Source organism: Quercus lobata, chromosome 3 (genome assembly GCF_001633185.2).
Source record: "Quercus lobata isolate SW786 chromosome 3, ValleyOak3.0 Primary Assembly, whole genome shotgun sequence".
NCBI classification, from domain to species: Eukaryota; Viridiplantae; Streptophyta; class Magnoliopsida; order Fagales; family Fagaceae; genus Quercus; species Quercus lobata.
In genome coordinates this window covers 10,937,807-10,993,937 of record NC_044906.1, presented here as the reverse complement: position 1 = coordinate 10,993,937, position 56,131 = coordinate 10,937,807, and the positions used below count along the sequence as shown (strand labels likewise).

The 56,131-nt window shown below is 35.5% G+C and overlaps 7 protein-coding genes across 10 annotated transcripts in view; 4 read left to right on the top strand and 3 right to left on the bottom strand.

Annotated features, from left to right (window-relative positions):
- Positions 1–2,721: 2,721 nt before the first annotated feature.
- LOC115980321 lies at positions 2,722–5,644 on the top strand. The gene is made up of 2 exons (XM_031102585.1): positions 2,722–5,229; positions 5,329–5,644. Exon 1 carries the CDS (start codon positions 2,722–2,724, stop codon positions 5,227–5,229), a length of 2,508 nt encoding a protein of 835 aa, XP_030958445.1. The 3' UTR covers positions 5,329–5,644.
- Positions 5,645–7,844: 2,200 nt separating this feature from the next.
- Positions 7,845–20,148, bottom strand: LOC115979823 (protein CTR9 homolog). 2 transcript variants are annotated; one of them, XM_031101877.1, is made up of 21 exons: positions 19,968–20,148; positions 19,772–19,856; positions 18,854–18,987; positions 18,509–18,601; positions 17,964–18,072; positions 17,117–17,331; positions 16,688–16,772; positions 15,908–16,008; positions 15,465–15,557; positions 14,980–15,048; positions 14,783–14,875; positions 14,364–14,630; positions 13,683–13,763; positions 13,513–13,559; positions 11,483–11,599; positions 11,037–11,136; positions 9,685–10,278; positions 8,896–9,074; positions 8,569–8,784; positions 8,268–8,366; positions 7,845–8,155 (listed from the first exon to the last, which is right to left on the bottom strand). In XM_031101877.1, the coding sequence occupies exons 6-14, from the start codon at positions 17,264–17,266 to the stop codon at positions 13,533–13,535; spliced, it is 966 nt and encodes a 321-aa protein (XP_030957737.1). In that variant the 5' UTR covers positions 17,267–17,331; positions 17,964–18,072; positions 18,509–18,601; positions 18,854–18,987; positions 19,772–19,856; positions 19,968–20,148; the 3' UTR covers positions 7,845–8,155; positions 8,268–8,366; positions 8,569–8,784; positions 8,896–9,074; positions 9,685–10,278; positions 11,037–11,136; positions 11,483–11,599; positions 13,513–13,532. The 2 variants fall into 2 exon arrangements, with proteins under 2 accessions (XP_030957737.1, XP_030957738.1); XM_031101878.1 differs by lacking the exons at positions 18,509–18,601; positions 18,854–18,987; positions 19,772–19,856; positions 19,968–20,148 and adding an exon at positions 18,204–18,218.
- LOC115980320 (serine/threonine-protein phosphatase 7 long form homolog) lies at positions 17,907–29,174 on the bottom strand. The gene is made up of 11 exons (XM_031102584.1): positions 28,554–29,174; positions 25,250–25,361; positions 22,261–23,024; positions 21,800–21,890; positions 21,293–21,685; positions 20,633–20,782; positions 19,968–20,536; positions 18,854–19,052; positions 18,472–18,601; positions 18,204–18,210; positions 17,907–18,072 (listed from the first exon to the last, which is right to left on the bottom strand). The coding sequence occupies exons 2-11, from the start codon at positions 25,358–25,360 to the stop codon at positions 17,907–17,909; spliced, it is 2,580 nt and encodes an 859-aa protein (XP_030958444.1). The 5' UTR covers position 25,361; positions 28,554–29,174.
- Positions 29,175–30,194: 1,020 nt separating this feature from the next.
- LOC115979824 lies at positions 30,195–32,026 on the top strand. 2 transcript variants are annotated; one of them, XM_031101879.1, is made up of 3 exons: positions 30,195–30,476; positions 30,970–31,128; positions 31,770–32,026. In XM_031101879.1, the coding sequence occupies exons 2-3, from the start codon at positions 30,981–30,983 to the stop codon at positions 31,910–31,912; spliced, it is 291 nt and encodes a 96-aa protein (XP_030957739.1). In that variant the 5' UTR covers positions 30,195–30,476; positions 30,970–30,980; the 3' UTR covers positions 31,913–32,026. The 2 variants fall into 2 exon arrangements, with proteins under 2 accessions (XP_030957739.1, XP_030957740.1); XM_031101880.1 differs by having other exon boundaries at positions 30,953–31,128.
- Positions 32,027–35,976: 3,950 nt separating this feature from the next.
- On the top strand, positions 35,977–39,015 carry LOC115981667 (probable L-cysteine desulfhydrase, chloroplastic). Of its 2 annotated transcripts, none has more exons than XM_031103957.1 (2): positions 35,977–37,718; positions 38,349–39,015. In XM_031103957.1, the coding sequence occupies exon 1, from the start codon at positions 36,359–36,361 to the stop codon at positions 37,712–37,714; it is 1,356 nt and encodes a 451-aa protein (XP_030959817.1). In that variant the 5' UTR covers positions 35,977–36,358; the 3' UTR covers positions 37,715–37,718; positions 38,349–39,015. The 2 variants fall into 2 exon arrangements, with proteins under 2 accessions (XP_030959817.1, XP_030959816.1); XM_031103956.1 differs by lacking the exon at positions 38,349–39,015 and adding an exon at positions 37,915–38,040.
- Positions 39,016–41,861: 2,846 nt separating this feature from the next.
- Positions 41,862–46,707, top strand: LOC115981470. Its single transcript, XM_031103634.1, has 5 exons — positions 41,862–42,037; positions 42,152–42,267; positions 43,304–43,653; positions 43,738–45,704; positions 46,472–46,707. Exons 3-4 carry the CDS (start codon positions 43,307–43,309, stop codon positions 45,689–45,691), a joined length of 2,301 nt encoding a protein of 766 aa, XP_030959494.1. The 5' UTR covers positions 41,862–42,037; positions 42,152–42,267; positions 43,304–43,306; the 3' UTR covers positions 45,692–45,704; positions 46,472–46,707.
- Positions 46,708–53,890: 7,183 nt separating this feature from the next.
- Positions 53,891–56,131, bottom strand: part of LOC115982631 — a 4,296-nt gene continuing 2,055 nt past the window's right edge. Inside the window, exons 2-5 of the mRNA XM_031105276.1 lie at positions 56,099–56,131; positions 55,793–55,994; positions 55,035–55,556; positions 53,891–54,511 (exon numbers count right to left, since the gene is read on the bottom strand). The exon at positions 56,099–56,131 is cut by the window's right edge and continues 469 nt beyond it. Coding sequence (XP_030961136.1) covers positions 54,059–54,511; positions 55,035–55,556; positions 55,793–55,994; positions 56,099–56,131 — 1,210 coding nt within the window. The 3' untranslated portion in view covers positions 53,891–54,058. The remainder of the gene's footprint in view (positions 54,512–55,034; positions 55,557–55,792; positions 55,995–56,098) is intronic.

Here is a 56,131-nt window from a genome sequence, read left to right as displayed (position 1 = left end):
GAGGGTCGATTTAGGGCCTGTAAATCGACCCTCTAAGCCTCGGTTTACGTGAGTTAACATGCGAAAATTCCACGTGGAGTACAAGAGAAAATCGAGTGTCTGAGACTCGATTTCCGCGTGTACTCCACGTAGAAATCGAGTCTATGAGACTCGATTTCGACGTGTTCTCCACGTAAAAATCGAGTCTCTGAGACTCGGTTTCCTAAAGGTTAAACCGAGTCTCAGACAGTCGATTTTTAGACTTCCATTATTCACGCATCTTGGTTTTCCATCATCTCCATCAGCAGAGTATCCGACAGAGTATCTGACAGCCAGGCATTGGTCATGTCTGTTGGGCGCAGAGAATATTTCTAGGCATTGGTCATGTCTTTTTTGTTTTATTTCAAATGTGCAATGTTTGTCTAAAAGAGAAGGTCTTTGGGCGTGCAGAATACTAGCCAGGCATAGGTCATGTCTGTTGGGCGCAGAGAATATCTGACATTGGTCATGTCGTTTATGTTTTATTTTGAATGTGCAATGTTTGTCTAAAAGCTTATAAAGAAAAAGTCTTTAGGCGTGCAGAATATTTGACCAGCTATGCATTGGTCATGTCATGCCCATTTTTATGTCTATTTTGAATGTCCAAAGTCTCTGTGTTTTGTTTTTTGGGTGATTGGTCAGAAAAAAAAAAAAAAACTCTCACACAACTCTCACACCTTCAGCAACTTCTATCACAGAACCTCTCTCAACAACTCTCACAAAACATCATACAACTCTCATAAACTCTCATACATCAGCAGCAAAACATTGCTCCTCTCACTCTCATACAATCTCAGCAGTATATTTGCTCATCCTCATGTCAAGTAAGGGTCTCCTCCTCACTCTCTAGTTGGTTGTTTAGTGTATATAGCTGCTTTAAAAAGTGTTGCTTGCATTGAATTTGTCATGCCATTTCTTGATAAAATATTTGTTTGTATTAAATATTTATATTTGTTTCCTAATAAGATATTTGTTTGTATTAAATATTTATATTTGTTTCCTGATAAGATATTTGTTTGTATTAAATATGTATATTTGTTTCATAATATTATTATTATTTTTTTTTGAGTAACCGGCCTGGAAGCCCAAGCAGGGCTCCTTATGTATATTAGTTGGTTGTTTAAATATGTGTATATATATTTATATTTATATATTTATACAACTATATGTTTAAATATTTATATAAATATATTTTGTATTTATATATTTATACAACTAAATGCAAATATAAATATAAATATATATTTATATAAATATATAGATTTATATTTATATTTATATTTATATATATATATATATTTATATATAATTATATATATTTATATTTATATATTTATATTTATATTTATATATTTATATTTATATATTTATATTTATATTTATATATTTATATTTATATATATATTTTTATATTTATATTTATATATTTATGTTTATAGATTTATATTTATATTTATATATATATATATATATATTTATATATTTATATATTTATATATATATATAGTTATATATTTATATATTTATATATATATATATTTATATATTTATATTTATATATTTATATTTATATTTATATATTTATATTTATATTTATATATTTATATTTATATATTTATGTTATATATATTTATATTTATATATTTATATTTATATATTTATACAACTATATATTTAAATATTTATATATTTATATAAATATATAAATAATAGACACATAAGGAAACAAAAAAGAAACAGGTTCAAAGAATTGTGCAACCTCCAACTTTTATGAAATTCCAACCATGAGAAAGACATTATTGAATACAGTAAAAGCTATGAAAATAATTGGGTCACCGGTCCAGTTGCACCTAATTAAGCAGCTGGCATTTTTCCATTTTCTAGATGACATAAAGCTGATGACATATTAGCAGATCCGAAACAAATTTACTGTCATGACGGATTTTTTATTGTATGATTTTTATGATTCAAAGTCAAAATTTGAGTTTGTATATCACATCTAGTATATTTCACTGTATATTAATGCCTTGATTTTCAAATTAGATGATATGTCTAATTTGATTGATCATGATCATATTCACATTAGTGTTTTTTTTTTTTTTTTTCTTTTGTCTGATGAACCCTGCTCTATGTTATTTCATTAATAGTAGTGTAATAGGGTATGCCATTAATTTCCGTAGCACTGGAATGATGATATTTTTATTTATATTTTTGTTAGAGCTGAGTTTAAAATTTGTAATGGGGGTGAGTTTTGTTTTTAGTTTTTTTATTTGTTTGAGTGTGTTTGTATGTGATGTGGGGTGAGTATATGCAATTGTTACACTTTTAGATCCGTTGTAATTTTTGTACTTTGAGTAGATAGAAAAAGTTTTGTAATTGATGTTAAATGAAAGAGATAAAATATGTCACTAACATAAATTTCCTTGGCTTGGCTCTCTAATAGGTTCACAATCTTTGAAGAATATTGATATAAATGTATACTTCGGTGGACCCCTTCACAATCCTGAAGGGATTGACGGATTCCCATTTATAGGGGAGGGTATCGAATGCTACTACATGATGTTCCGTCGTAAGTTGAAGACGTTGAATGATTTGAAGAGGAAAATAATGGACGAATTGAAATTGAATCCTGCTTGGTATGACATCAAGATTATTTATCGTTACCCACAAGAAGTCCTTCATGAACGGATAAATTATGGGTATATGGCGATCAAAGAAGATAAACATGTAAAGATGATGTTTAATAGGATCCAGAAAATGCCCCAAGTAAATGCTGCTGTGTTGTATGTAAGTTTGGAGGCGGCTGCAGATAACACTACTGAGGTGGTGCAAGAAACAACTACGGCTTTACAATTTACAGCCCTAGATGATGGATGCACTACAATGGGAGGGTATACTGCACAAGGGTATACGATGGGAGGTTATACGCTCCCATCTCAAGATCATGTTGCTAATACTAGTGAAACCCTCTATCGTGAAGAGACACATTTAGAGGAGGAAGACGAAGACGAAGATCATGTTGCGAATGATGGTGAAAATGTTGAGGTTGTGGATGAGTACGAAGAGAGGATTGAGCAAGGCGACTTTGAGAACGATGTGGATGAACATGAAGTCGTTCCCAATTTTGAAGAGGAAAGTATGGAGGACCATGATGAAGGTGATGCAAATGATGATATTGGTGTCCAGCATAATAGAAATACGACCACTGGCTACAGAGCTCCTGCTGAGTCATTCTACTCAAATACTTGGGAAGATATGGTTGATCCTTCACGTCTTCAGATACCATTTGTCTCTACTTGGGAAGATGGGATGCATTTTTCTAAAGGGTTGACTTTTGCAAATAAAGATGCGGTGAAACATGCATTGATAATATACGCAGCAAAGGATAATAGAAATTTTATAATCCGGAGGTCGACCAAAACGAAATTGTGCGCCGCATGTGTTGATGACAACTGCAAGTGGTATGTTGGGGCATACATGAAGACTAAATTCAGTGGTATGTGGATGGTTACGTCTTATGTGGGTCCACACACTTGTATACCCTTTGGCCTAAAAAGAGATGGTAGAATGATGGATTCGCATTTTGTTGCATCAGAAATTGTGGGGAGATTGCAAAAAAATCACACTACACGTATTGATGACCTATGGGAGATCATACGTACTAAGTATAATCATGAGCTTTCTTACTATAAAGTATGGGACGCAAAACAAAAGGCAATTGCTAAGATATTTGGGGATTGGGAGGAGTCTTACCAAAAGTTGCGAAAGTTGTTGTTGGCATACTTGGATGAGGACTCAGGTACCCAGTACAGCTATCACACCATACCTAGGCCAGACGAAGGTACTGCTGTACTACGCTATGTATATTGGGCATTCGCTCCATGCATTGCTGCATTCCAATATTGCAGGCCAGTGATTAGTATTGACGGGACTCATCTGTATGGTAAATACAAAGGGGTATTGATGATTGCAATGGCAACCGATGCTAACCAAAAGGTTTTGCCTCTCGCCTTCGCTGTTGTGAACAAGGAGTCAGGGGCTAGTTGGGGGTGGTTTTTAGAGTGTCTCAGGACTTCCATAGAGCATGTCATACCTAACGATGGAATTTGTATTATTTCTGACCGACATAAAGGTATCAAATGTGCCATTCGAGAGTGGCCTAGACGTGAGGACGGAAGAGAACAGGTATATCACCGATATTGCCTTCGACATGTTGCTAGCAACTTCAACAGACACTTTGATAACCCGATTCTAAAGGCATTGGCCTTGAAAGCTGGATATGCGAGTAATGAAGCTAAATTTCAGTCCATAATGCAAACCATTAAGGAGGCCGAGATTAATTTACTGAGGGGTGTAGACCCTACTGATACGCGGATTGAACGTTATATGCCGTTCACATATCTAGTGAGTGAGGAAGTGGAGAAATGGACCCAGTCACATGATGGTGGAAGACGTTACGGGGCAATGACAACCAATATCTCCGAGTGCTTTAATGGGGTACTTAAAGGTGCCCGCGGTTTGCCCATTGCTGCAATGGTTCATTTCACTTGGTGCAAACTTGTTGCATATTTCCACGATCGACATAAACAAATTACTTCTGATCTCTCTCGAGGTAAGCTGTGGAGTGATTATGCAATGGAGATCTATAGCAGAAATGAGCAGAAAAGTGCAGAACACACTGTGAGGAAATTTAATCATGCAGATGGTGTATATCAGGTGGTTACCCCATACAATGACCGTAGAGGTGGAGGGGGAAACCACAGTCATGAAGTGCGCATATTTGCTAGAACATGTGGTTGCAGAAAGTGGCAAAACTTGAAGATCCCTTGTTCACATGCAATTAAAGTTCTTCAAGTTCTGCATCTCAATGCGACCAACTATATTGACCCATGTTACAGTTTGAACAACGCCATTCTCACATATTCACATAATTTTGTGGTACCAAAGTCAGAGTCTGAGTGGAGGGACGTTTCCGGACCACGATGGGTGCCTGATCCACTGCTGTTGCGGGGCATAGGTCGTCCTGTGAAGTCAAGAATAAGGAATGAAATGGATGGGGTACGGCGAGAACGGGGAAGCCGGAGGGAAGATCCGGACTTGAGGGAGACTCAACCGAGGCAACGATGCGGAGTGTGTCATCAAGAGGGGCATAACCGTAGAAGTTGTCCCAATTCCCGTGGGGCATCGACAAGTGGTACTGCTATAAACTAGGCAAGTGCCCTCACTGTTTTTATATAATATATTCAGAATTTCATTTTCTTATAGTTCTTTGCATTTGGAAACTAATGACCGTATTTTAATTTTTGGCAGGCAAGCGGAAACTCGGTTTTGCTAAGTGACATTGTACGTGGGACTTGTGGTTATCTTCTGTATTGACAAGTGCTAGGTGACTATGTAGAATCTGTTGTATCAGTATGGAGAAGTGCTTGGTGACTATGTAGAGTATGTTGTATCAGTATGGTTTTAGTATGGACAAGTGGTAGGCAAATATGGAGACTATGTTCTATTTATTAGTTGTTATTTTGGTTATTGTTGAATGTTGTTGTAATTGAACTATTTGCTGTCCATTGTACTTGTTACTATAGTTGCGTTGTGCAGCTGCCTATAATGCCAGCAATTATATTACTTTGGCATTAGTAGCTACTACTTTGGCAAATTCAACCACAGGGCCCTCCTTCAAAGCGATGATAGCTAGTATTGAATGTTTTTTGTCCGTTAATAGAGAACCTATAATGGTCATAGTAACTGTTTGAATCCAGCTGTTTGCATATGATGTACGAGCCATTTACCAGTATCATATGCTTGTATCTACTTGTTTACTGCTGCTCATGTTATGTGTTCTGGATCTAGTTTACTGCTGCAGGGGAAGGGAAACCAATTATGGTTTACTGCTGCACGAGTAGGTGCCAAAAACAAAAACAAAAAAAAAAATGGAAAAAAAAAAACCCAAGTAGAAATCGACTCCCTAATAGTCGATTTCCATAGGAAATCGACTCTCTGAGAGTCGATTTGGTATTAAAACACTCCACTTCCACTGGGGATTTCGAGTAGGTGCCAAACACCAAAAAAAAAAAAATCTTTAAAAATAGAAATCGACCATGTTATAGTCGATTTCCATACGAAATCGACTATCAGAGAGTCGATTTCCATAGGAAATCGACTATAAGATGGTCGACTTCCACTGGGGGAATTTTTTTTTTTTTTTAATCCCAAGTTGGGAACTAATTTCAACAGGCAAGTGAAAATGGGTATTTTTATAACTTATTGCTTTAAATATAAACGTATAGATGTAAAAAGTCACGACAGATATAACAATGAACTCAAGTTTCCTATTTTGTGCATAAAACTAAGTACAATGCTGAAATTAAATTGCAAGAGTCAAATTAAATGAATTAGGTTATTTGTCTCCATATATTGCAAGGACATACCTTAATGAAATTTTAGACTAAAGAGAACCACACCAAGTCTAAAAGCTCAAATTTGAAACTTTCTTACTTTATCACATAGGCTTTAATGTAAGACTTTGATAGACGGTATATTGTAACCGTCCTCATCTCAACGAATTCAAACGCCACTCATCTCAACGAATCATGCTATATTATTCAAATATTTGCATTCATATTTACGATAAAATCACAAGGCTGGTACAGTTTAAGTGCCAAAAGAGAAAGAAAAAAATTTGAGTAATGTTTTTTTACACATTAAAACATGTTATTTGAAATATAGTACCAAACACATTGACGTGTCTCTACGCCCCTTAGCATTCCAAGTGTCTCCCTAGTGGTGTAAGACATTCAGCTCTCCACAATCAGATTGATAGATCAACTCATTATTGAAGATTTCAAGCTTCCACTGACCCTTACGTGCCACCTAAAGCCTTGAAGTCACATCCTATGCACTACACATGACACCACCCAAATAGACTTATGGTGGGTTAGGTTGGGTTGTGTTGGTGGGTTGGATACACACTCTACACAGGAAGAGCAATAACGATAAATTTGAACTTAGATTATTATAATATTTTCTTATATACATGGAGAATATGTTATTATAGTGATTTTAAAAAAAAAATATTATAGTTAGTTGACTAATTTAAACATATCCAAGAAGATTTTTAAAAAATTGTACACCCCCATTCTATGGAATACATGTTACATATTACAATAAGTTTAAATTATTATATAATTTTAGAATTGTAGCATTTATTTTTTCTTTCCAAATATAATTATTATACCTATATTGTTGAAATTTTAATTTTCAGGTAATTTTTTGAATTTTTATTATTTTTATTGCTTTTCTAGGGCCCATATCTTTATTTCCAATACGTATTTTGTTTGTATTTTTTCACCTAAAACTAAAGAGTTTGACAGAAATAGAATAAAATTTCATGCTTTTCAACCTAAAAATTAAGAAAAATAAAATAAAACTTCGAGCCCAAAACTGAATTGGACTGAATGGACCTAAGTGGACCGAATAGGATTGAAGTGGACTAAAATAGACTGAATGAACCTAATAGACCGAATTGGACTGCAGTGAACCGAATGATTAAAACTATAATGGACGGAATGGACCTAAGTGGACCGAATTGGACCAAAATAGACCAAAAGGACCAAATATACTGAATTGGACCGAATTAACCAAAGTGGACCTAAGTGAACCAAATTAGACCGAAATGGACCAAATGGGACTTAACATAAAGTCATAACCCTTGTAGGTCTTGCATGAAATACATATGCCAGATCAAACGAGAGCTAAAGTTGATGCCAACTTAACATAAAGTCATAACCCATGTGTTTATAGAAATATTTGGATGAGGAAAAATTGGGGGGATAGCCTTAAGCAGCTAATACAGTATATTTCATTAGATGACCAGCTAAAATCAACTACAAGGTACAAAATACTGGAGTAGTTTCATTTATACAAATTCCAAAACTCTTCAGATCTAATATATTACCAATTCCATCAGTGAAACGATGAATTCTGAACCCTGATCCAAAAACAAGGGGATATAACAAACTAGTGCGCAAACTAGAGGCACTCCTTGCCCACACTACTGCTACACCGTAATTTAAAGGGGGATTCATCCCCCAAAAAAATTTCTTAATTTTATATTTCAATATCATTTCCTACGCTTTCCCTGCAACAAAAAGAACAAAATTAGCTTCAGTAAATCCATGGCTGGTAACTACCACATGAATAGAAAGCAAAATCATGATATATTTAGTAATCATGCAAAGACAGTAACATACTGAAGTAACATAGTCATCCATGGTCAATTGCTTCCGCTTCTTTAAGGAAGAGGGACTCTCAGTCTGCCTAGCCAGGGCTCGCTTTCATGGTGTCAAATTCTGAAACATACATTATTAAAGTATGAGATGTAGTGAAATGTAAAAATTCGGATGGATGAAGATTGGCTTGATCAAATAAATGGAAGATTTATATGAAGGGATGCATGTCAGTGAGGTGGGTGAAGCCAATGTGTGACAGAAACCAGTTAAGAAGAATGTGCATAATGGTGTTCTAAGAAGTTTGGGCAGGAACAAATCGAACCTTGGCAAGCTTCTTCTCTTTACGAGCTTGTCTCTCCCTCTCGTCGTACTCTTGGTTTTCCTTCTCCACCAACCGAATTAGTGTATCACACCTCCTTGCAAGTTCTTGAGTTGTGCGAGACTTCACAAACCAATCAAAACGAAACAAGGGTGATGTGCGAAATGCAGCCTTTAACTCATCCCAGTTCCCATACCCAAGTTTGTGAACCATGCATATCTGCATATTGTGGCAGGCAAAAAATGTGTTTAAATAATTGAACATGGAACCTATACACCAAAGTTCACACAGGGAAGGGAGTGGAGGAAGAAGACTGCAAAGAAAGCACACCATGAAACGATCACATTCTTCATTGTACAATTTCCCTTTATTCTGACCATACTGAATCTTGAGTTCCAGCCATGGATTCTTGTACCGGTCCAATTTCTTCCCAATAGCTTTCATGATCTCGTCCTTTCGCGAAATTCTAGCCTCCCCCCTTTCGATATTCTTAATGATCCTATCATAATCTGGAGGAATCATTTTAGAGATAACAATTAGATCCAATGCTACCAAAGTTTTAATGAGATCATGAAATTGACAGTAAATAGTTCTACCATATCAACCACTTTTCACAGAGCTTAACCAAAGTACAGAAACAACTGCAATCTGTATCAGGTTCAACCACAAATATTATGTTTTCCTATAACCCAAAAAAAAAAAAAAACCAATGAAGACTAACTCAAGAAGCTGAACCAACCAAGCAGTGCTGCAGTTTAGCTCAAAACCAGGCACTAATGTGGCTCATCTCTTTCAATAACAGATGGCTCAACAACCCAGTTAAACCAGTTAAGACAATCTCTTCCCCTTAGCCAAACAGAAGAAAACAAAAACAAAATACAAAACCAAACAAAAACACACATTTATGGGTTATTTTTGCATGTACTAGGGGACTGGAGAACAGCAACTAATGCCATGGGATCGAAGGTCAAAGACGTTGAAGTTCATGGAAACAGATGTTACCAAAACCCAATACGAGAACTTTATGTACATATCTCAATAATTGAAGTTTACATTTGCTTCCCATTAGAATTTATTTTAACTTAAGGTAACAATGGTGTAAAATTGAATATTACTCACCATTTAACTCTTTCTATCTTTCTTTAAAGACCTTTGCGTATCTTTCAACTTCCTCCTCCGTTTTCCCTTCCATTTCAGAAGCAATACTTTTTATGTCATTTCGGCCATACTTCTCACAAGCAGCAGCGCTACACGCAGTAAAAACTAACCTAAATCATCAAGGCAGTACTGATCAACACAAGGTTTGATCCCACCAGTCCCCAAAGCAACCACATAGAGCCCGAAGAAGAAGACCATGTACTGAGCTGGAGTAGTTGACGGGCATACAGTCCCCATTTGGTCCACTTATCGATTGAATACACCTACCCGACTTCTTATGATACACCTCCATTTTCGTGGACCTCAAAGGTAGGGTCCAACGAAACTGATGAAAAGGCTGACGAGGTTCTCAAGTTTGATAGCTTGGACGGTTGGACTCCAGAAAATCATTATCGATGGTCTAAACCTAGAAATGTTTAACACTTAGATTCAGTCCATCGATAGTGATTTTCTGGCGTCCAACAGTCCAAGATATCCAACTTGAGAACCTCGTAGCCTTTTCATCAGTTTCCTTGGACCCTACGTACAGAGCAAAGTTCAAAAATAGATACGGTCCTGATAAACAACATAATCATACAACACATTTTCAAACTCCCCAACTTCATGAGGCTTAGCCCCTCTAAATGTTGTTAAGAAGCAATATGTTTATAAAATAAGTGTAATTGAAATGACAATGTTAAGATGAATAAATGGAAAAAATACCCTTATATATTCAGCCCTTCATTTTAAAACCAGGGTCTAATATTAAAATTGTGATTAAATGATTTCATGCATTTCCCTCTATATTACTCCCAAACAAGGTTACTTACCCCTCATTCCTTTGCATCCCTTTATTTTAAAACCTCTAAACAATGTTACTTCATTCCTTTCTTTTCCATTCCTTTCTGTTACTTAAATGCATTCTATTCTATTCTATTCCATTCCTTTATGATTTACTCAGTCCATTCCTTTATGAACTCCCAAACAAAGTGTCAATGACCAATATAAATGATGAACAATTTAAACACTCCAACCAATACCTTGTCATGTGAGATATGGATTATGCAAAATGAGCATTGATAAAATACAAGCAGCAATGCAGCATAGCTAGAGTACTTGACTGACACAGCTAGATCCTTTGCTTTAATTTTCCAGGGCTGTTAGGGTGTAAAAAACCCAAAGCTTAAATCTTCTTAAGAATTTTTCCCCACTATGGGTCGTAGTTGGGGTGTGGGAAACTCAAGCTTACATCTTCACAAGATATGACATGATCAGGACAAAAATGAGAAAAAAACTAAACCATTTCAAAATATGCATAACACTGAAATACGCACCACATCTCTCCATTGCTATTGAAGCCTCATCTCTTGTGTACCCCATACTCATTAAGGATGACAATTTATTATCCTCATCAAACACGGTATTTGTGATTTCCTGCAAGATAGATCCAATGTATATGCATATTATCAGCAACAACCAAAAAAAAAAAAAAACAAAAAAACAAAAAACAAAAAACGTAATTGCAATTGTCATGATCCTACATGTCCCTCGTATGTGCATCAATGATTGCACAACTTTCAACAATATTGCAGAATTATATTTCCATCTAGGTGGGTAGGAAGACAAGAGCCACTAGGAAGCCATGCATAATAAAGAGTTGCTGGTGGGCTCATATTTGCAGAAGGGTATATTAGATGAAAATTGGTTCAGAAGTCCATACAGTAAACATAATCTAAGTAATTAGTTTAGCCCAAAAAAATAAAAAATAAAAAATCTCTACCTCATTGTCAGACCAACTGTCAACATCAGAGAAACCATCTAGAAAGCTCCCATCACAATCCAAAGAGTAATTATCAGAATCAATATGTTGCTGTTCTTGAGGAGATGTTTCAAGAGTCTGCAAAAATAATTAATATAAAGGTCAGAAATAGATAACCCCAAATGGCAGATTAATTCAATTTGTGAAAGGTGAAGCACTAGGATGTTCACAATAGAATCATATGCCAGACCACAGACAATAAATTCTGGTCTAACAAGGTAGCCAATCAATAAGCCATAGAAGAGAATTTTCAGTCCAATGTGATAGACAATTTATTAGGCCACTCAAACCAGATAGGGAATGAGCGAAACGTAAGTAACTCTTGGAACAGTTTACAAGTGAATACCATCCATATTTACGGTTCCCCACTCTCCCCTCTCTTGAAAAGATGATCCCCAATTTTTAAAGAGTCCAAAAATACCAGGTTACTGAGTTGGGTTTGTGATAATTTCCATTTTTTTTATTGTTAAGTTATACATGCACCTGGGTCCTGAATCCACAACCTCATCCTCTACCTAAAACTTCTTAAGGGGAGGAGATGCTAATTGAGCTACAGCACATTGGCAGTTTGTGATAATTTCTAGAATAAATATGCTTGTAACAAGCAAGATAAGTCCCAAAAAATCTGGGAATTTTTTATTAATAGTACAGATGGACCTTTCATATAGTTGAAGTCAATTGTACTTTATATGTTTTATCAATTCTTTCTCAATTTGCTTCATTATTGTAAATGTACTTATTAATAATTTCTTTGGTCACTTCAAGTGCAGATTCCAAAAACCAAAAAAAAAAAAAGAACTTACTTATGTAATTATTATTTTATATTATTTAGTTATAAAGAATAATACATACACATATATTTTAATATTTATACAAAAATAATATAATAAAAATATTTATTTAATTTATTACTTAAAAAAATGCATTTGGAGTTAAACAATATCGTTTAGTTCATAGAAATAGAATCTACATGAAGAGAACAGGGAATAACATGGTACTATGTAGCCAAGACAGGAGTAGGAACTACATAATCTGAGAATTAGGAAGCTATTAATAGGTGATGCAAAATGGGTTTGCATGAATAAGAATTAAAATGAGAAACCAAGTATATCTTAGGCTACACCACCTATGGGTGCTTGGAATCACCAAAGCTATAGAGAAAACTCTTTTAACTTTTTCTTTTTTTTTTAATTCAAAATTGTCTCAAACTATACCTATAGCAGATTCTCCCCCCACCCCCAGCCTCATTTTTAGGGCTTCAAGGATTACATAAGGTCACAATTACATCCCATTAGATCCTCAACAATATTGAAGCCCAAATTTGAATTCAATAATTAATAACTGGTATCATGTATAAAATGAGTAAAAATCTAAAATTATTTTGGTTGTACCCCCGGCATCACACCTTGGTTGGTGAAGACCTCAAATTTGAAGTACTTATGATAAGAACTTTTGCAATTAACACTTGCAAAAACTCTTGGAGCACTTGAAGTTGTACTAAAACCAAAGAAGCTTGTTGTCCCACTGTATTAAATTCATTTAGAATGATCATATCAATGGGTGGAATAAATTATACAACCTTATCTTGACTGTGGGGTGTGTGGGTTCAGTGGTGGTTTTCACAGTTTTGGGCTATGACAAAGACTTCGAGTACGCTATAAAACGGGTTTGCATCAATAAGAAATTAAAAAGGGGAGGGGTGGGAGGGAAGAAAATCCTAGGCTTCACAACCAAGCTTTAGAGAAAACTCTTAAATCGGAGATTTTATATTCAAATTGTACTGTCTCAAACAATTCCTAGAGGTTGTTTTTAATGGCTTCAAGGTTACATCAAGACACAATTACGTTGCATTGAAAAAAATCCTCAATAGCATTAAAGCACAAATTCAATTTAAAAATTCAAATATGAGATCAGGTATCTCAAATAAGTACAAGATAAAAATAATCAATTCAAAAATAATTTTAATTGTACTCCCTGCATCACTAACTCACCGAGTATGTAAGGAGTGTATTTAGAATTGAATCTGTATTGTCCTCTCCTGGATATTCATCAGAGAAGGGTTATTTATAATGCTTATAAGTTAAAAATATACACTATATATATTATAATAATAAATGACCCAGAAGCAGTAAAGTTATATGGTTAATAACAAGTTAACAACCAGTTCGATGCTTAATTGAACATTGTTTCGTGCTTTTGCAATGGCAGCAAGTCTCAGATAAGCATCAACATAGTCTGGATACTGCAAAGAACGAACAAAGGAATTAAGCAAAACCTACCAAATGAAAGAATATATGGACAAGGTCATGAAACATCAGACAATTATTACAGAAACTAGTTGAGAAATCTATAAACAATTAAACATAGATGAAAATAAATAAAACAAGTTGATAACATGCAGAAACATTCTGCAGTTAAGCAACTCTTTCGGTATACATGTATATAACAACAAATTTACTGTCAAAAGTAAGCCCCTTCCAACCAGTTGGGGTCATATGGGTGTGGTTGAAAAGAAACAACATAGCTAATAACAGCACCAATTAAAAGGAGATGGCTCAGTTCAAGTTAAAGAGCACATACACACAACGCAAATGGCGAAGAAAACTATGAGTTGAGGGTATGAAGGAAAAGATACGTCCTAGGAAAAGCTAAATGGTGAACAAGATACATGTGGCTGATCCAACTATCTCTCAAGTATTTCTACTAAATGTTAAACAAGAGTTTCTATTAAGTCCGAATCCTAATTAATGCCATTCCAATCCCCTTAGTGATATTTATGTATAAAAAAGAACCTAATCGAGATTCATGTGTATGTGCACATATACAGAAATACACCACATACCTTATATAAGATTAGTCGGTACAAAATGCTTGCAGTTTCAGCATTGTGTAACTGCTCTTGTAATCTGGCAAGATTAAATAGCGGTGTGACTTTATTCCAAGGTAGTTCCACATGGCGACCACTATCTTCAAGTCGATGAAATAATTGCCTGTCCTTGTATTGAAGAACAGATGCAGTAGCATCAATCTCTTGGAACTTCTCACTACCCTCAATGAAAGGAAGCCAAACTCCATCACCTAGAGCCTCCTTGAAAGATTGTTCAGCAAGCTATCAAATAAGAAGACATCAAGGTTATTATTGCTGGTTGCACCAATAAATTTGCTTTCCAAGGAAAAAAAATGAGTGTAAACCCACTCAAGAACAATGGAAAAGAATACTAATTGTAACTTCTTATCTAATCCTTTGACAGTGGCACAAACCTCAAACTCTCCCCTTTCAAAATGATGAACTCCAATATTGTTAAGCAATTCAATTGGTACTTCTTGACCTCCCTTTTTCAAAAGACTGCGAGCCTGTAACATTATTTGAAGTCTCAATTATCCAAGAAAAATTGCAGGACTGGATGAGGAATTAACACTTGCTGTCTCCAAAAGAGTAATGGATAGGAAGCCCTTACAGTTTTGAAGGCATCCAGAGCTGCTCCTGTGTCAGATGAAATTAACAATTCCCCCAGCTCAAAAAATGCCTATATCATAGTTAGAAGAATCTTAAGATGTAAAAGTAGAAGCTAAATGAAGAATGTAGCAAACTGAATTAGCTTTGGCTATTTACTTGAAAAGTTGAAAGCATGCAACTCAGAGGACATGGTAGTTTGCATGTTAAAACCAAAAAAAGATACAGAAAACATCCTATATTCCTACATTATCATACGAAAAGAAGGATTTGGCTGTTTCACCTTTTCAAAATGATGAAACTAGCCAAAAACACAAATATCACTATACCTTATTAAATTATTTTCAGCAAATAAAAGTGGACTCCTCCATACACGTCCAAACAAATGCAAGACACAGGTGATAGTGTTGCAACAAACCAGTCCTCGGTAGGGAGACTTGTTCAATAAAACATCAAGAAACAATAGATAACATAAAAAGGATCAACTACCTGAGAATCACGTGGGTCAATTTTGGTAGCCTTCCTCATAAATTCCTGGGCCTTCTCAGTCTGGCCAAGCTGAACGTATATGTGCCCAAGAGCCTATAGCATGAGAGAAACATCAATTCAACATGAACCATAAGGATAAAGTTGGAGGGCTAAAAACAGATTTCTGATTGGTTTGGACATTGCATGTCAAATGATCTTTAAAGACATTTGCAGAAAAATGATTTGTTTTCTTGCAATTTTCTTGCCTGAAGAAAAATAAAATGAAAAAACTAATATATTCTAGTAAGATGAGGTAGTGGCACCGGCAGCTGGTTTTGGCAAGGTTGCCAGCAAGAGCAATTGCAAGAACATAGAAGATGTGGAAATTATTTTCACTCAGGTTACATTCACAAAACAATCAAGCCTAAAAATCATGAAATAACACTTTCAATTGACTAACTCACTTTCAATGTCTCACAATTATCAGGGTAAATCTCCAAAACCTTATCGAAGTTTGACTGTGCACTTCTCAAATCCCCCAACTTCAACTGTACTTGTCCCAAACCTGTCATCAATTTTCCAGCATATGAACAAGAAGCGATAGATCAAAAGAAAATAAATATGAAGACCAATTATAACAATTCTGCAAAAAGTGCATCCACTTGGATACAGTGTTGAACAATATAGTAGTCACCGCATTATGCATGTTGAAAAGTGGTAATAAAACCCAAATCCATTTGAACTATTAAATATGAATCCCATATGATTTTATGAACACAATTAAGCATGCTTCAAGTTACAAATACATCAGGCATTTATCTGTTACATAAAATAGCAATAATCAAGTCAACTCAACTCAATTAAGCCTTAATTCCTACTAATTGGAGTTGGCTGGGGCCTGGGGTATCCTTCTTTGCAATCTACCATATCCAAGGCATATAAGCAAAATATTATATGATCATATTGTTCCCCAAGTCCATATAAGTAAAAAAAAAAAAAAAAATCAAAAAATTATGATAATTTTTGGTGTCCTATTAACCCTTTTCACACCTCCAATGCAAATCCAATTGATGACTACAGCAAAAGTTAATACAATGCATTATAGCCCCCAAATAAACCAATCATGATTGTGGTAAAGATGAATGATTAAAAATTAAAGCATAATAATATTATGCCAACATATCAAAAATGCCTATAAACAGATTAAAACCATAATGATATGACAATGGCACGTGGTTACTGACCATAATAAGGAAATATAAATTCATATGGCTTATTGATTTCCTTGACAGATGCCATGTAGTACAGCCCAGCTTTTTCATAGTCCCCCTAAAGTTAAGATGCAGAACATTAATATTATTAGTAGTCAGAAAGACCATAGACTGCAAAACAAGCTTTTAAACAAAGGAGTTAACTTCAGATGTATGCCTAACAAAGGGAAAGAGGGGAAAGAATGAAAGTCAAGGGAAGAGAGAGAGGTGCTTTTGGTAGTCAAAGTAAGTCACTTATCATAATACATGATGGATAAGGGTGGTTGAATACAAAAAGGAGACAAAGATTCACTTGAACAGGCAAAACAGTCTTATTTCCCCCTCCTTCCACCTTTTTTTAGCAAGTAAAAAGTTTGCACACCTCATTAAAATGGTATTAAGGAAAAGGGTATTGTTTCCAACCTTGCTATGGTAAGATCGTGCTAAATTGTAGTAAGAATGTGCCTTTGTTGGTCCATGATTGGTAACAGCAAGAGCAGTTTCAGTCAGTTGCTCAACTAAAAAATGTTGACCAGTAAAGAAGAACTGATTTGCTAGATAATTAAGCGCCATTTCTCAATATTCTTCATCTCCTTCCCATTATACAGCAGCTGCTGTTGCTGAAGAGGCACACTTGTCTGCCCACATACAAAGCCAAATCAAATTTAACGTTCATAAATCCATACTCAAATTTAACTTTCCAATCCTAATTAATACCCCGTTTCGTTCCTCAGACAACTAAGAACCAACTGACCCCAAATACATATAAAAAATTTAAATTTCACAATCGAAGTTTACAATCCAATAGTATCAAACTCAAATTGAGCAAAAAATATTGATGACGCAGAAGGAAAAACAAAGAATCATTGATGCAACAAGTTTGTCGCTACTGCTGAAACAGAACAAAATATTGCTAGAAACTCACCAGTGAAGAAAATAAATCATAGAAATCAAGAATGGATTACAAACAATCCAATCATTTTTATTTTTATTTTCACATATAATTTTATGCCAACTGCTACTGATTGGCATGGCATTTTCAGATAATAATCCAATTTTCAAAATCATCTCCAAATAGGCTCTAGCTCAAGAACACCATGAGGGTGCGGTAGTGCAAATAATATTAGAACCAACCTATTACCCAAGGAGTTAAGTTTCCAGACTTTATCTGATTCCAGACTTCTTCTTAACAGGAAAACCATATTTACATGCTTCAAACCCCAATTTGAAATGCAAAGAATAACTTTGAAGAAGAAGACCACAGTTTTACCTGAAACAACTGAGCCATAAGATTAGAATCACTTCGAATATGCTGCTGGAAAGCTCCAGGGTTCACAGCAGACCCATCTGGATTGAAGCTAAAATTATTGGTAGGTGCACTGAAATAATTTCAAATAATAAGAGTCAGAAAAAAGCTTTAGATTCCTGTTTAGTACCTAACAATTATTGAGATAAAATTACAAAAGTTATCTTAGTGTGCTTCATCTTGAGGAATAATATTTCCTTTTACCTGGGATCTAAAATGTGCATAGGGAATAAGCGTTTTTTTAAGGACGTAAACCCCAATATCCTCATATTGAACAAGAAGCATGAAAAAAATTGTTACAAAAAACATTTTTAAAAAAAATATTAAAAAACTAGGCAGGGATTTTGTGACAATAAAGTGACACACGTTTGACTATATCATAAGACAAGCCTATTTACATCTAACCTTTAGCTCCTTTATAGTAATATAAAGCATTAATAAATATTAGAAAGTAATAATAATAAAAAAAAACAGCCCACAGTTATTGAAGTAAATGTAGTATTTGCTACCTCATCATCAAAAGAAGGTTCCATGCAGGCCATTTGGGGCCAGCAATTACCATCAGCTCCTAAAGCACCAAACTCACCTCTGCTTATAACTGCCTAGACAAATGAAAAGGAAATCAGAGTTCATTGCATTTTAGAAGCAAAACCTGGATTTAGAAAAAAAAGCCACGCATAAATTATACCATCCAGACATAGGAAGCAAATGATCTACCAAACTTAAGCAGTCAAAGGAGTGAAAATATTTTGTTCATAGATGTAAATAGTTAATAAGTACATATTAAAAGTATTTGGGATAAAAAAGAAACATTAAAGGTACAACAAAGTAAACAACTCATGCAGGCCACTAACTTTTGCATAAGGATCCAATAGAATCCGAGAAGAATCATAGTAAAGCCCTTTGTCTGGGGAGAATTTTCCATCAAATTTGTAGCCATAAAGCATGTGTTTGAAGTCTCCTTTCAGGAATACATGCCAGACATCGCCTGTCATATTTGTCAATGGATCAAGTGAGATTTGCTCAGCCACTTTATTCTTCAGAGGTAAATGGCTAAAATTAGTTATACATGCACCACAAACTATGAGACTTAAAGACTCATAAGTTTGATCAATGACTCTTAAAAACAGTATTGTCGTTTCAAGAAGCTAATCTTTTAAGCCTCAAAACTCATGAAATATCTCTGCTAATTACGACATGCAACAACTCCTTGGTATAAGAATAAGAAGGCCATAAAAACTATCGGTTTCCAAGATATACAACAATTCACATATTTCGTAAAGTAGCATATACATCCATGACGGTCCAATGAAATTCATAGATATGGGAAGAAGTCCTGTCAAATAGATATTTTTTTCTTTTGACCACCTCTTGAGCTTTTAGTTCCTATAGTAACGTGAGTATTGTTATTGTAATTTAGGATTAGGAAATGTACAGATAAGGCCTACTTTTTTTGCCTCAAAAGGATCAATGAGTCCTAATCTATTTCTTTGAGGAATAATATGTCCTAAACTTTCTTTCCAAATAAGTTCAACCACCTATAATTAAAAGTAGAGTCGATAAGGGTTGCAAGACTTGATGGTTGAGAAGAGCAAGAGCTTTCAATATCTTTGAGCAATAATTCATAAGAGTTGAGAAATTAAAGAGAATATGAATCATAGGATAAGAGGCGAGTGGATGAAGTGGAGAGGCAAATCAGGAGTATAATGTGATCATAGAGTATCTATGTAGTTAGAAGAGAAAATTTTATAAGATTGATATGCTAAATGTACCTCGAAGATAACAGCAACAAGAATTGTATCATTCACAAACACATGAATATCTACCTCCAGCTAATGTCCCAACTGTACCTTTCACCTAGTTCAAATAATGTACATTAAATCATTTTGGCCACAAAAATAATTTTATGAACTTTTCAACACTAGCTTGAAATGTCCAGTTAAAGGAATAAGGTATCATTTGAGTTACCTTTTTTGAACCTTACGCTTTCTCGTATAATAAGGAGGAGGTCTTGCATGTCCTTCATCAGATGCCTCCGGCCCAGCGTTGTGTCCATGTTTGTGCCCCCCTGTCCCACAAGGAGGTGCCTTAGATATGCGTTTTGGCCGACCTTCTGCCGCTGCAGCTAACCCAACAGGCTGCTCAGGCTGAACATGGGGTGGGCCAGTGGATGTACTGTGGGAATGTGGGTCCTGTTGCAAGTCAGGAGGGGTTTGATCAAGACCCAGGTCAAATGATGGAATAGGTGATAGCTCAGGAAATGACCGTGGGGTGGGTGGACGAATGTCAGACCCAGGACAGGCATGTGGAGTGGGTGGAGGGATGGTGGGACTAGGGGACTCATGTGGGGTGGGTGGAGGGATGGTGGGACTAGGGGACTCATGTGGAGTGGCTAAAGGGATGGTAGGGGTAGGGGATGGATGTGAGGTGGGTGAAGGGATGGTGGGGCTAACGGATGGATGTGGGGTGGGTGAAGGGATGGTGGGGCTAAGGGATGGATGTGCGGTGGATGGAGAGGGATCGAGGGTAGGGACAACCTGAGGGGTAGCAACAGGCGGACGAGAGCAACGTCCGGCAGGAGCTGTGCTCGTGCTCGGGCTCTCAGTAGTGCTTGGCCTCTAAGTAGGCGCTGCCGCAGGAGTAGCTGCCTCCTCGTTCGGGGCCTCAGGTTCCCGAGGTCGTACACGGCCAATCTCATGCACTGCCTCCAGCACATTAATAATGTCATTGTGCTCCTCCGTGCCCACTAGGTGACGGCGCATCATACGGACATATCCTTCAATCTGCACATGGAAAAACCAAGTATATTAATAATGCAATATCAAAATGAAGAAAGCCAATCAATAGTATAATTTCAGGTTGGTTCCAAATTGATACGGCAACTAATAATTGGAAATTATAGGGACACCAAGTGTTACATTGGACTAAATTGAAATTAACTTTTGTATTAAAGATGTAGTTAGCGGATATCATCTTCTGAAAAATGCAAATTGCCAATGCCAAATGAGGAAAAAAATTAAAAATAATTAAAATGGAAAGATGAATGTATACCATAACTCTAAAGGCTGAAATACGAGATATGACCTTAGAGCATTCCAAATTAGATTTGTATATTCCCAAAGTTCTCTATAAGGTAAATCAACTTCGATTGTCTATAAGCAATCTTAAGCAGACAACAATTTAAAAGGGAGGTTTGATGGTAAGCAAACATTGGACCACATAAAAAGAGTTCTCTAAACAGTGGTAAACTAAGTAACAAGTACGGTAAAATGTAGAAGACATGGAGAAGTTACCATTAGAATGAATCTAGCACCAGGGATATCGATAAACCTTCGAGTTATCCTTGTGAACCAATCGAAGTACTCGTGCTGTAGAGGCATATCACCAAGCACTGCTTCACAACGCCGTTGAAGGCGATGACCCCAGTCCGTGAGATGCATAGCATGTCTCCGCATCCAATCAACACCCATCTTCCCCCTCAAATCAATTGCATGAAGCACCGGGTCCGTGTTAACATTGCGGGGAATTTCTTGGATCATCCCAAATTGCCGAACGACACGATCCGGTGTATGTTTCTCTACTAGATGGAAACATACAAGCGGCACGATTGCCGTCCACACTGCCCTCCCTGCAACGCACCACGGCGGAAGGTTCTCGTATTCATCTTCATACGGCTGCCACACCACCTACAACAGCCCAACAACAAATATGCAACACATTAGGCAACTATCTTTCTATTTAAAAGTTCAGCAAATAAATATATCTTGTTCTTGAACATGTTGAACAAAGCATTTTCATACCTGGTTTGGCAACATTAAAGCTATTTGCTCCCGATACCTGTCCCTGAAGACCTGGGCGGGCCTATTTTTCTTGTTTGGAACCCACACCCACCTACAATCAAGAACAGGGAATCAATATCTACAACTTCCCAAGTAAGATAATATTATGATTAAAACTATAATGTAATCAAGTATAACTACTAATAGAATCTTATAGAAATTGCCTCAATTAATAATATCACTAGAATGAAAAAAGTCCTTATAAAAACAAAGCACATACAAGCCATATGACAATGACAAAATTAGAGTATATTAACGTAATCATATATATTGAAACTCTGTTTAACATTTTTAAATGTTGACATAAATGATTCGTACAACCCTTTTAAATAAAAATAAAAAATTTATATTTTAAATTACATGATTGTAAGCTTAGGTAATGATCACATATTGTAAATGAAGTTACTAAGGTACAGACTTACTTAAGGGACAGTGGACCACGCACTGGAGGACCATAAGCACCCACTGGTGGGCCACGCTCCACTGCCGGGCACAAAAAGGGGAATCTGGCCCACGCCCAATACTGGACCAACAATAAACACCCACCAATCTGACTAGCTTTCTTATCGCTTGCCCTGCATAATTGTCGGTACAACCATGCAAGGCAAGCACTTCCCCAACTATACCTTCGTGGGTTGCGAAGGTCTTCCAACTGCTGCACCCACATTAGATGCACCCTATCACCGGATTTGTCCATGAAGATTGTGTCCCCCAATAGCGCTAGGATGTAGCATCGTGCGTACCTATGCACTTCATCGTCTTCAGCATTAGGCGGCAGTGGATGGGCAACTTGCTCCAAAAGCCGTTTGATGAGAATCCTTTGGCCAGCACATTCCAGATGGTCTTCATTGGTAGGTCGAAAGCCAAGGTACTCATCACACACATTCTCCCATTCTTTTTGTGTGCTCCCTGTTACAGCGTCACCATCAACAGGAAGTCCAAGAAGAACCTCCACATCCTGCAGTGTGATGGTGACCTCACCATGCGGCATGTGGAATGTGTGAGTCTCGGGCCGCCATCGCTCCACTAAGGCCATTATCAGGCCATGATCAATCTCTCTACCCGGAGTCCTGAGAAGTCCCTCCAAACCAAGTGCCTTAATGATATCAATGACTCGATCGTCCACCATTGGCTCTCGATTCGAGAACTCTTCACTACGGGCACGACATTTAAGGGACCCTGGATCCTGCACAAAACGATGCATGGATTAACATATGACAACAAGTTGAGTGCAATAGAAGTTGTTTATAGTATTTATAACACCCACCATGGACTAACATGTGGGGTGGATTAACATACAACTTATAAACATACAACTTATTATTAATTTCTAAAAGCTAGTTAATGACTTGATGCTAACTAAGAAAATTACACTTTAAAGATATTTAGGTCATAAAATCTCTTATTGGCATCAATGTTAAACATTCGTTTTTACCGTTGACTTTACAAAATGCGATGCATGAATCAACCATCAATAGATTCTAACAATATGTTAACACAATAATACAAGAGGGATTTAGAATAAGGACTATTGCACCATGCAATTACCACACTAAGTGAAATATAAAAGTTGATGGGATTTTATATTAAAAAAAATAATATAAAATAACTTTTTTACCATATTATCTTATACATCTCATATGGGTAATGGGTGTGGTAATTTCATGGTGTAAGCCCTAGCTACTAAACCGGATTTCAATGCATACAGGAGGTTTGTTGTTTAGATTTATATGACTATGTCCACGAAGGTACTTATGTTTTTTTCTACTCTTTTTTTTTTTTTTTAATCTATATATTTCGAATCCAAAGCATCCTCTCTTTTTTTTCTCGGTCCATTTCTCTGAACTTTAATACAGTTGCAACTTACTACTGCCTAAGGCATTATACATTCAATTTTTCGAAGTCTTTTGAGATATAGGGCAGGCAAGCAAGCAAGCATGTATTTAGATTCAAATTGTTCATCGAGGATTGAGCAAGATTTTCTAAACCACATTAATTTAGCAGATGACATTCAGAACTGCATTACAATATTTTCATTTTTCTCATTAACCATGGTTTTAAAAGACCAAAGATTAAATGAAAACGACAGTCACTTAGCCCCTACGATACCAATTTTTATTTTATGTGATCAAAATATATCACAATTCCTTCACATGAGAACGGATCCGGGTAAAATCCATTCCCAGGTGGAGTGATATATCTCAATGATACTAAATACCTTCTATCATACGGTTATCAGCCTCAAGATCCACCATTGTATAAAATCTGAAAAAATTGTACATCATGGGTTTGTTGTGAAAATTGATTGTTCAAATTTCTGCAGGAATTTTCCTGCATAATTTCTGCTAAAATGCTTGACAGAAAATTTTATTTTGAATCCAAAGTGTTTGATAAAATGCTTGACAGAAAATTTCTAATTTTTATTTGGTTGTATGATGTAGCAGCCTATATAATTGACATGAGTGAAACAAATTAAATTAGCTACGGGGAAGAAAGTTGTTATTATTTTTACGTGAATAATTTTCTTTTACCTATTGAGGGGTTAAGTATTATTTGGTTGCAAAGTTTTAAATTAATCACCATAATCTACACATATTCTATGTCCTACTAAATGGTAGAAACTCAATTGTTAAAAATAAGCACAAAAAAAGAAACAATAGAATAGTAAAGGTACAAATTAAGAACTAAGTGGGCAGAAAAAATTATGTGGTGTCTCCATTATTTGAAGGTTAGCCTAGAATCTATATAAATAAAAAATTGTTAAATATATTATACGGGTACACCTTTGTTAAAAAATTGTTAAATATGTTGAATCATGTCTACCTCAACCATCATTGAAACTACTTGCTTTATTTATTTATTTATTGGTCAAGTATCATGTACAACTGTCCGCAAGAGCCTTGACAATATCAAAGTGTGTTTGTTGCTTCGCCTAGACATGAATGCAACCTTAGCACTGCTATAGTTAAAATATTATTGAAGATGCTTCATAAGATCAATGCCTTAGTTAGACATTTCGTATGACAAGGGATAGGTTGAAGGAGCTTGATATGCATAATGTATGCTTGCAATTAATTGGTTTACAATCAATTCATGGTTTGCAACAAAATATGCCTACATTCTCCGAAGTTTCTACTATAATTGTAGGTGATTTTAGCAATGAAAATATCCACCATTTATGCTATAATATATGTACAAAAATTTCAAAAACCATTTTACATAAAAGCTTATAGCATTATCCGCGCAACGCGCGGGCAACCTTCTAGTTAAAATACAAATAACCTATTTTCGACTAAAACAAATATTTTTAAATTTTAAATTCATTTAATTAAAACCAAACTAAAGTCCAGGTTCAAAAAACGAAATTCACCACACACAAAAAAAAGTGAAATCTTTAGTGGTGTGTTTTACCTGCCCATTCCAAATGGCTTCTGATCGATGGTTGGGCTGCAACGTCAACACTGACCTGTCAATGGGGCCAGGCTGCGCATGGTTAATCTGTCCAGCATTTGCAGCAGCCATACTGCACAAAAATGATAAGCAATTACCACATACTAGACATTATTGAAAACAAAACAAAAACAACCTAAAAAATATTGTCAATAATAATACATAATGAAACAAGGTATGCATTTGATGTTACATCTAACTTTTTCTTTTATATAGGTTATTTGAACAAACCTCTAACAAAACCACAAAATACAAATAATTATTACTTTCAAGTTGCATCCATCTAATAGGTCAAAAATAGAGCACAAAGGAACAATCTCTGTCCCAAAGCTTTAATTAAGCAACTTGTTGTTGTGTATGTATTGCATGGTTTGCAGAGTGCATATGAGAGAGAGAGAGAGAGAGAGAGAGAGTGTTCAATAATTTGAATAACTGATTATTGACAATTATATGGCATTAGATTTTTTATTTATTACAATATGCAAAATACGAGAAATAATTTTAAAAAAGAATTCAATATGCAAAATAATTTAGTTTAGTTATCTAAAAGAATTCAATATTCAAAATGCTAAAGCAATATTTACGTTTGAAAGAATAAGGAATAACATTGAATGCACCACCTCCTTGGAAATTTGCAACTGTAACTACCTGCATGTTTATGCTTTTATGTTTGAAAGTTTAACTAAAAAGCTAGGCAGTAACTAAAATGCCGTTCTGCCAAGGCTTGTCATGGACATTTATAATTCATTCACTAAAAAGTGGTAGGGCACAACATGGAATAAAGGGAAACAAAAAGAAATTAAGAAATAAAAAAGAAGGCGGCATTTCTAAAAGACGATATTATTGCAAAGAAAGTATTATAATAAATTGACAATTGAAAATATGTATCTTTGTTTCATTTCCTAGGGGAAAGAATCCCATGTGCATGTTGCCATGTTGTTAGATATAGGAACAGGTTGTTTCAACCGGAAGTGATCTAACTAAACTATATCTACAATAATCTATGCAATTAGTTCTGTGTGAAACTATTAGCACATGCTGAAAAGACCAAAGGGGGGGAATCAAACTTTTTCAAATGGGATTTTAATAATGACATTGTACAAGACAGATACCACATATAAAAAATATATGTGGTGGGAGGCAGAAAAGACTTAATGACAAGGCCAAGGGTATTGATGGGAAAGCTCTGTAAGGGTATTGATGCAGGAATAAGATAGGTTTTTTAAGGCTGCACTATTTATTTGCGTTTTGATGGGAAGGCTCCCTCAACCAAAAAAAGAATCTGATACAAGGAAATAAACTTTGTTCTTATGACTTAATTTATGTTTCCAAAATAATTTACGTTTCCATCTAAAAATGGAGAAAGTAATATTTTCCTCAAAACAATCTAATTTTGGTCAAGTGATGGTTCCAATAACGACTGCTGTATTAGATATTAGGAATTTAGGGGACATGTATTCCTAGTCACTTCTCATAATAAGACTTAAAAAAGAGAGTCAAACTTGGCCAATGTATGCTTCCTATATAGGAATTGGTGACTTTTTTTTTGGATGAAATTTCAAATTGAGCTCAAGTTTTGGGCTTTTGAATAGTGGTCTAGCTAAGTACATATCTTCTATGGATTTATATTTTTGGATATTAATAGGTTCCATGTTGTTAGTCCCCAATTAATAGGTAAGGAAGTAGAATCACTGGACTAATGGGCTTTGTTAATCTTTGTTTTTTTTCAGATTGATCCACGCCATCGTTATGGACACAATTTACACTTCTACTATGATGTCTGCTCTGATAGCAAGAGCACCCAACCTTTCTTCTACTGGTACTCATGAAAATTAACTTTTTCTTTCTTGGTATAATTGCTTTTGATTTAGCCTTATCCTTCTTTATCACTGATTTCTAACTTTATTTTTCTCCTCCTCTGAAACTGAAGGTTGGATGTTGGTGATGGTAAAGACCTAAATCTTGAAAGGTGCCTAAGGACTGTTCTACAACGTCAATGCATCGCGTATCTTGGACCAGTAAGTATTACTAATCATACCATCTGTTACTGCATTCCAATAATACACCCCCTCTCCATTTTAAATGTGTTTATTTCATGGTTTAGATTAAATATTACAAATTTAAGTGTATCCACTGCAACATCATTTAAAATTTTAAGTAACATGGCTCTTTATACATTAGATCCAAAAAATAATATCTTAACTGTGAAATGGACCCCCTCCAATCTTGTTTCTTCATCAAATTTGTTGTGTTCAATTTACATGCACACACTCCCATAAGCATCTTTGCAACCTAGATAAGTGCCTACATAGATAACTAAGTGGCTTCTTATGAATGTGGATAAGTGCATATATTTCACTATTTCACTGTTATAACTTTACATTCTCTGTCGTTTGGTATTACAGAAAGAGAGGGAAGCATATGAAGTAATTGTAGAGAGTGGAAAGCTTTTATACAGGCAAACAGGGATGCTTATTAACACAGTTGAGGGTTCTAAGTGGATTTTTGTGCTCAGCACATCAAGGGCTTTGTATGTGGGTCAGAAGAAGAAAGGTGTTTTCCAGCACTCAAGTTTTCTATCGGGAGGTGCTAAATCAGCAGCAGGGAGATTAGTTGCCCATGATGGGGTTCTTGAGGTACTATCTATAACATAGCATAGACACAATTATTGATTTTTCATCATGTTGCAGTTCAATTTCTAAGCCAAATGCATCTCTCTCTCTCTCTCACACACGCACACACACGAACACACCAGCATCTTATATATTGGTCTGTCAAAGAGAAATTTGGATTTTTAAGTGCTTTGCTTATTAAATTGTCTTATTTCATTTCTAAGTGTTTATCTGCACAGCAGTACATTCTACATTTCTTATGGTCTTTCTAAAACCTACCAAAGATGAATCTGAAGCATCTGTGTTATCTGCAATCAAATACCCAAATTCATCCCCTTCAAAGCCACACCACATGTCATGCCATTTTTTTGTCCTCCTTCATCACAATAATATACTCAAACAAAAAAAAAAATAAAAAATACTGATGTTATCTAAAATTCATCCCCGAAATTTGTCTTAATTCGAACATAAAATTCGAATCTAAAAAAGTAAGTAACTGAGAAATGGCATACTTGAAAAAAGGGAAGGAATTGAAGCAACAATATGGGAATGAAGAAGAATGCTTCTTATACAAAAAAAAAAAAAAAAAAAAAAAAAAAAAAAAAAAAAAAAAAAAAAAAAACAAACAAACAAGAGAGTGACTGAGACTGCACCTTTTGTTTCAGATACCGCGTAGGTGAGCGACAGAGTGACTGAGACTGGGTCGGTGAGTGGGTTGGGGCCGGCGTCGGCGACGGTGACGCTGAGAGAGTGAGAGGAGGAGAGGGTGAGCGAGAGTGTCGATCGGTTTGCTGAGAGCGTGAGTGAGGCGTTTGACTGATGAGGGAGAGTGAGTGGGTGGGTGGGTGACTGGGTTGGGGCTGCCGTCGGCGACGGTGACGCTGAGAGAGTGAGAGAAGGAGAGGGTGAGTGAGGGTGAGCGAGAGTGTCCGTCTGTAGAGGCGTTTGACTGATGAGGGAGAGTGAGTGGGTGGGTGACTGAGAGAGAGCGTTAAATTCAAATATATCCTATTAGAAATCGACCTTCACACACTCGGTTTCCACATGGAAATCGACCTTCACACACTCGGTTTCCACATGGAAATCGACTTTCTGATGGTCGATTTTCAGATGGCTGCCACCTGGCAGTACGCCACATCAGATCGTCACGGACAACCAAAACCGACTCTATGAGAGTCGATTTACAAAGCCCAAAATCGACTGTCATAAACTCGAGATGTTACTAACCCAATTAGTTTCAAAACCGGACCTATTAACTAGATAGTTGGGAAATTAGGCCTATTTTCCAATTTCGTTCGTATTATCACAAAGGCGAAAATGGGTAAATACCCATTAAAAACAAACTATTTAGTTAATAGGGTCTGTTTACAAACTATTTATAATTTTAGCAACTCGAGTCTCAGAGACTCGATTTTGGGCCCTTAAATCGACTCTTAAAGGCTCGATTTTCATGGGTTGTTCCTGTCTGATGTGGCAGTTTATCCAGGTGGCGTCTACATGGAAATCGAGTCTCTAAGACTCGATTTCCAACCCAAAAATAAAATATTAATGACCACAACCCAAAATGCAGAACCAGCGGAAAAAAAAGCAGAAAGAAAGAAAAAAAAAAAAAAAAGAGAAGAAGAAGAAGGAATGGCGACACAGACAGATCCAGGTCGCACCGCGACCCAGGTCGCCGCGCGACCCAGGTCGCACCGCGAGACCCAGGTCGCCGCGCGACCCAGGTCGCGCCGCGAGACCCAGGTCGCCGCGCGACCCAGGTCGCGCCGCGAGACCCAGGTCGCGCCGCGAGACCCAGGTCGCCGCGCGACCCAGGTCGCGCCGCGAGACCCAGGTCGCCGCGAGACCCAGGTCGCCGCGCGACCCAGGTCGCACCGCGATCTGGGTTTTTTTTTTTTTTTTCTTTCTTCTCTTCGCGGTGCGATCTGGTTTTTTCTTCTCTGATGAACATTCTTCTCTGGTTTTTTTTTTTTTTTTTTCTTTCTTCTCTGATGAACGCGTTGCTGTGGATTTCCTGCTGCCCTTGTGGTTTTTTTTTTGTTTTCATTTTAAATGTAAATCGAGTCTCTAAGACTCGATTTTCATGTAGGCGCCACGTGGAAAAAGTGCCACATCAGACAGGAACAACCCATGAAAATCGAGCCTTTAAGAGTCGATTTAGGGGCCCAAAATCGAGTTTCTGAGACTCGAGTTGCTAAAATTATAAATAGTTTGTAAACGGATCCTATTAACTAAATAGTTTGTTTTTAACGGGTATTTACCCATTTTCGCCTATCACAAAACTCAGGTAGGTTTGTGAAATTTGCCCTTATTTGATTAATATCTCATGTATTTGTCTCTCTTCTCAACACTCTCTCGCACTCTGTTTGTAGTTGTACTCCACGTCTCTCCTCCCTCCTCAACTCTTTTGCTGCCTCTCCAGTCTTCTCCCTAACTCTCTGCTTCTCTCGTATCCCAAACCCCGACACTTACACACGGTGGCAAGGTGATATCGTCAGCAGCAACATCGGCTAAACAATAGAGCTTGTCGGCTCGAAGCCATCTATAATCTATAGAATCAATCAAAGCTCAACAAGGTATAACTTTTCTATCAGTATTAGCTTCTTTCTACCTGGGTACTTCTTACATTTTCTTCATTGCTTAAAATTATTTGAAATTTATAGTAGAAATGATGCTCTATGGCCATTTTTGAGCTTGCCTTCTAAATGTTTGACATAATGCCTCACCGAGCTATGATTTAAAAGCACAGAATATATTTTTACCCAAAACTAATATATAAAAAATTGTTTCTTTCCAGTGGTTCGTATTATTAAACCATGCTTGTAGACATGAGATATAAGTGGGTTTTCCAAATGTTTGATGTTTATGTGTGTATGAATAAGTAGAGGAATCAATAACAAGAAATATTTTGAAGCAGGTTATTTTATTTGTAATTGAGTATAAGATGGCCCTTTAGTTGTACTCTTATCTGGGTTTGTGTCAGTTTTCTGTTTCCCTGGTGAAAGATTTCAAATTTTGAAGTTTGGGCATGTTTGTTGTTGTGTGATTAAAGGCTTTGGATTGCATCAGGGAAGTGCTAGATGGCGTTGAGGCGTTTCCTTGGGTTCTCTGATGGTGAGTTGATGAGGTCGGATTCAAAACCTTGTTCCAGACTAATGAGACAGACGGCTGGAATTTTTACCGTTGGAGGAGGATTAGGATTTTGGATTCTTTGTAGATTGCACTATGGTATGTCTAATGTTTTCCATTGCTTTTGTTATTTATGTTTTGTTTGTCTCTGGTAAATGACTAATTAGTATGATCCTTAATCTTTACCTTGGAGGAAGATGTGGGCGGTATTATATTTGTTGTATTTTATGCTAATATTGCTCTTTCTCAAATTTTGACGTCTTCTCTAAGTTTGATATTTTGAAAAGTGATTGGTCTTCAATCGGCAATCTACATGCTAAAGTTTGGTATTGATTCTCTATCCTTTCCAGGGAAATTTGACCATTTGGACCCGGCTATTTATTTTTCATTGTCACAAGTACTTGTTTATACTTTATAAAATTCAAAGGCTGTTTGATGCTGAATATTTCATGGTATAAGAAATATCAAATTATGTGAATGTGTTATCTTGTTTATGAGGATGTTTTTAACTAAAGGACTGTTTATGATTGCGTCATAAGGCAATGAATCTGAACTACTGTTTTTATTTCTTGCCATCTAACATGATTGATCTAGTAATAACTACAATAAATTTCAAGATCAAATGCAGGCACTTGAAAGGGACCTTATGCTTTCAGTTCTTCCATCTCCCACTCGTGACTGTATTTTACTTATTTACTGTATCTGTGGTAACAAGAAATACGATTCCTCTGCTTATGCAGGTCCAAGAATTACGGTGCCTAGGAGCCTTCGGTGGGCAGCTTGTGGAGCAGTATCTGTTAGCTCTACGACTGCTTTACTGGTTCGCTTATTTAGTCCTGAATGTGAACCACAGAACATAGCTGCTTATGACAAGGGAAGTTAGTTTTAACTACTAGAGTTTGGTTTGGTTTTTGTTTCTCTGTCTGTAGGTTTGAAGCTTGTCTTGGATCTATTTTCTCATCAATAATGCAAGACCAATATTATTACTCATTCCTAACATGGACTACCATGATATAAACTTGTGGCATGCTAACTCACTTTCATTTACAGGATGAACAGGAATCTGAAATGTTGGTCTCGCAAGAGAAAGTTATCTTTAATTTAGTGTAAGCATACAATTTCTTTATGCATATTCTGTGTTGGGTACCATCACTAAAAATTAATAGATCAAAGTTTTCCTACAAATTGAGTTGGATGAATCTCTTCCAACACACCATGTGCTGGTTCGTAAAACTATCTAAGTTCATTAAATCATTTAAATAAGTCACTTGACTAATTAAATCATGTGGCTAAAAAGTACAGGTAGATAGTCATTGGAATCACCATGTAGTCTTCAACAAAATCAAACTAGTAATCTATATACTTGAAATTCTAACAAAGGTTTGTTTGAAGTTTGAACCGCCATGTAATTTGTTTCCCTTGTGGGTGGCGATATTTGTTCCTTTTTAGCTAGAAACCTTACCCTATATGCGATTTATTCTTTTGCAATGGGCTTAACGGATGAAATGGGCTTTGGAACACAAGTTGGCACGCTAAAAGTTTAGAACTTGCTATAGCCCAATGGACTAAGAATATTGCTTCCTTGTCTATATGAAAACTCTGAATCCCAACTCTTGCCCAATCTAAGACCTAGAAATTTTTCTTAAAAAAAAAAAAAAAATCCATTTGAGCTATAATCAGTGCCCTCAACGTCACCATCCAAAATTTCATTCATGAATTGATAACTGGGGCCAAGGAACAACCTAGACGCAACCTATTACCTGTCCACCTTATCTTGTGGATCTTCACAAATGCCAAATGATATTTGCCAAAGACAAATGTGACGAGTACAATGAGAAAAATTAGATTAGCTTTATGTCATTGTAATGTCAGCTGCATAATGCAAGCCAAAATTGAAGCCGATGAGGTCAACATCAAAAAGCCCCAACAAAAAGAAACACACGGAGTCCATTATTAAGTTTCAACTTAAAATAATGGATTTGGTTGCCTTGTATTAAGTTTGATTAGGCTGCCACACATTTTCTAACCTCTTCCTTGAAACCAAAGGTAAATATTGATTAGGCTGAATAGAGGCTTATTAGTGTAGTAAAGTATAAACCTCTTTTAAGTAAATTTAAAAAGAAAAGAAAAAATGTCATCATGAGAATATGAATTCTTGTATTATGAAATGAACATCATCTTGTGTTATTATGAAGGATGATTTGAGTTTCAAACACAATCCATCACAATTTATTATTATTATAATAACATATTCCCCACAATACACATATATAGTTGACCCCTTATTAGAAGCCGGTCAAGCCATTTTAGTCGTGCATATCCCATTAGATTTTAGATTCATTTTGTTTATTGTTCTCAAGCCACTAAACAAAGCATGAAAAAACACAGTGCATCCCTATGATTCATCTCTATAAAAGTCAAGTTTAGCTTTCATTAATTTTGTTAATAAACTTTCTTGGAGTAACAATACAAAACATCACCAATTCATTATGTACATAAACAAAATAACAAAACTTAGGTACAATACTTTAGGTGCAGTTCCTTAGGTTCCTTTCTTAAGATCCTGACATGTAGATACTTAACTAAAAACTAAAGTTTCATTTCATGAGAAAAAATTCACATAGCAGAATTTTAAAAGAGAAACCTAATAAATAGCACCTAAGTATGGTACCTAAGTCTTTCCCTAAACAAAATACATTTCTCACTCATTAATCCGTTCAAACCCATAGAAAATAAACAAATAATTAAGATCTTTTGACCCAAAAAAATGGACAAACATAAACACAAGCTATATATATCCTAATCTAACTTGGAGAACCCAACCAGCCAATGATTTTAGATTAAACAACACTCCCAAGTTCCAACTCATACAAACAAACGTGTCTATAATAATAATAAATCAAGCAATTTGTAATCATATAACATAAACATCCCCAAAATTTAGGTACATGTCACGGGAGAAACAAAAGTGGCAACAAGTATGAGAAGAAAGATACATAAGATAATTTATCAAAAAGTAAAGAGTATAAGATTTTTTTTTCTTAATAATTTAATAGTTACAATAGAGTAAGGGAGATTTAAAATTTGAAAATTTCTATAAAAAATTATAGAACTTTTCTTATGGGGCGACACACCTACACAACGGCATGTGCACCTCATTAAATGGGACACAATCACCAAGCTTAAGGTCTGTGGTGGGTTGGGTATTAGGGATTCCAAAACTACTAATGATGCCTTTCTTATGAATCAGGCATGGCGAATATGGTAGAACCTGCATTCTCTATTAGCCAAATTTCTCTCCCAAAAGCATTACCGAACAACTGATCTTTTGCAAACCACTTCGCATACTAGATCTCACTTGTGGAAGGCTCTGTTGTGGGGGCGGGACCCCTTACAGGGTGGTCTGCAGTGGATTATTCGTAATGGCTGTAATATAAATTTTTGGACGGATCATTGGCTGCCCCCAGGACCAATCCACGGTCTCATTCATGGCCCACTTCTTCCTCACGAATATGAGTTTAAGGTGGCTAGAATGATCACTAACACTCACCAATGGGATTTCACACCTCTTAGTATGATATTGCCATCAACAATAACCCAATTTATTTATGCTCAGCCACTACCTATTCCTGGTTCTCCTGCTATTCTTACTGATGACCATGTCTGGGACCACCACGCGGGTATTTGCTCAGTAAAATCCGCTTACCATTCTCTTGTACCTAAATCCAACGAGGCTACATGGCAGTCTTCTGTATCATGGTCTTGGATTTGGAAGTTAAAAATACCTCCAAAAATTTGACTTTTTGTTTAGAAATATGTGCACCATTGTATTTCCACCAAATCGGTCATTTTCCCTCATGCTGCCTTGAGTGACCAAGTGTGTCCCTGTTGCAATGAGATTGAAACGCCAATTCATGTTTTACATGATTGCCACTTTGCACGTCTTATTTGGTCCTCCTTTCCTGTGCACTTCCTCATTTCTAATTTTTTCAAGCTTGAGCTCCATGATTGGTGCAAGCTTAATTCCAAACTTAATTCCCCTTTGTGTTATATCCCATGGAACATTATATTTTCTTTTATCATATGGGCGATTTGGTTGGGTCAAAATTCTTTGATTTTTATAGGAAAATTCATTCCTTATCATATTTTAAAACAAAACGCTATATTTTATGCCACAAAGTTTTTCTTCCTCAGCATTGTTTCGTTGGGGCACCCATCCCCGTCTTCCCTCAAATACATTAAGTGGAGCTCGGCTCCTTTTCCTTACGTAACTCTTAATACAGATGGAAGCTCTTTAGGCAACCCCAGAGAGTCTAGTGCAGGTGGCATGGCACGCAGAGCTAATGAAGAATGGTTGTGGGGTTTCTCATTACACCTAGGAGTCACCAATAATACTATGGCTGAACTGTGGGGTATCAGAGAGGCGTTGGCTTGAGCATGGGCCAAGGGTCATCACCGAGTTTGTCTTCAAACAGATTCTCTTCTTGCTTACAAATGGTTAAAAACTAATGAAGATTATCCAATGGAATTTGCTAACTTGATTTGGATTACAAGTGGCTCCTTAGTAGGGATTGAGAGGTGTGCGTTGACCATATATGAAGAGAGGCTAATAGCTGTGCAGACTTACTAGCAAAGAGGGGTGCTTCTTAGTTGGAAAGGGAAGTGTTGTATGATACATGCCCCACCTTTTTGTGGCAATTTTTATATTGGGACTCCATGGGTTTTGTCTCATCCCTGAGTCGTCGCGGTTAATAAGGATCTAGTGGTGTTTTATTTAGTTTCAGCTATTCCTCTCTTCGATTTGGTCTTATTCGAATTGTGTTCAGTTTGCTTCAGTTTAGTTTGTGGTTTGTGTGTTGATGTGTTTCCTTGTACTGTAGTCCTGTTGTAATATATTCCTGTTTGTAAGACTTCTGCTCATCTAGTATATCTCCCGTTTATGGGAAAAAAAAAAAAAGTAAAAAAAAAAAAGAGGAAATATTAAGGATTATTCTTTTCCTTTCTCACAATAATGCGAGAACTATGCTGGGATACCAAATTACCAATATTCTCTCTCACGTGAGTAACACACACATAAAAAAGAGCAGCAGAGAGAGAGCGAGAGAGGGAAGGAGACAAGAAGAGTGGAGGGTATGAAATGTCAGAAGCTGATTAGTTTATTCAGTTAATGGAAGGTGGAACCTCCCATGACACCCACTTGTAACTGGTTCTTGTTTTTTTCAACTCAGTTTCTGACCCTTTCTTCTCTCAAATTCAACCTCTTCAAACTCCAAACCCTACAAACTCTACAGCCCCCCACCACCACCACCACCCAAAACTCCATCGCACCATGGGCTCCCAATCTCACCCTCACCCTCATCTCAATGGTGACTCCAATACCCACATCCCAAAAAAGCCAAAGCTTTCATCTTTATCATCTTCTTTAATCACTGAAGCTGAAATCCAAAACGAATTCAACCACCATGACCCCACCGTAGCTCGCATCAACAATGGTTCCTTTGGCTGTTGCCCTCTCTCCATTATCCAGTCCCAGCAAGAACTGCAACTCGAATTCCTTCGCCAACCTGATCACTTCTACTTTTCCGAACTCAAACCGGGCATTCTCAAGTCCCGCATCCTCATCCAACGCCTCATCAATGCCCACCACCTTGATGAAATCTCCATCGTCGATAACGCCACCACTGCAGCCGCCATCGTCCTCCAAAACATCGCCTGGTCTTTCGCTGAAGGCAAATTCAATCATGGTGATGTTGCCATTATGCTTCACTATGCTTATGGTGCTGTGAAAAAGTCCATTGAGGCCTATGTCACCCGTGCCGGCGGTCATGTTATCGAGGTACATTTGCCCTTCCCTGTGAATTCTAAAGATGAGATTGTGTTTGAGTTTAGGAAGGCTTTAGAGAAAGGGAAAGAGAACGGTAAGAAAGTGAGGTTAGCTGTGATTGATCACATAACTTCAATGCCTAGTGTGGTTATACCTGTTAAGGAATTGGTTAGGATTTGTAGGGAGGAAGGTGTGGATCAAGTTTTTGTGGATGCAGCTCATGGAATTGGGTGTACTGATGTTGATATGCAAGACATTGGTGCTGATTTTTACACTAGTAATTTGCATAAGTGGCTCTTTTGCCCGCCTTCCATTGCGTTTTTGTATTGTAGGAAGTCGCCTGGGTGCATAGACTTGCACCATCCGGTTGTGTCTCACGAGTATGGAAATGGGTTGGCTGTGGAAAGTGCTTGGATTGGAACTAGGGACTATAGTGCTCAGTTGGTGGTTCCTAAGGTGTTTGATTTTGTCAATAGGTTTGAGGATGGTATTGAGGGGATCAAGAAGAGGAATCATGATAATGTTGTGGAGATGGGGCAGATGTTGGCAAAAGCGTGGGAGACAAATCTTGGATGCCCTCCGGAGATGTGTGCTAGCATGATCATGGTTGGGTTGCCAGCTTGTTTGGGGATTTCAAGTGATTTGGATACTTTGAAGTTGAGGACACATTTGAGGGAGAAGTTTGGTGTGGAAGTGCCTATTTATTACAGGGCACCAAAAGATGGGGAGTTTGATGTGGTAACTGGGTATGCAAGGATTTCTTATCAAGTCTACAACAAAGTTGAGGATTATCACAAGTTCCGGGACGCAATCAACCAGCTTGTTGGTGATGGGTTCACTTGCGCTCTTCTTTATAATTGAAGAGGTGTGTTTTCCTTTCATCTACTTTTTAATGGTTTATAGGCTGTTTGTCAGTCATACAAGGTACAATTTCATTTCCTTGTGTCTGGTACTCTAGTTGACCTGCTCTTTTGTGAAGTAGTAGTTAGTATTCTGTTGAATGAGTGTGATTTCAGATTTTGTATATTTTAAGCCTGAAAGTATCACTCCTCACTCTTCAGGTATGTGCCATAACTTATTGAAGTATTCTACCCCCGAGCAAGAGGATGCATTCATACTTTTCTCATAGAAACAGTAGTTTAGTGCCTTTAAAAAGTGATATCATTGAAATCTGCTTCATTTCATTATGTTGTTTAAATTGTAAGTTTAGTAATTTGTAATATATTTTTTTCTTTTCTGGCAAAAACCACATAAGATTGTTTTTTTATTTTTTATAGCTGCATATGAAAAAAGAAGAAAAAAGAAAAAAAAAAACAAAAACAAAAGGGTTATTCCTTGAGATTCAAATGATTATGTAGCTTATGCAGCAGACCTGTTAGCATTTATTTTCATTTTAGGCAACTCAGTATTTATTATTCATCACTTTATTCATAACTTGCATCTTTTCCTACTCCTTATTTTTTAAAATCTTTCATCGACTTTTTCTAATTTGCAGACCTTCCACTTGTTTTATACCATCTCTCCTACCAATGAGATTTATACCCTGTCACAACTCACTTCTTACCACAGAAAAGCAAAGCCCCTTTCCGAAAAGGAGACACATCAAGTACAAATAGTTTTAAAACCTATAGAATACACTTTTTCTATGAGATTCACAAAAATTTGTATAATCATCTTAACCACAAGGGTAAGCATTGATATGGCAACATCTTTGTGCGTCATTCTCATTACTTGCAACTAGACATTAGTTTGTAATCAGAGCGGTAAGGATGCTGTGTTTCAGATTGCTCGGAGTGCTATTACTTGATCTTTGTTAGCTTGTCTATCTCGAATATAATTTCAATGTTTCACTTTCTGAAAATTCTGTGGATTAGTTGTTGCTGAAAAACGAAGGAAAACATTATTAGAACGAATGATTATTTAAAGTCCAGAATGGTTGAGCAGGATTCCTTTCCCTTCCCCTGCCCTGTTAATTCCATTATGTGTGTAATTTGGAAATCTTTTCAAGCACCATGAGCAGATTGTCTCCCTTCACCCCTTTCTTCCCTCCTTTTGAGATTAAGCACTACTGATATCTTTCCAATTTGCTGTTATATTTTGGTCTCACCAATTTTTGTAAGTCTGAAAACTCATAACCTACTACTCCTTCTTTATTAATCTTATTTTGGTTGGTATTTTTTAATTTCTTAATTTAAAAAGCTAAAACCAGTTTTTTGGTTCAGTATAATGAATCTTGTTTTGTCATTCCTGCGAACTGAAATTAAAACTTATTTTCAATGTTGTGATGAAAACTAATAAAAGCTCAATTTTGTTTTCAGCAGCTCAACTAAGAACATTAATTTTTCATGTGTAGTAGTTAAAGTGTTTGTATGATATTTCTGACTTGGAATATTTCATGTGTGTGTGTATCTTTGAACAGAAGTAGTTTTGTTAGCACCTATTATTATTCATGGGTATGAAACCAGTGAATCATAGAACTCTTGTTAGCCACATCAAACATGAGGCATAGTATTGATTAATTAATGCCTTTATGAGTTAAGTGGTTTTCCCTAGAAATGCCTTGTGTTGTGATGAGATGAAAGGAGGAAGCCTTCTTTTGGTTCTTCAAAATAAATAGGTGAGCAGTATGTTTATCAGACTCTTGGTTAATTCCAAATAGCTATTGCAAGTTTGTGCAATGAGAATGCGAAGTAGCAGGTGGCAGAAACAAAATCAGAGCTCCGTAATTTCGTAATTTGAGAAGAGATGTTTATCTATCTGTTGGGCTCCATGAGAGCTATTCTCCTGACTATTTGACATATGTATGCTTTTAACTTTTAGCTGCGAATTGAATTGAGTTTACATTAGTTGCTTGTGCTATCCTCTCTGTGTGATGATGTAAATTACTTTGCTGATTTTACTAAAAAGGCTAATGGAAGAGGGCATGGCTCTCATCCAAATCCTTCGAATGGTTTGCAACGTGTAAGTAGATAGTACATATATAGCTGATGATATCCGAGATTTGACTTTATGCCAATAAACTTGGACTACCGAAACATTGGAATTTATGCTAATACTCAACAGGGCACAGTTACTGTTTGATCCCTTCAATATCACTTGTCAATGTTGACTTCCCAAAATCCTCTCACCAAAAATAGAAAGGATACGAATAAAACATTGCTATCACTTGCACTTTGAGATGTGCGACTTTTAATAATGCACAAGTACTTATCACATTTATTCTCCATATTATGGCACATTTCGTACTTTACAAGGGGAGTTTGATTTATTTTTCTTGCCTACCTTATCTCACAATGATTGATAAATTGACTGTCCCAAGGCAGCAGGATGGAAGGTAGAGAAGAGTTGAAGATTCTCCCCTCCCATCCTCCCCTTCATTTATGCATTGGGCTAATATCTTGACATTTTTTCATAAAATATGAGAGACACTAAATGACCACAAAGATGGATGATAAATACTCATTTAGTTGAGGTGTAGTTAATAAAGAAGGTACGATTGATAGGTTTGCAAGGCAAGGCAAGGCAATGAAGTTGTAGATGTACACTCCACTTACGCATGGTATGGGTGGGATAATAACCTAATCTACATCCATGAAGGGGATTTTGTTTTGGGTTTATTTGAGTGAGTTCTTCAAGCATGTTAGGTATGCGTAGCCCCTCTCCCACATTTATCATGTAAATATGAGAAAGATTTCTTGGAAGTGGCTCCAAAATATTAGTTAGAAGTTTTGAACTTAGAATATCATAAATTTCAAGAGACTTTAGAAACCATTATATTAACCCCCAAGAAAAAAAAAAAATGGAGAGAAGAAGGGGTATATGTAATTGCAAGTGGTGCCAACTTGATTGATAAACTATTTGAAAAAACAAATTGAAAAAACAAATTGAAAAATAAAAGAAAGTACTGGGTTAATATGATAATTTTAATTTTTAACATGTATTTTGTAATGGTGTTATTAGTTTATTGGTAAAATCACTACCAAGTTACTTGTAAGTTTTTAATAACACCCCAAGCCAAAAAGAAAAAGAAGAAGAAGAGAGAAAACAGAATAAAATGGTGAATCATCCAATAGAGAAGAGATTTCATCTATTCAAACTTTACCTAATCTTGGTTATGGACCAAAGCATAATATTAGCAACTTTTGTGACCCTCACAACTCATGAGTGTAATCAAATTTATTTCCAATTTGATTTAAAATAATCTCACTTAACTCATTGCTTAAATGACTTACATTCAGTTATGATTCTTAAAAAAAGGGGTGGGGGGGATTATTGATCACGGTAGAGTTTATCATGCTTAGTTCTTGAAAAATCATTTTTATCACAAGTATTAGAGAATGACAATTAGTAATCTTTGTGATACTCACATGTCTAACCAAAATTATATTGGACAAATTTTTTTCCTAAAAAACTAATTTGTAAGAATTCTCTCCAAATTATTACTCTATATAATGATTGTTCTATAAGAGTATGGTATGAACCATCCTCTAACCCAAATTTGGTGGACTATTTAAAACACCACTTGTTGTTGATCTAGTTCTTACTTGAGCAGGTGGGTTTGAATAGAGTCTTGGGTCTAATAGGGTTAGGCCACCCTTTTTAGGCCTTCAATTAAAAAAAAAAAAAAAAAAAAAAAAAAAAACCAACTTCATATTACTTGGTTCGCTAGAGTTAGTTTGGAAGGTAAACATTTCTCATACTTGACATTTAGACCCAATGCATGGGAAAAACAAAATTACATACTCAATATTCACCCAATCCATCAGTCAAAATCGTTGACAATCCTTTCGGTGGAGCCAGCTCAAGTGGGTGGGTCGAGTTTTATGGATGCTTGAGCGGCCCTAGTCAAGAATTCGATTTAGGAGTTATCACAAACTTAGAGGGGTCAATAATATTTTTAAAAAATGATTATAAGTGAAATAAAAAGAGTAATACTTATAATACAATTTTGTCTTATAATTTGCCAGGTAAAGAGTTGTGGTATAAAATTATGCGTAAAGCTGTCTCTTGATTATTACTAAAAAAAAATAAAAAGGTAAAAAAACAAAAGTGATAGAAGAATAAACAAACAAGAGAAGAGAAACATATCTAATCAAGATCAATTTTTGCATTAATACTAATACTAGGAGTAGTGGTAGTTGCAGTAGCAACGTTTGATTTTTAAGACTTCGGTTTTTTGTTGTGGTACTACCGACATAACTTTCCAGCCTCCCCCAAATTTAACCCTGAACAATTTTTTTTTCTCTCTCTCTCTCTCTCTGACTCTCTGTTTTTGTGTTTTGGACGTATTTTACGTAGATGTAAGCAAATTGTGGCGAATTTGTGGGCGAGAGAGGCAGAGACAGACACAGAGCCCAATTTCAATTTAGATTCTGAACCCAACACCTCTCTTTCGCTTTCTTGCCTCCTCTCAGGTAACAATTTTCTATCTTCACATATATATTTTTTTTGAATTTTCAATTCTGTATAATCTTAGGGTTTACCAATCATCCCCTCTAATGCAATTTGGGGTTTTTGTTCAATGGCTTCTATGATCGAAAATTTTGAATTTTTTGTTCTCTAGGGCGCATTGGGTGTTTTTATTATTATTTGTGTTTATTTATGCTTTCTGGGTTAGGCATGGGGATGATTAGTTTCAATTGTGCTTGAATTGTGAGGGTAAAGTTTCGAAATTTTTGTTATTTGGGGCTATTGGTGAGGTTTCTGTGCAATTTTTGCTTCTGGGTTTTTCTTTTGCTGACCTTTTGGATGCACCTTTGCTGTTTCTGAGGTCCCTTCTGTGTTTGGCTGCTGAGAAAATCTCCAAATTATGAATAAAATAAAAATGGGGTTAAAATTATTAGAGTTCAAATCAGTTGCCTAATACCCGCATCTAATGCAATTGGAATTTTCTTTTACGTGTCAATTGGTTATATAAGTATGCATTAATTAGTGGAACTAGTAAAAAAAGGCCTCGTTTAGGAGGTAAGAGAGAGTATGATTTCAGATAAAATAGAATATTATAAAAGAATACATGTGGGCAAATTCATAGATAACCCAAAATTTTGGTACTAGGGCTTGGTTCTTGTTGTTGTAATTGGTTTTATAAGCTGTTCGTTTTCTTTAATTTATCATGTTGAATTAGCTTTGTTGAGGGCCTGAGGCCGTGCATGTTGATACTTTAATTATTTTTAGTTGTACTTTCAACTTGTTTCCAACATTTTCACAAAAATCAAAATGGTTTTGGGGATGTTAATTTTTATGGCTTCCTTTTTATTTTCTTTTTTTGAGAAAAATTTTTATGGCTTACTTGAGTGGAGAGGGTTTATGATAATAGTGATTTTGTATGCAATGTGTTAAATTTCAATGGCTTCATTCTTTATGAAAGTGTTTTAATGTCTGAAATTGATAAGTTTGTTTGTTATCCTTTTGAATGATTTGAAATAAGAGTATACTTTTTGACCGAAGCAGGTCATGGCAGGGAAGAAAATTATAGCGATATGTCAGTTAGGAGGAGAATTTGAGACAAATAGAGATGGTTCATTGTCGTACAGAGGTGGTGATGCTCATGCTATAGACGTTGATGACCAAATGAAGTTTAATGAGTTTAAGATGGAAGTGGCAGAAATGTTTAATTGTAGCATTGATACCATGTATATTAAATACTTCCTTCCTGGCAATAAGAAGACTCTCATTACGATTTCCAATGACAAAGATCTAAAGCGCATGATAAAGTTCCATGGAGACTCTGTTACTGCTGATGTTTATGTCATTATGGAAGAAATTGTTGCTCTTGATGTATCAAACTTGCCTGCCAGTAGGTAGTCTTCTTGATGTCTAAGCTTAAGTTTATTTGTTACTTTTGGATCTTTTGGTTTAAATTTGTAAAGCCTTGGATTTTGTAGGTCAAGCAGAACAACTTTGTCAGAAACTGTTCTTCCAGTTGATGCCCCCCTTGACATTGTAGATGGTATTGTGGATGATACCACCCAGCCTGAAGTCACCCTTGATGCTGCTCTTGATATTGTAGATGATACCAATCATGTTGACACCCATATGATCATACCTGCTGAAATTTCTCCCATTTTCTCTATAGTTAGTTCCAATGATGAGAAGCATGCTAAAGGTGCACAGCAGTGGCAGAATACCATTACAGGTGTGGGGCAAAGGTTCAACAGTGTTCATGAATTTCGTGAGTCTCTGCGTAAATATGCAATTGCACATCAGTTTGCATTCAGGTACAAGAAGAATGATAGTCATCGTGTGACTGTCAAATGCAAAGCAGAAGGCTGTCCTTGGAGAATACATGCCTCAAGGTTGTCAACCACTCAATTAATATGTATTAAAAAGATGAATCCAACGCATACGTGTGAGGGGGCTGTTGCAACAACAGGGCATCAGGCAACTAGGAGCTGGGTTGCTAGTATTATTAAGGAGAAGTTGAAAGTTTTCCCGAATTATAAGCCCAAGGATATTGTCAATGACATCAAACAGGAATATGGAATACAACTGAACTACTTCCAGGCATGGCGTGGGAAAGAAATTGCAAAGGAGCAGCTTCAGGGTTCATACAAAGAAGCTTATAATCAGTTACCTTTTTTCTGTGAGAGGATAATGGAGACCAATCCAGGAAGTCTGGCTACATTCACCACTAAGGAAGACTCAAGTTTCCATCGTCTCTTTGTCTCGTTCCATGCCTCGTTATACGGTTTCCAACAAGGTTGTCGGCCTCTTCTTTTTCTTGATAGCATACCCTTAAAGTCAAAATATCAAGGCACGCTGTTAGCTGCAACAGCAGCAGATGGAGATGATGGTGTATTTCCTGTTGCTTTTGCAGTAGTTGATGCAGAATCTGACGATAATTGGCATTGGTTCTTGTTACAATTGAAATCTGCCCTCTCAACATCTTGTCCAATAACATTTGTGGCAGACAGACAGAAGGGGTTAAGGGAGTCCATTGCTGATATATTTACAGGCTCGTACCATGCATACTGCCTACGTTACTTGACTGAGCAATTTATTAGAGACTTAAAAGGGCAGTTTTCTCATGAGGTGAAGCGACTCATGGTTGAGGATTTTTATGCTGCTGCTTATGCACCTACGCCTGAAAGCTTCCAAAGATCTATTGAAAGCATTAAAAGTATTTCTCTTGAAGCTTACAATTGGATTGTACAAAGTGAACCCCTGAACTGGGCAAATTCATATTTTCATGGTGCCAGATATAACCATATGACATCAAACTTTGGGGAGCTATTCTATAGTTGGGCTTCAGATGCACATGAATTACCAATAACACAGATGGTTGATGTGATAAGGGGCAAGATTATGGAGTTGATTTACACACGGCGAGCAGATTCCATCCAGTGGTTGACTAGACTAACTCCATCCATGGAGGAAAAACTCAAAAAGGAAAACCATAAAGTTCCTCCCCTTCAAGTGCTACTGTCAGCTGGTAGCACATTTGAGGTTCGTGGTGACACCATTGAAATGGTTGATATTGATCATTGGGATTGTAGTTGCAAAGGGTGGCAGTTAACTGGTTTACCATGCTGCCATGCAATTGCTGTTCTTGGTTGCATGGGTCGGAGCCCATATGATTATTGTTCCAGATACTTCACAACGGAGAGCTACAGATTAACTTATTCAGAGTCTGTAAATCCTATTCCAAATGCGGACGTGCCTGTGCTAAAAGATTCTTCTCAGCTCACTGTAACTGTAACCCCACCTCCCACCCGCCGCCCACCAGGCCGGCCCACTACGAAGCGGTATGGATCACAAGAGGTAGTGAAACGTCAACTCCAGTGCAGCAGATGCAAGGGTCATGGACACAACAAGTCCACTTGCAAAGAGTTCATTTAGAGTTTTAGACATTGTAAGCATCGGCTTCTTGTATATAATGCATCTTTATACCCATTTCATGTAATGGTATGATGCTTGTTTTTATCACCTGTTCTGTGGATTGTCTATCTTCACTGATTATGCTCACAAGCATATGTTCTAGCTCAAATGATTCTTTCCCCCCTTCCATAATAATGGATCGGAGGGTGAGGTTTTGGGTTCATGATCAATTGAGTGTGCATGTGTTACTTCCTAATCAAAGAAAAAGAAAAGTGCAAACCCTGTTCATACGTATTTATTTGCATCTGTAGATATGGTTTCCTTTGCATTACTCTGTTGTCCATAGGAGCTTACGTCTGTGTATGCTCTGTCACGCATATATAATCTTCAATGGTTTAGCTGCGCATATCTTATGGATGTTTATCTGTTGTAAAAACTAAGGTGCATCTATTGGTATGGTCTCCCTTTCTTTGCTTTCTTGTTCGTTTAAAAATGTACATATAAATTACCTTTTAACCTCTTAATTTGTAAACAGGATGATCGTTTCAACTTTTGCACTGCCAGCCCAGTTGGTAGCTCTTTTTTAATACATGAATGTGCTGATGCATACCTAATTTGATGGACAGTGTTGATTTCTGTTGATGACATGGTTGTATGTTAGCACTGAGTTTTTAGATGACCCAACAGGGTTCCCTAGGAGTCAATGAGCCCGCAGGATTTTATTTTTTTTCCTTTTTCCCCTGTTTAAACAAATTTTGTTGACTATTAACTAATAGAACCTGTTTTGTTTTCTGCTAATAGGATTGCACCAAAGGACAGTGCGCATCACAATCTTGTACATCTAACAACTCTTTTGGAGTGGATGAAAAATAGACCTGTAATTTAGTTTAAAATAACCAAGCCATGGGACCTGATGTATGCAATGGAAGTGTTAGAGAAGGTAGTTTCTCTTGTTATTCTGTGTCTTACTAACTTCAGTTTTTGCTAGTATAAGTGACATTTAGCGACTGTGACATATAATAATATATAAAGATTTTCTTACTGTTGTTTGAAAGTTCTATACAAGATGCAGTCATTATGCTGATCTAAACTTTAAATATATTCGTTATTTTAGTTTTACCATCCATAAGATTTAAGAGCAACCATATATAATTATGAGTTTACTGGAATGTACTTTAATATGTTATTTCTATTTTTTGAGAATGATAGCTGGGTTTAGCAGCCATGATCTGAATTATTTTCTTCCCATGTGATAAAGCACATCACAAATATGGTTTGTTGAGTATTACTAGCTCAATAACTCTAGAGCAAAAATAATTTCACATTTTTTTTTGGTTGCAATTGTCGAGGCAACAAGTTATTAACAATAAATGATAAAATGATATTAGTGGTGAGTTTAAATGAGAAGTAATAAAAATTTGTCAAATCAATTATTGTGATGGGTTGAATACATTTTGAGTGTGGCATCTACTTTGAACATTACTGGGGCCTTGGTGACTTTGATGGCCACAGGAAATCAGCTTCAAAATTCCCAAAATGAGCCTTGCAATTGTGCTGCTGATTTGAACTAATCGTATGGGTATTATCTGGCATGTGGCATAAGCATAAAACCGTAGAATACAACTTTGATATTGTTTGAGGCCTTCTGGTAGGGTCACAACAAAAATTCATAATGGTATTACAACAGTCCTTAATTTTCTTTCCACCCAGACGGCTGAGACGGGTCATAAAAAAAAAATGTAAATTATGGTGGGCTCAAGTGTGAGATGGTAGGCAAATTGGAGGTGTTAAAGAATTTTGTTGTGGCCCTAACTTGATTGTATTGTTTTCAAGTGCTTGATGTAAATAGAATTTATCAATTTGACTCGAGAGTTCTTCTGGATATTAGGAGCTAAAAATTTTGGCGTGAAAATTTCCAAGAGTATTGAGGAATCAACAATTGCTCTATTTATGGCTTCGGATTGTCTATTTGACTGGAAAAAGAAAGTTAGCAATAGCATAACAAAAAATAAAAGAAAAGAAAAGAAAAAAGAAACTCTACTTTCCAATGATATTAGTCATCATGGCATAGAACAATCTCTACAACATGCTTCATGGTGGGTCTTTCATCCTTGTGTTCTGCGCACATTGCAAAGCCACTCTAACCAATAAGCAACTGAGTTTTGCTAAGGAAAAAAAAAAAAAAGCATGTGTCATTGAATTTTCTATTAGATAAATCCATAAGTTTCGAAAATTTAAACCTAGAAAATCAATGTTCTTTAGATAACAAATAAAATACCTTATATTATCTTTTCAATTTTCCAATCATTACTACCATCTAAAATTCAAAATACATGAAAAAAAATTTTGGGATGTTAAAACTTAGTGGGAGTATTTTAGACATTACACAAAAAAATATTTTAAGAATCATAACCTTTCATTATGGTTTAACTGAGAGAATCACAATATGAAATATTTGCTATTTTCTAAAATATTAAAGGAAAAATTGCTTGATTTTAAAGTTAAAGGAGGAATTGTAGACTACCTCAAACATAAAGGATGAAAAGTGTTTTTATCCTAAGTTTTTGTTTTTTGTTTTTGTTTTTTTTGTTTTTGTAAAACTATATGTTTTTACTTAAAATGGTGTATAAAGAAAAAAAAAAATTACATGTCAACCTAAGAAAATTGTATGTGAAAAAGTGAATTTTGGCTCAACATCGTTGATTAAACCAATAAATTTTTTTTAGAAACACAATAAAATGGCACAACATTTTTATAATACCTTTATAATTTTGTTATATTTTATTTTGATTTGTAAAAAATTGATAACTCAGCAATTTTGAAAATATTTTGATGACAACAAAATGTCTTAACATTTTTACAAAAGAAATTTTATGTCCACTACATTTTCATAACAAATTATAAGTAGTAGGTTGTTATAGGTTGTTATTGGTGGGCAAAAAAGTTATTTCATTAGCAAGTTGAAATTAGAACCAATAACAATTTACCACTTATGGTTTGTTATGAAACTGTTGTGAAAAATGTTGTAGATGTAGCACTTGTTTTGCACAATAACTTTATTTTTAGTTGTGATTAGTTCCAATATGATATTTTATTATTTTATTTTGATCTATAAGAAATTAACACTTCAACAATTGTGAAAATATTGTGCCAATTCGTTGTGTTAATATTTTATTTTTTTGTGAAACATTGCGAATTGAACAAACCAAAATTAATGTAGCAAAACTACTGTAACTTTACGAATTAAAAAAAATGCGGCTGGTGAAATAGTGCAAGTTGAACAAGCCAAAAATACTATAACTTCAAGGCATTTGCTCTTTTTATATATAGATAATATAAAATAAAAAAACTAATTGGTGTACATGAGAAGAAAAAAAATCCATCTCCCCAAATTGGCCAAATGCCTTGAATAAGTATGAAAAGTTTTTTAGTAGCATTAGAATGAGTCCAAAAACTTGACTAAACCAACACACTATTCCTAAGCCTATTGACAATAATTTTGTGAAACATTGCGAATAGAACAAACCAAATATAATGTAGCAAAACTATTGTAACTTTAAAAAAAAAAAAAAAAAAAAAAAAAAAAAAAAAAAAAAAAAAAAACAGTGGCCGGTGAAACAGTGCAAGTTGAACAAACCAAAAATATTGTAGCTTCAAGGCATTTTCTCTTTTTATATATAGATAATATAATATAAAACAAAACAAAAACAAATTGGTGTACATGAGAAGAAAAAAAATCCATCTCACTAGATTGACTAAATGCCTTGAATAAGTATTAAAGGTTATTTAGTTGCATTAGAATGAGTCCAAAAACTTGACTAAACCAAAACACTATTCCTAAGCCTATTGAAAATAATTTTGTGAAACATTGCGAGTTGAACAAACCAAAAATAACGTAGCAAAACTATTGTAGCTTTACACATTAAAAAAAATGTGGCCGGTGAAACAGTGCAAGTTGAACAAACCAAAAATATTGTAACTTCACTCTTTTTATATATAGATAATATAATATAAAACAAAACAAAAACAAATTGGTGTACATGAGAAGAAAAAACATCCATCTCACTAGATTGGCCAAATGCCTTGAATAAGTATAAACAGTTTTTTAGTAGCATTAGAATAAGTCCAAAAACTTGACTAAACCAAAACACTATTCCTAAGTCTATTGACTCTTTTTATATAGTTAATAGATTAAATTGTTTAATTATATGAGACTATGGTGCCGTTTGGATTGTGCTGAAACTTGCGTCTGCGTTCCTTATTTTTTTTTATTTTTTTATTTTTTCATTTTCATTTCACGCGTTTTGCTGAAAGGCAGAGGACAATTATCACTATAGCAATACTGTTCATACACTGTAGTGGCACTATTTATGAGACTCATAACCACTTTATTCAGAAAAAAAATATTAAAAATGGGTCCCATGACACTATTCACACATTTAAAAATTACTTTACTACAGTGTTTTCAGTTTTCAGTTTCAGCAACAATAAGTTCAATCCAAATGAATTCTATTTGTAAATGAAGTAATTGAACATTATCATAGTCTTTGAGATGCATTGTATGTGATTTAGTTATAGAAGATACAAATCACAAGTTCCTTGTAAACTCAAAATGTAGTTCATAATCGGTGATGAAATTGGGCGCTTTATCTGCGAACATTATAACACATCAACTAAGATGGTTTGTCTTGAACATGAAAGTGAAGACTTCTAGTTGATGTGTTGATGTGTCTTAAGTAAGATATATTGAACTTGACCGTTATGAGATTAATTATTCAACTAACAACTGTCACCTGAATAATAAATCTCACGACTTTTAATTTTATAGACTCTCAAACCTGAGAGGATAATGAATCTGATTATGAAATGTAGGTTACTTTGATATATCAGGAGTGAGATCTAATTTAACGATCAAAATCTCAGTATGTTGGATAACCGCATATAGTGTTAAGGGAACACATATTCTCAAGATAAAATCTATAATCTCTTTCTATAGAGACATGAAATATCCCCTTGAGATAAGTTTAATAAAAACTGGTTATTTAGGGCCAGCCACTTTAGTAAAGAGTTACTAAAGTTTATATTTAATGAAATTAGATTTTATAAATATGAATAAATAAAAGATTAAATTGGAAACTCAAGGAATAAAATAGTTATTTACAAAATAACAGTTTATTATGACTTTGTTCACTATGGATATATCATGGAGGGGTCAAATGATATCATATTAGAGTCTTGAGATATAATTTATTAATAAGGCCTAGAGTGTAATTATATTTCCATAATGGTACTTTTTATATAATCAATGATAACTCTAGGTTTGTCAAGAGTTGATAGATAAGCCTGAGGCCCATTAGAGAGCTGGAGCCTTATTTGTCTCTTTGGTCTCATCCCAAGCCATACACTAAAACTCAATTAGGCTAGCCCAAAAGGCTAACCCAATTAAATAATTAGTTTTTATTTAATAAGAGTTATTAAATAAAGTAACTATTCAGGCAATTAAAAGTACGTATGATTAAAAAGAAGGAAAAAAAAAGTTTTATCTGTAAGATCTTTTGAATACATTTTTCTTTTGGAAAATTAATGTACTTGAGAATTGATTGAGAGACCACTCATCTTGGGCACTATGTGGAATTAGGATGTAAATTGGAGGTTTTCTCAAGTCTTATTTTTGAATTTTATTGCATCAAGGTACACTTTTTCTTCTTTGTTCTAGAATTCAAGGTTATATGTTATTTTTTATGATTGAAGTAGATACTTATGTTGCTTCCGCTGCATGTTTTGTATGAAATACAAAACTAGTTTTTCCAACTATATTATGGTTTGTTTTGATCTGTGTTGGTATTTAAATTGATATAGTTTAATATTACGAGAAACACAATATAAAATGGTCTACAAAATCTCAATATATTATCAAAGAAACCAAATGGTATTATAAAAATACCTAAGAATTGCATACTAAGCCAAAATGCGAATTAGACACTAGCATGGTCGATGTTGTTATGGTGGATGGAACAACTCTACAGAGCATTGGCATCAAGTGTGCTAAATCTTAAATTTTTAGCAGTTAGCACACCAAACATAAAAAAACAATACCTTATTTAGATGTTTCAAATGCTAAGAGCTGCATGTAGGAGCTTGACTTGAAGCTGGGGCCATGTGGCTTGGTTGGCAGATCGTGTTGGGTGGCGCGTGAGGGTGCTGACAGGTTCATTGGGCCATATTCAAATTCTTCTAGCAATATTTTTTAGATGGTCAAGAGCTGAGTGGTATGCTCAGGACTTGAAATTTGAAAAGGAGCTAGGCTCGAAGGGCATAGAGCCATAGACATGAGAGAAACAATGCACTAGTGATATGAGAACACAGGCATTTTTTTTTAATACTTAAATATCGCTTAAAAAACATTTAGTTAATATTTTATATGAAATTTCTTTTATTATTAAAATATATTATTTATTATTTTTTGATATTACTAATTCACATAATAGTGAACTATTTTTAAAAATTTTTTAAAGTAGGTAAAATTGCATACTTGAACCATTTTTCTAAGAGTTGGCCCCCATACGAAAAATTATTTGGCCCCCCCATTTGTCCATGTTTAGTGTTCCTTCCAAACTTGCTTTTCATCTTTTAATATTTTCCCTCATTTATTATTAGTCTTTACTGTTGAAGACCATTGGCTGATTAAAAGTTTTACTTTTTCAATTCCCAAGCTTCAATATATTTTTCTGATCTAGAGTGAGCTGATATTGCTCTTTATTGTTATTATATTGCTTTATGTTGTAAGCTGGTATTGTTGTCCGCATTTGTTTGCTACTTGCTAGTAAATGTTGCTCTCTGATACTGAATATACCTGTTACTGTTTTTTTTTTTGCTCTATTTTGCTATGACCCCATTCTTTTGGCTTTGTATTTTTTTTTTCTTTGCATAAAATTTTTAATTTTGCCTCAAAAAAGAGTGCTGAGCTGATGCAACTAGCAAAAATGACTTTAAAATCTTGAGAAGTACTAGAGTATTATTCTCCTTTTTTTTTTTTTTTTTTTTTTTTTTTAATTAAACCAATTGATAAGCTTTATTCAAAATTTTATTTTTTGGCTTCTATTTGACTCAAACAACCAAATGTGAAAGTCATCTTGTATTTTTATATATAATTTCATATTGGCTTATAAGGATTTTGTTATTTTTAATTCTAAAAATTTTATATTTTCTTGTAGATGTAGTTGTTATATTTATATTTAATTTCTTGAATGGTTTGAACTTATGGTTGTTAAAAGGACTAAGAGAAACTTAGAAGGGAAAATGAACTTAAGATACTTAATTGGTCACTTAGTTTTTTGTGCTAATAAGAATTACATTGATTATACCAATGCACAAAAACATATATGTACCATTTTGAGTTTTTCTTGAATTGTGATTCACTATCAGATAGTTTAACCTCAGTCCCCCAAACCAAAATTTCTAACTCCGTCCTGGATGCATCAAGTTTTGGGCTTTCTTAATGGAGGAAAAATACAAAACTCACACACACACAAACATATATTTAAAAAAATCACTTTATTTGCAACATAAAAAAGTTTTAGAAAAAAGGACAAAGTTTAACTATAAAATTGGTTGTAACGTAAGGTTATAATTTTACTAAATATCTTTTTATTGGAGGTAATTTTAACAAATTCACCATTGGATTTATATCTTTTTCTTATATCCTCCGTACTACAAAATTTATAGAAAATTAAAGATCAATAAGTTATATCAATAATTGTTTAAATTGTAAGCTTTTGTAATTTAAAATTATGTATAAAATATAAACTTATAGATATATAGTAAATAATGATTAATACAAAATCATAAAGAACATATAATTCAACGGTTAGATTTTCATAATATGTAGTAATGTTTATTTTCTTGAGTTGTAGTTTTAGGCTGCCATATTTGGAACTAAAGAGTAGGTCATCGCCTAAGTGGTATAAGCCTAGAGAGGCTGTGGAATATATACTTCAAGAGGTAAATGCAATACAAAGAAGTCGGTGCAGTGGTCCAAGAGATACAGCATACAGATCGAGAAAATAACTAGAGTCTGAAGTGGAGGAGGTTGATATACAAAATTAAAAATGTGTATTAAGTACATAAAGAACATATAATTCAACGGTTAGATTTTCATAATATGTAGTAATATTTATTTTCTTGAGTAAAATTGTAGTTTTAGGCTGCCATATTTGGAGGCCTTTCTCCACTAAAGAGTAGGTCATCGCCTAAGTGGTATAAGCCTAGAGAGGCTGTGGTATATATTTTGTAAAAATTGAAAATACAAAAGTTCAAGAGGTAAATGCAATACAAAGAAGTCGGTGCAGTGGTCCAAGAGATACAGCAACGTACAGATCGAGAAAATAACTAGAGTCTGAAGTGGAGGAGGTTGATATCTGTGTCATTTGGCAGTCTGCGCTGTGGAGGGAACTTGGGGAGGAGACTGGCAATGTACTTAGCCGTTTCCAAATATGCTGTAAACTTATTTTCGGATCCAGTTTGTTTAGCTATAACATTCACATTCACATTCTCCCGTTTTTTTGAATTGTGATGCTTTAAGTTCACTGTATCTGTATGCATAGCACTGGCCACTGGCAATACGTGAACGTTGCACTTGTTTTCCTTGCTAAGTAGTTCCTTAACTGCCTTTTTCTTCAATGACCAACTACCACTTCTTAAGTTGAAGTTATATAAAGGAAGGAACCGTTGCCCATAAATAGCTAAAAATTCCACTGCTGCTAAAATAAACTCAAATTCCTCTTGGGACATGTAGTAGGGAAAGCTGACCCTAGTCCATCCTGGTTTTACTCCAACATAGCCCTATAAAAATACAACAAAATTTTAGCCCCAAAATCTACATCATAGGTTTCAAGGGTACTTAGGGTCCGTTTGGATATAGTTTATTTTAGCTGAAACTGAAAACTGAAACTGAAAACATTGTAGCGAAATAATTTTTAAATGTGTAAATAGTATTGTAAGACCCATTTTTAATGAAAAAGTTGCTGAAAAATATAATTTGTAGGACTTGTGAATAGTGCATCCGTGCACTGTTCACAGTTGACTTGTCAACAATTGCGGGATGAACAAAAAAAAAAAAGAAAAAAGAAGAAGAGAAAAACGCAAATTACAAAACGCAAACGCCAAATTAATTTGAATCCAAATAGGTACTTAGTGAGAAATAGAAATACTATGTTTTTACTTCAAATTTTATAATCTACTTTATTCTTTACCAATTATTATATGTTTTCTTTTATTTTTTTGTTTTAATTTTAAACTTTGATTATTTTATTAAAAAAAAAAAAAAGTAAAACATATACATGGCAGCAATTTAGGGAGTATTTACCTTTTGAATGAGAGCTCTCAGGGCGAGTGAATGAGACTCACCCACATTAAGTAAATCGTGACCATAGGGTCCGGCACAAGCGCATCCACCTCGAGCCTGGATGCCAAACAGGTCATTGAGGAGTGCTGCAACAAATGGTCCATGAAGAGGTTTATCTTTATTTTTCCCTGTCTCTCCCCACAAGTAAAACTCTTTCACCTTTACCTCTCTGCAGCTATCTGTATTGTCAAACGGGTCATTACTCCCATTTTTGAGACCAGCCAATGGGGAATTGCTAGTACTATAAATGAGGAAAGACAATATAGCTTGGCGCTTGGCACTTGTATTTCCTAAAATGCATATGTTCTGATTTAGGAGAAGCCTCTCAAGAGCCTTCTCTATGTAGGTGTGCTCCTGTTTTTCTATCACTTGGTAGCCAATGTATTCCTTCACCCACAAGGCCAATGCTGCTCTAACTGTCTGTATTATTTGAGGAGTCCCACCATTTTCCCTTTCTTCTATGTCCTCCATGTATAATGTGTCCTGCAATCAATGATAGAAGATTACGGAAGTGTATGTGGGTTGGTTAAGGCCTAAGGGGGGTACCATTTTATTTAGGACTTGATTTTACCAGGACAAGACTCAAGAGCAACAGCCCTGCATACTCAATCATCAATCCCATAACTGGGTCAAGTGCCATAAATACCAATTAGAATCAGATATGGGTCCAGTACCAGTAGGCAAGGCAATAACATTATCCATATAAGAGGTTCAATTACCTTTTCATTGAAGCCATTGACATAATTAACAGTTCCACCTCCACAAGTTGATGGTGGAGAAGATTCCAGTCGATAGAGGACCTTTCTCATCAAAAGTATGCCAGGTGATCCGGGCCCACCAAGGAACTTATGTGGACTAAGGAAAATGGCATCATAGCCATCAATCTCCCCAGATCTCATGTCAATCTCCACATAAGGGCCACTGAACACATACAATTTTCATGTCAGGAAAATTGGCTTCTCTAATCTCTTGATGCCAAAAACTAAAAGAAGCTAAAGAATGAACTTTGAACAAATTGTACACACCTTGCTGCAAAATCAAAGCATGCAAAACCTCCA

Excerpts from the sequence above, each read along its gene's own strand:
- LOC115980321 (XM_031102585.1), top strand. The coding sequence starts at position 2,722 with ATGGCGATCAAAGAAGATAAACATGTAAAGATGATGTTTAATAGGATC.
- LOC115979823 (XM_031101877.1), bottom strand. The coding sequence starts at position 17,266 with ATGGCGCTTAATTATCTAGCAAATCAGTTCTTCTTTACTGGTCAACAT. Across the intron at positions 16,773-17,116 it reads CACGATCTTACCATAGCAAG|GGGGACTATGAAAAAGCTGG; the intron begins GTTGGAAACAAT and ends TCTTAACTTTAG. Across the intron at positions 15,049-15,464 it reads TTGACCCACGTGATTCTCAG|GCATTTTTTGAGCTGGGGGA; the intron begins GTAGTTGATCCT and ends ACTATGATATAG.
- LOC115980320 (XM_031102584.1), bottom strand. The coding sequence starts at position 25,360 with ATGGCTGCTGCAAATGCTGGACAGATTAACCATGCGCAGCCTGGCCCC. Across the intron at positions 21,686-21,799 it reads CTTTAATGTTGCCAAACCAG|GTGGTGTGGCAGCCGTATGA; the intron begins GTATGAAAATGC and ends GGGCTGTTGTAG. Across the intron at positions 20,783-21,292 it reads GTGCTAGATTCATTCTAATG|ATTGAAGGATATGTCCGTAT; the intron begins GTAACTTCTCCA and ends TTCCATGTGCAG.
- LOC115979824 (XM_031101879.1), top strand. The coding sequence starts at position 30,981 with ATGGCGTTGAGGCGTTTCCTTGGGTTCTCTGATGGTGAGTTGATGAGG. Across the intron at positions 31,129-31,769 it reads TCTTTGTAGATTGCACTATG|GTCCAAGAATTACGGTGCCT; the intron begins GTATGTCTAATG and ends CTGCTTATGCAG.
- LOC115981667 (XM_031103957.1), top strand. The coding sequence starts at position 36,359 with ATGGGCTCCCAATCTCACCCTCACCCTCATCTCAATGGTGACTCCAAT.
- LOC115981470 (XM_031103634.1), top strand. The coding sequence starts at position 43,307 with ATGGCAGGGAAGAAAATTATAGCGATATGTCAGTTAGGAGGAGAATTT. Across the intron at positions 43,654-43,737 it reads TCAAACTTGCCTGCCAGTAG|GTCAAGCAGAACAACTTTGT; the intron begins GTAGTCTTCTTG and ends TGGATTTTGTAG.